The 72089-nt window shown below is 44.1% G+C and overlaps 1 pseudogene; it reads left to right on the plus strand.

Annotated features, from left to right (window-relative positions):
- The first annotated feature begins 12872 nt into the window (after nucleotides 1-12872).
- Nucleotides 12873-13193, plus strand: LOC121283936 (annotated as a pseudogene).
- Nucleotides 13194-72089: the final 58896 nt, after the last annotated feature.

The raw sequence follows: 72089 nt of genomic DNA on the forward strand, positions 1-72089 counted from the left end.
CGTGTAATTGATATTTGAATAAATATTGGCCAAGAATTTGCTGGAGTGGGACATTTTGCAACGTGCTCCACTAGTTAGACCTTTTCCATCACTCTTCAGCAGTGCTTTGCTGTTTATTGTAACTTAGAGGGAGTGTGAGCCGATAATGGCACGATAAGGGCAACGGGACATTTTGGAGCATAGTGAAAGATGGGACTAACAATCAATCCCCTTAAGCAATGAAATGTAGGGACTAAGAACAAAAAAGAGGAATGGCAGATTAGGAAAGGGGGTGAATTAGAGTCAAGCAACGACAGAGAGAAATAAATAGAGGGGAAGAAAGATTAGGTTAAGAGAACAAGAAAGACAGACAGAAAGGAAAAGAAAGGATGGTTTTAAAAATAAAATAAATTACAATTTCAAAACCTCTAACAATTTACTACCTGCAGAAATGAGACTTAACAATTAAAATTTTTCTGCATCCAAGATGTTGATTGGCAACGAAGGAACTTAATCTTAGTAAAAGTAGCAGCTCCAGTCAGGTCATTGAACTATTTTATGCTTGAAGCCGTATCACTGACATTGACCCCACCTGAAATTTCTTTAAGAGCTGCAGGCCTTGCTTGGAGAGCTTTCCGCCAAAATTAGGACAAATATGAAAAAAGGTTGAGAAACTCAAACATATAGTTTAAAAGGCATTGTATTTTTATCCCCTTTCCTTCAATTTTTTTTCCCTTGAGATCAGGGAGTTACCCTGGAGTACAGTTCCACAGCAATATGGTATCTCTGGTACCTTGCTCAAATGGCCATTCAGATCAGCTGAAACAGAATTAGAGTCAGGTGATATTATGGAGGTGGAAGTGACTGGCCTTCATGATGGCCCAGATAGGTGGCCAGCAGCTCAACCTGAGCCCAAATATGACATCAAGGATACTGTTTCAGTTACTGGTTCAGCCTAAGGCTGTTGCCAAGGGGTGGGATGGACTCGGTGGCTAGGGAACCGAGTTTGTGGTGCTAGGTGGGAACGGGTGGGGGGCACTGAAGGCAATAACTTCGGTATTCCCAATGCTTAGCGGAAGAAATTTTTCATTCATCCTGTATTGGATGTTGGACAAACAGCCAGAAAATGCTGAGGCAGTGAAGGACTCAGGAAAGGTGATGGTGAGGTAGAGCCGGGTGACATCAACGTATATGTCTCTAAGCGGTAGCACATAGATGGGAAATAGACAAGAGTGGAGCCAGCCGAGAGTTGTCCCACCCAGCTGGACAATGGCGGAGAGGCAGTGGAGGAGGATGGTGCGACTAATCATGTTTAAAGCTGCAGACGGGTTTAGAAGGACGAGGATAAATCCATAAACGATCACAGAAATACAAGAAGTCGTTTGTGCTTCTGATATGAGCCATTTCATTACTCTGGCAGGGGTCAAAACCTGGTCAGGATTTTTAGGATGGCGGAGTTGGCAGAGATCCTATCCCCACCGATACTGGCTGTCCCACATACGGTTAACACTCCAAAGTGTGTTAATTGGCTGGAGATGAGACTTGCATCCTGGCTCGGGAGGAATTCCAGCCAATATGATTGGCTGGCAGCTCTCTAGACCGGCAGTGCCAGAAGCTGCAGCGGACAGGACTGGGACTGCAAGCAGTGTCCAGAGTTTAAGGGTGGAACCGTCCCAGATGTGCACTAAGCGGGGTAGCGAGTGGGTAAAACAATGTTTTACCCGTAGGCTGCGATAATGGGATTTCACACCGCATCATCGCAAACCCACCGCATTGCTAATACATTCCCGGGAAACACGCCATCTCCATGGCTCTCATTCACCCACCACGCCGTCACCTCGCCGCTTCATCACACCAGGCACCACATTTAAAGTACAGGCACACTCAGTGCTTCCAGCCCAGGACTGCAGCAAAGAAGACATGGCCCCAAAAGAAAAGAAGACTGCAGCCCTCGAGCACCTTTTGGATGTCATGGAGGCCCCGCTGTGATGTCCTCTACCCACACTGGCTGCAGGAGGGGCAGCAATCTCACCACTCCGGCTTGGTAGGCGATGGCAGTGGTGATCAGTGCCAATGCTGCACAGAAGAGGTTGGCCATCCAACGCAGATAGAGGTTGAATGATCTAATCCAGGCAGCCAGGGGTATGGCAACCATCTCCTCACTCTAAACTCACACTCAAGCCCATCATACATTCACTGGCATCTCACTCACTGCCAGCTCAAGGGACATCACCACCCATTCTCACACACATACCCTCACAGGTCCATTTGGCCTCATCTCCTCTGGAAACCATCTCCTCAGCCCTCACCTTCTTGAGGCCACTTGCACAGATCAACATGTGATCCCAAACTCACCCTGGGGTACCCTCCTTCGGCAGTACAGCTCTCATCCGGCAGCCTCTTCCCTTGTCTGAGGCCACTTCTCCCCCTTCCCTAAGCAAGACCTTGCCCTGCAGCTGTTGAAAAGCCACCCACAAATGGATGATCTGGTACTGATGACTGCAAGTGCAAGACTGAACCAAACAAACCTTGAAGTCCCATGCAAAGGGCAGCCCGCCTAGTGCACACCTTATCTATGCTGTTGTGAAACACGTCGGCGTGTTTTCACGTCTATGTGAACAGACGATCCAACATGGGGGGAGGGATGTGTCTCGCGGGCGGGCCTTATAATGATATGTTGATGTATTATAATGAGATTCTCAATGTCTGATGGTGGGGAACACAGCCATTGGTGGGCAAAGCAGATGATTGCAAACTTGTTTCACAACGTCGTGAAACTGATTTTTGGCCTTCTCACCACATCACCACATTGTCCGCTCACGCCACTGAACACACCCAATGCTCCCTGGAAAATCCAGGGAGTCCATGACCAAGTAAGTGTGGGGGTCTTAGGATGGGGAGGGGACATAGGGCCCAGGGGTGTGGGCAGAGGGGGGCTGTGGGTTGGGAGTCCGGGGGTGTGGGGTGGGGGGGGGGGGGTTGTCCGCATGGGGCAGATCTGGTGGGAGGGGGGCACTCAAAATTGAAAGAAGGCTGCTGATAGAGTCAACACCCCCAGACACGAGGCCTGAGCAGGGTCACCTTCTGGGCTCCCCCCTCCTCCCGAACTCCTCCTGTCAGCCTGAAATTTGAGGCTGGGTAGGAAGCTACTGGGTTCCCTGACACTTGGGAAACCCGTTTGACAGCAGTGGAAGTTCAAAAGCAGAAAGACAACGAGGTTTGTAGCCTCATTGTCATATTTAAAGCTGCAGCTCGCCTCCTCGAGTTGAGTTGGTCACTTGGCCAGCTTCCTGTTTCAGGTATTGGGCAGGTTGGAGGCAGGTTTGCATCGGGAAATAGTTTTAGGCACTTTGGGTGGAATCTTTTGCCCTTCGGCTATAAGTGTGAGCTGGGGTCATTCCTGGATCTTGACCCCACTCTGCCTGTCAGCCCATTTACCTGAGAGACCTTCCCTGAGGCAGCTTATTAAAAAGAAAGCAAAAGCAAAATACTGCGGATGCTGGAAATCTGAATCAAAAAACAGAAAATGCTGGAAAAGCTCAGCAGGTCTAACAGCATCTGTGGGGAGAAAGAAAAGACAGTTAACGCTTCGAGTCCGTATGACTCCTCTTCAGAAGCCGCCTCCTGGGCTGCCATTCAATTAAGGACAACCCTGAGGTTGCACCGATCGAAGGGCTTGCAGCCCTGGGAGGGTTCCAACCCCACCAGCAGAGGTGAGTGTTGTCGCTGTCAGGTGGGACATGTGAGGGCACCTCCACTTTGAGGGCCCCTCTGAAGAGACGCTAAAATTCAGTTAAATAAACGGTAGCCGCGATTGCAAGGCTACCCTGTGAAGGGGGAACTGGACCTTGCTTCACTGATGGGGCGGGGGGGGTGAGGGGGATGGTTGAAACAGGAGGCCTTGCTGAGCCCCCTAAGACCTGCATCTAGCAAGCCACCTCCAGGTACCTGCCGTGCTTGGCCCTCTTTGGTGGGGGTGGGGGGGGGTGGTGGGGGGCCTGTCCTGGTGGCAGGCACAATCAGCCCACGAATGGGCAATTAATGATACAGATTGGCTACCCCCTGCTACAGGGCATGTAATCTCTGCGGGTCTTGACCCATCTCCAGGAAGATTGCCAGAAAGCGGGAATGTGGTGCGCCGCTGAGCTGACCAATCTTTCTCTGAAATTCCTCCTTGTCCCGCCTTGAAATCCACCCCCGCCGGGACCAGCAAAATTCCATCCAGCAACCCAGCACCTGACCCAAATATATATATTTTTTTCCCCAGTAAAATTCAGCCCGATGTCTTCAGTTAGAGGAAATTACTTTTGGTGTAATACTGGATATTGGATAATCGTCATAACAATCCAAGTTAATAGGAAGAGTCATAGAATGATATGGCACAGGAGGAGGCCATTTGGCATATCGTGCCTATGCCTCCAGCTATTTAATTAGCCTCACTCCCCTGCTGCTCTTTCCTCATAACCCTGCTATTTCTTGTCCCTGTGATTAGCCCTGTTTAACTGTTAGTTATTGGCTGGGCTTTATTTCTTCTGTTCTCCTAAGCAGTTAGCCCTGCTGACACTGACGACAGTTCCCCTTTCCATACAATGTTGCTGTGATTACCATGGTGTTGAAGTCCAGCTTTTTGAACTTAGCAGATGACCACTGCACCCACAATATACAAAAAGCACTCTGCATTTCACCTCACAATATTATCCGGTTACAAAATGGTCAAAGTGCACAAGCACATGCCCAACACTGGTGCCAATGGATAGGCAAAAAGAGAACATGAGTGGGCAGAAAAAAAAAAGTAATTCAGAGGGAAACCAAAACAGCAAAGAGTCACAGAGATGCATGCAAATAGAACTTCATAAAGGAGAGAGTTGAAGCTTCTGGCATGACACAGCCTCAACAGCATGGCAGGAGGATTGCGTTCATTGTGGCCACCGTAAACTGCTGGTATAGTGACCTGACCTTGCCTGGGGTCAGGTCATTTTACGTCAAAGGAGGGGTGGGACACAGGACGTGATCTGTCAGGAAAATTTAAAACAGGTGTAGCTATGCAAAGTGTTCACATACCGGAGGGCAAAAAGTCTTCAAGGCTATAAAATGACTAAAAGAATTTCAAGGTATCTCCCTGCCTGTCCAAACTGCATGAGCGGAAAGATGTGGACGGTCCAAGCAAAGGGAGGGCAATTCAGACCAACGTTAATCCTAAAGTAGAGTATCTGGACATGCAATGCCATACCTGATCCTATGTTTGATCACTGGAAAAGTGGAAATGTTGCTGTCTGAGGTAGACGCAAGGAACATTTGCTATTTTTGACACTCTAGCCTTGCCTACAAAATAAAAGTGGAATCTTCGCAGTAAGAGCTGGAATCTAGACTCATTACAGTGTACTGTACCTGCAAGACCTTGGAGCAGCAGCAGGAGAAGAGAGCAGCAATAAAGAACCTCGCAAAGTAAGAATATCCAACAGTGGCAGGTAGGCAATCCGAAGATTTTATATTGGAGTCAATGCTGCTCATCCACATCAAGCACTCACACCACCTTACGGCTCCTTCACTGATTCTCTTGCCTCCTTCTCCTCTGGCAGGGCATACAGTCAACTGCAACCTACTGGAAGCCTTGTCACACTCATATCTTCCACATCAAACTGTTGCAATATGAAGATGGTCATTTAATAATTCAAGGCAAAAGTTCAGGTTGGAGGTAAGCTGCCATCAGTGATTCGCTGTGGTTAGGGAATATATTATTCTGATCACACTGTGGTTACATTGGCCAGAATCAGCCCCTATGGCCTGAGCTTTTCAGAAAGCGGTGTGTCCCTTCTTGCCCCGCAGCCATTTCATGCTCGAATGAACATTAAGCGACTGCAGGTGGGACATCCACTCCTCACTTGGGAGGAAGTCCCACCTTAGAGAACTGCCGGCCAATCAGATTGCATCAACAAGCACTACAGTGGACTGAGGAGGAAGTGCATCAATGTGCCTGACCCTAAGTCCCAAAACCGGAGGACAAGGTAAATTTAAGGGGTCCCAGGGCAGGCAAGGTAGGGAAGACCTGGACTGGGGCACAGCCCCCACCTTCCTGCCCAAGATCTAGGCCCATTCTTTTCGGGCATCCCCCATGCCAGATAAATCCCCCCCCCCAGCCTAAAAGTTGAGGCTGGGTGGGAAACAGCCCATAAGTGGCCAATAAATTGGCCACTAAAGGGCCTCAATTGGGGCAAGGGTAGGTGGTCCATCTGAGGCCTTGCCCGACCCGGCGTAAAATTGCTGTGAGGTCAGGGCTGGCCGGGACCCAGAGGGAATCCTGTTCCTTCAATTTTAAGCTTCCCCCAGCCTAAAAACCCATGGGGGAACGTGAAATTCTGGTCTATATCTCAGGGAGAATGATAAACAAAAAAAAGAACTCTAACACCTGCAGGGCCCTTACCAATAACGTACATTAATTAATACCAAAATTGTTTCCAGGATGATAGGAATTCATCCTTGGCGCAGTGGCACTCTTGTCTCAGAGCCAGAGCCTGAAGCTACACCCCACTGACTTATACTGAGTACTGAGGAATGCTGCACTATTGGATGTTCTGACTTCTGGATGAGAACTTAAACCAAGGCCCCATCTGCCCTCTCAAGTGGATGTACTAGATCCCATGGCAGCACGAGAATTTTACTAGCGTTCTTACCAGGATTTATCCCTCAACCCGCACCACTAAAATAGATTATATACTCATTTCTCATTACTTTTTCTGAGACCTGGCTATACAAAACTGGATGTTGCTTTTACCTGCATAGCAACAGTAACTGCACTTCAATAGTGCTTCATTGGATGTGAAGTGCTTTGGGAGACCCTGAGGATGCGAAGTGTAAATTCTTTCTTTCAAGTCTTCGTCCACCTTTATTAGATGGTGTATAAAGGTAACTTAGTGCTGTGCAATAGATTAATGCCCTCTATATGTAGCCCCATTGTGCCAAAATCAGATTGGTTTAGGATGTTACTCATCCTAAATATGGGGAGGTAGTGCTGTAGTGGTATTGTTGCTGGACTAGTAATCCAGAGACCCAGGGTAATGCTCTGGGGACCTGGGTTTGAATCCCACCATGGCAGATAGTGAAATTTGATTTTCAATTAAAATTCTAATGATGACCATGAAGCAATTGGTTCACTAATGCTGTCCTTACCTGGTCTGACCTATATGTGACTCTTAAATGGCCTAATATGTCACTCAGTTGTATCAAACCACTAAAAAGTCTCAAAGGGATGAAGCTGAACAGACACCTACACCACATGGATTGTGGCAGCTCACTACCACCTTCTCAAGGGCAGTTAGGGACAGGCAATAAATGTTGACCTAGCCAGTGAAGCATAAAAAAAATGATTTCAGCAGCTAAATGGTTAACACAGCTCAGAGGGTACTGTATAGGCCAGCAGGTGAACAGGAAATTCAAAAAAGTTTTGCATTTGTCTGGATTCAGTTATGGCTAGATTTAACTGTGAAAGATGAACTAGGAATATGAAAGAATATTGTAACTATTAATTTGTTTTAAGTAGGCAGCTTCGCACATTGTAAGGGAATTGAAAGTATCGACTTGGTGCCAATAACATTGAAAATGAGTTGCTAAGCAAATCAGCCAATATTCTTTGGAGTACAATTGCTGAGGTTATCTGGCTTCGTGTACACACCAGATGTCAGTCAGGAAGTCCCAGAGTTAGTCAATATCCAGAGGCTTTCTGACCATTGCCAATAAATTCTTTAATACCATATAACTGAGCACCTGCCAAGAGGCCAGAAGAAATGGACTTCCTATTTACTGACTTGGATGAACTCTCATAATAAAATTGAAGATGGTGGAGATGAATAATGATTGTTAATGTCGCAAATACTTAAATCCCCCCAAGGAGTTACTGCTCTTTAGAATGAGTATGCTAAAGTGTATAGCAACAGCAAGTTGCTTATTTACAGTAAAAAATGCAAATGAAGAACTTCAAAAATATCACACAAGGGTTTGCTGAAAGTAGTTTGGTTAAGTAAGCGTTTGCTCTCTCCTACATGCGACCACAAACATATTTTTGCCTGCTAAAATTAAAAATCATCATCTGCAGAGGGTAAAAATAATACACTTCTTCTTTTGGAGTAAGTACTTCTGTAACAGGAAGGCATTTTACAATGATGCAACCCGTTTTTTGCATCTCAAGGGAGTCTTAGAGAGGCAAGCACGACTGAGCATTTAACTTCAGGATTAACACTGGTGTCCGTCTGGGAATACACTGGAAAAGGAAAACCCTTTTATTTCTTCCTATGCATTTGGAATATTGTGCCTATTGAGCAACTGTGGTTCCAAACAAGATCCTCCTTAATGCTCTTTTAGTGATTAATCTGTATTTCATGCAACTGCAACACATGCATCAAGGTCCTATCAGGTATAGAACTAATCCAACTTATCTCCATGCCAAGTCCCCATACACAGGCTTAAAATTGTTGGGCATACACGAGGACAACCAAAACTGGATATTGAGCAACGAGAAACTGGAAGTACATGATTTTCCCAGTAACCTGAGACTCTTAAGAGTTCTGATGGATTCTGCCCATTTTAGACACCCAGCTAATCACAAAAAGAATTCCATGGATACTACCAGATTTCCACAATTCCACCACATGACAACTTTTCAATCTGGAACTAATTATTGTCTTTCACGCATCCCAGGTATTCATCACACCACCATAGACAACCATGCCTTCATCTGCCTAGGCCTCAAACAGTCCACCTTTCTACCTGTCTCTCATCCTTTAAGGCTTTTCTTAACACCTACCTCTTTGACCAAACTTTGGATTACCTGTCCTAGTATCTCCTAAAGTGACCCAGAGTAAAGTTTTGGCTGATAATGATTCTGTGAAGCACCTTGGGGCATTTTAACAAGTCAAAAGCACTATATAAATCCAAGTTTTTGTTGATTGTCATGACCACAGATCATAGCCCTGAATTATTTAAGGACATATTGAACTTTGAAGTAAGTTGTGTTTTTTTTAACAAGGACATACAAGCAAAAGCTGGCTGAGACTGTAAAGTAACCACTTGTTGGGAAATTCCTATGTGCATTACACTTGACTAACTAGTCCAGGGAAAGGAATGTCACCCCTAAAAAGATGTCAAGGACTACTTAGACAGAGGGACTTCAAAGGAAAAAATGCAATGCAAAAACTGAACTGTAATCTCCTGTAGTTGCAGAGATAATGAAGGGCTGATTACCATCTTAGTAGAAAGCATCTCCTGTGAGTTATATCCCAGACTGTGGACATGATGTGAGTTGAAAAGAAAGCAGGTCTGGGCAAAAGGATGCTTTGTTTTTCCCTTCCAGGGATACACAAAAAAGGGGTTAAAATGCCAACTGCAGCCCTAGCTCTGTGTGCTAGTTTTGGTGTTCCAGGCCTGGTGTGTGAGGGTATGCTGTGAAGGTCACAGCTGAAGAACATCAACTTGGCATCCCTGCACTTGCAGGTAAAAAAGTTTCTCTCTGATTGCTGGAAGCAAGCCATAAGTCAGCAAAGCCACAGTCGAAAAGGAAACAGGACAACTCCTTTCAGCTAACCTGCAAAACCAGGAATCTCCAAACCAACTGCTCAAAGTCAGCTCTACCGGAATCTTCCAACTTAATGGCCACAATGGTTCATCATCTACTCCTCACAGACCAGCCAAAGACTGATTCCTGTATATTTTTACTTTTATTTCTTGATTCACTTCTCATTCTAATCAGTGCATATGTGTGTTGCATTTTTATTATTTGTTTTCATGTTTTAGTAACTAATAAACTCACTCTTTCTTTAATTAAAGAAGGCCTGGTTAAATTGGCTCCTTTTAAAGCATAACTGCATTTGGGCTGGGGAAAGGTATCCACAAGGGAAGGATCCTTTATAAATTAACCTTGTTGTAATCAATCGAGGGGTTTGAACAAATAAAGGAAGCCAACATTCCTCCTCACCCAGGAGCATAACGATTTAGGGCATCTCACATCCGGAATCATAACAAATTGGGTGAATCTCGCACGGGGGCCGGTCATAATGTGAGAAAGAAGAAGAGACATGTCTTTGAGAGATTCCTTTTTATATCCAAATAACCTCTTGTTGAGGTGGGAGGGGAGACGCTGTTTGTTACCAAGGTGCGGCATGGAAATGTTATGCTAACCCACCTCACAATCTAGTGGGCGGCTGTGCAAGGAATGCCAGATTTCATAAGGAAGAGAAGAAAAGCAACTACAGGTTAAGCATCCTTCATCCAAAACCCTTGGGGCTGATTGCATTTGGGTATTCAGATATTTTCGGTTTTCGGATATGATATAGCTACTGCATAGGCCTAGGCCTACTTATGTTACAGCAGCCGAAGCCTAGGCCAGCTATAGTCTACAAATTCTAGGTTATTTCTCCACTTGCCAACTCTCACACACCCCTACTCCTTACCTGTTAACACCTATTACACCTGTAATATAATATTACGTTGTTTTACTAACATGATTAAAAAACATTCAGTTTTGGATGTTTTTGGTTTTCGGATGCATGGATAAAGGATGGTCGACAGTAGCTATAGATTTTAGTGCCATTGCACTAGGTCTCCTCCTGAGCCCCAGCGCTTCCCTTCTGAAGCAACTACTTATATAAGATGAGGTGACAGTGTTCTGATAATGGACATTGTTAACTATTGGTACATTTAAGGTTTATTTCTTGAAGCAAACCCAGTGCTGTGAACTGACTGCTACCATTTTCCTAGTTTCAGCTCATTTGATAAACTTATGGAGATTTGGGTCTATGCAGGGGGAAATAGAAAATCAAGGCATCAAAATTTAAAGAATAAAGAATACACATGCAATTAGATTTCTAAAATGACATCTGTCAAACACCAATGACATCTTGCATTAACAAAGGCACCTCACAAGAATGTTATCAAACAAGATTTGAGAAATGGCATATTAAGGAGACATGACCAATTCCTGGTCAAAGGGATAGGTTTTATGAGATGCCAAAAGGAGGGAAAAGATGCAGAGAAACAGAATGGCTTAAGGAGGGAATTCCAGAGAGTAGGACCTAGGAGGCTGAAGGCATAGCTGCCAATGGTGAAGCAAATACAACAGAGGCCAGAATTGGAGCAGCGCAGAGTTCTCAGAAGATTGTAGTGTTGAAGGAGGCTTCATATATATGGGAGGACAAGGCTATGGAGGGATTTGAAAACAAGGATGAGAATTTTAATAATCAAGGTGTTGTTCAAACGGGAGCCAATGTAGGACAGTTAGCACAAGGGGTGATGGGTGAACAGGCTGTGATGCAGGTTAGGATACAGGCAGTAGAGTTTTGTATGACCTTAAAGAAGGATGAGAATTTCAAAATTTAAGGAACACCATACCAATAGCCAATGTAGGTCAGTGAGCACAGGACAAAGAGCTACTTGAAAGTTCGAAACTCTGCAGCTCAGGGTAAATCTTAGGTTTGGATAAGCAATTGGCTTAAGGGCACAGAACAACGGGCATTTGTTTGAGGCATTTTGTTGGGTGGGGCAAGCTGTGAATTGGGCGCTCCAGGGATCTGTGTCAGGATTACCATAGTTTCCAATTTACATTAGTAGTTAAAGAAATTGAATACATATTAGTTTAATTTGTAGCTGATACTGAACTGGAAGGAGCAATTGAATTAAAGGTTTTAGAATGTATTGGACAATATATGTATGTTGGGCAGAACAATGGAAGATGAGATTCATTGCTGACAGATGTTAAATATTGCACATAAAAAGGAAAAGTTGGATGTAAAGAGGGTTTACCAGATTTCCATTAAAAAAAATATTGAAAATGCTCAGCAGGTCTAGAAAGATCTGTGGAGAAACAAAGAGAGGTATTTAAAGGAGGCAATTGGGAGTCACACCCACCAGCTGGAGATCTAGCAAAAGTCCCTCATTACCTCTTTGTGGTAAGGCCTGCCAAATTAATTGCCAATCAGTCTCTTAACCTGTAGTGATGGGCCTTCCTCAGGATCATGGACCATGGAGGTGGAAATCCCGCCTACTGGGAACTGTCAGCCAATCAGAGGCTGAGAGCTGTTCATTGCTCAGCAGCACCATCTAGGAGGTGGTGGGTGCTGCTGGTACTACACCTATCTGAGGCCCAGCAATGCCAATGGAGGCAGGCACAGGTGAGTGAAGATGGGAGGGGGGCATGAGGTGGGGATTGCAGGGTAGGGGGGCATTAGTTGCCCACTTAAGGCCTTGGATTGGCAGTGGGGCGGGAAGGCTGCCTTCCTGTTGGGCCAGAGGTAGGAAGGTGGTGGGGTCCCCACCTGGCATCGCCCACCAAATTAAATGCTCTTCCCACTGCCAAACTCACCACAGAGAAGGGCATTAAATTCCTCCCAGGAAGTCAGTGATCTTTCATCAGAGTTCCAATTCTGCTAAGTCCTGCTGAAAGATCGTTGACCTGAAATGTTAGGAAAAATTTTCCCATGGGATTTGGGACCCCGACATTAGGATCAAATAAGAGTCCCGAGCCCGCTCAAGTCAAGGTTTGCCTATTTGCCACTTGCCTAAGGTTTCCCAGAGGTGCCTCCTAATTGGCTGCCACTGAGTTGCTGTTCAATAAGGATAGCGGGTGGGCTCTCAATGCTGGCCCAAGCAGAGCTGTGAAGCCTCAGCAGTGCCACAGAGAGAGGTGGGCAATACTGAGGTCCGAGGGGGGGAGGGGTGGGTGGAGAGGGTGCCCCTCGGAGGCACGAGCATAAAATAAAACTTCAGAAGGGCCGAGCAGGCGGGTGCCTAGGATTAGAGAGGAACCCTCTGAGCGATCCCCGGACTGTCGTAGGGAGGATGCCTTGATAATGCGGGAGCATCCTCATGTGGCAGAGCAGGGGGTATAAAATACTGGTGCGGTCGGAAAGATGGTCAACGCGCCAAAGACCCGGAGGCCGTACTGCAAGAAAACTCATAGGCACCAGCCCCACAACGTTACCCAGTACAAGAAGGGAAAGGATTCCTTATATGCACAGGGTAAGATAAGTTATGACTGAAAGCAGAGTGGTTATGATGGATAGACAAAGCCTATATTTCGGAAGAAGGCTAAGGCCACAAGGATGATTGTGCCAAGACTGGAGTGTGTGGAGCCCAATTGTTGATCAAGGGGAATGCTGGCCATCAAGAGGTGCAAGCACTTTGAGCTGGGGGGAGTCATGAAGAGGAAGGGCCAAGTCATCCAGCTCTAAGCTGCATCCTTCGTGTTTTTTGAAGTACACATTCACAGTAAAATTAATTAAAGTTAAAAACATAAATAAATCACCCCTAATTGCTACTTGAGGCCTTAAGGTGGTAAATTGGCTGCCTGTCTCCATTCAACAGGCAACCTCTCTGTCTCCTTGCCCACTGCTGGGAAACTTGCCTGGCTGCAGGAATGCTTCAGGGAGCCATCACATTACCACTCCCTCTATTTCCTTTGCCTGCACCCCCCCCACCTCCACCCCCCACCCCCGGCCCTACTGCCGGGATAACTCTGTCCCTTAACTCTTTACACAGATACTGCCAGTCCTGCTGAGTATTCCCAGCAATTTCTGTTTATATTTCAGATTTCCAGCATCGACCAACATTTTTCTTTTTGTCCCTCTATCTCGCCCCTTGGTCCACAGAAAACGGGATGGCTGACAGCCACTGGCAAAAAAACAACAGCAACAACAGCTTGGATTTATATAGCATCTTAAATGCAGTAAAATATCCAGGAGCAGGAGCTTTGTCAAAACCTAATTTTTGATACCGAGAAACATAAGGACGTATTAGCGTAGGCGATCAATCACTCGGTCAAAGGAAAAGCAGAAAATGCTGGAAAAGCTCAGCAGGTCTGACAGCATCTGTGGAGAGGAAAACAGAGTTAGCGTTTTGAGTCCATATGACTCTTCTTCAGACACTTCTTCAAACTCAGCCAAAGCAGTAGGTCTTAAGGAGAATCTTAAAGGAGGAAAGAGAGGCAGAGAATCTTTAGGCTGATATTCCAGAACTTTGGGCCTACGTGGTTGACGTTTGAAGCAGGTCTAATACTGCATACACAGCTTGCAGGAGCTGGTGATAGATGGCACACAAAGGAATCTGGAAAGGAAGAACTGTGCAAACATCATGAAAACATTACATGCCACAAAATGTAGTTGACTTGTTGGCAGCAATATAGTTCTTGCACATGGATGACATTGTAGTATTGGCACCAAAATGTACAAAATACTGGGCAGGGATGTATCTCTTCTAAATCCAGAAAACTGAAGGCTGGAGTAGTAAATAAATTCATTTTTACCCAGCACTGCCTGCTCAAAAACACAGGGCATTACATCACCACCACCTCATTTTGGATGCTTGGGTTTTGCCTAAATTCACCACTCCCATCACATCTGTTCACATAAAAATATATTCTATAGTGAATATACAAGAAATAGTTTCTTGGCAGTCATTTCCTAAGTGAGTTAATGTGCCATAAGAAATCACAATAGCTAAGCTCATATGGGGCATTACAGACATCTGGATTCCACATGTCAAATTCTCTTTAAAAGTTGAGCTTCTTTTAAGCAATTCATTCTTGGTATATGAAATAGCCAGCATTATTGCCTCCCTTAGTTGCCCTTGAGAAGGTGGTGAGCCTTCTTAATCTTCGACCATGGTGAAGGTATTTCCACAGTGCTATTAGGAGGGGGTTCCAGACTTTTCACCAAATGACGATGAAGGAACAATATAATTCCTAAGTCAAAATGGTGTGTGACTTGGAGGAGATACCATTCGTAGGCCAGAATTTTCCAGCCCTGTTGGCATCAGGTGAGAGGGGGAACAATATGGTGAGAAGGCCAAAAAGGTCGTCCGCTCCACCCATCAATGGCAGGCTGCGTTACACATCTCCACATGTCAGGAACCTAATTTCAATACTTTAACATCTCATTATAAGCCTTGCTCGCCTGAATCATCCCTCCATGCTGGATGATCCAATGTGTTTCACAGCTGTACATAAGCGACGTGCACCTGGCAAGCTGCACTTCGCTTGGGACTTTGAGGTTTGTTTGCCTACCTTGCTTCGGGCAGCACTCACGATCATCAGCGCCAAGTTTCACAGGCACATAATTTTTAGAGGTGTTCATGGCAGGTCTCTACCCACCAGACCAGCTGTAAGGCCAGGATAGCTTTTCAATAGCTGCAGGGTTAGGGCTTGCTTGGGTAAGGGGAGAAGTGGCCTCGAGCAAGGGAAGAGGCTGCAGGCTGAGGGCTGTACTGGAACAGGGGAATATCCCAGGGTGTGTGGGTGGGGCACAAGTTGCTCTGTGCAAGTGGCCTCAAGATGGTGAGGGCTGAGGAGGTAGTCTCCAGAGGAGATGAGGCCAGATGGAGATGTGAGGATGTGTGTGAGAGAGTGAGCGTTAATGGCCCTTGGGACTGGTAATGAGTGAGATGTCAGTGAATGCGTGACGGCCTTGTGAGTGTGTAGAGTGATAAGATGGTTGCCTTATTCTGGCAGCATGGACAAGGTCACTCATCCGTTTTCTGCACTGGATGGCTGACCTCTTGTGTGCAGCATTGACAATGACCACTTCTGCCACCATCTCCCAAACCTGAGTGGCGAAACTGATGGGCCTCCTACGGCTGGAGTGGGGGTAGAGGACATTGCTTTGGGCCTCCACAGCGTCCAGAAGGTGTCCCAGGGATGTGTCACTGAATCGGGGGCCTGCACCCTTCTTGGCTTTTGAGGCCATGTCTTCACCAAAGCAGTTCTGGGCTGCAAACATTGAGAAGTGTGTGCACGACTAGAGTTTAAATATGGTGCCCTGTGTGAGGAAGCGGCGAACTAACAGTGTGGCAGGCAAATGGGAGGCTGCCCGCCAGCGAGACGGCGTGTTTCCTGTGGCTGCATAATTAATGCTGTGGGAATGGGATGATACGGCACAAAAATCTGCCATTTGTGGGTAAGATGTCTTCTTTCCTGCCCATTGCCGCACTTTGTGCAAATCTGAAACTATTCGGTCCACAGTGATTTGTTAGAGCAGGGAGACAGTTAACAGTCAACCATATTGTTGCGGGACTGGGGTCTATAAACCAGACAGGGAAAGGACAGCATGTTTCCTCCCTTGATCATAGAATCCTAAACATTTACAGCATGGAAGGAGGCCATTCAGCCCATTGTGTTCATGTTGGCTGACAAGGAGCTATCCAGCCTAAAGGACACTTGCGAATCAGTTGGAATTTTACGACAATCCAACTCACTTTTACTAATACCGGCTTTTTATTCCAGGATCTGAATTTTGGCAGGGAACACATCCCTGCTGACTCTGAGTACCCCACAGCCATTTCACCTTCAAATGAGCATTAAGTGGTTGCAGACGGAACTTCTCCCTCACTCAGGAGGAAGTCCCGCCTTAGAGAACTTCCAACCAATCAGATTGCAGCAACAAGAGCTACAGTGGACTGAAGAGGGAGTGCACCAACATGCCTGAGCCTAAGCCCCAGAACCAGAGGACAAGGTAAGTTTAAGGTGTCCCAGGGGCAGGAAGGGTAGGGAAGGCCTTGGGGGAGGGGGGGGGGTGCAATCAGGGGAAAGTCCTGATAGCATAGGGAGGGAGGTGGGAGGTCCAGTGGCCACTGGACCTTAAGGTGGGGGTGGAGGGCAGCTGCAGTTTGAAAGGGGCTTCTGTTGGAGGCGCCAGAGCACTACAGTGGACAGAAGAGGAAAAGCAGGAGGACACCTGAGACTAAGTCCGGGCATCGGAGTCCCAGGTAAGTTCAAGGGGTTCCAGGGCGGGGGAGGGTATGGAAGGCCTTGGCGGTGTGAAGGGGTTGATTGGGGTCCCAGGAGTCAGGACGTGGGGTACGGAGGTCCAGAGGCCACAGGATCTTAAGGTGGGGAGGGGGGGGCAGCGCCCATCTTCAGAAGGGGGTTTCTGATGGAGGCGTTCACCTCCCCCCCTCCCCGCCTGGAGTCTAACCCTGTCAATTTTCTATCATCCCCCAAGCAAGTTCAATCCTCCCACCAGCCTAAAAATTGAGGCTGGGCGGGAAACGGTGCTTAGGTGGCCAATAATTGTAAAAGCAGCCCAGTGTAAAATCGCTATGTGATGGGGGCAGGGAGGAACCCGGAGGGAATCCAGTCCCATCAATTTCACATTCCCGCCACCCCCCCACCCCCCCCACCCATCTAAAAACTCACTGGTGGGGGTGTTTGAAATTCTGGCCCAGAATTATATAGTTAAACTCAAATTCAGATTTGCAACTCACATTTCTGGAGTATTAATCCAAGACTCTCAAGCGCTAAGCTCAGTAACATAAGTCACATTATCAGCTCCTCTTGCCATGGCTTCAGTTCTGGAATTCTTTGAAGGTGAAACAGAAAAATCCTGGGTATCAACGGTTTCCCAGAATACAGATAAGCAACCAATCTTGATTAGCCACGTAACTCGTGAAGTTATCCAAGCCCCAATCGCTGGTGGTCTCCTTTTAAATAGTAACCACAGACTTAAATCACATATCTTTTTTACACTGCACATTATGCCATCTTAAAGTTTACTTAATGATTAATGAATCATGGTCATCTGTGGAAACCTGGCTTTCCAGGTGAACCCGTGAACCATGGAGTCGTGCGGTGATTTTACTGGTAAGTGTCTTGGGATTGCTCTTTATTTTAAAGGTGTTGGGTAGGATTTCCCGCACCCACTGGCCACCGGGATCTTCCAGTCCCGCCGCAAGTCAAGGGACTTCTGGCTGGGGCGCCGCTTCGCTGGCGGTGGATCCCGTGCGTGACAGGTCCAGAAAATCCCGGTCGCTATATAAATGCAAGTTGTTTTTGTTATGATTGGCATTTATACTGGGCAAGAAGGTGGTGCACAGAAACGTTTTTCATGTTCACTTGCATAAAAGCACTAGTAATCATTTACATTATAGCAAACATTTTAAATTACCATAACTGGTTAAGGAAACAGTACTGGTGGGAGAGAGGTCAATTTAAAATGTTGCCATTATTAAGGGTCCATCTGCTGTCTGTATTCATAAGAATGCATAATGTCTAAACGATAGTTAATCAGGATTTGCCATCCTTCCTGAGTAAGACTGCCCCAGTGTCCCTGAATTTGGGACATATTTCATGAATACTCTATGATAAAGCAGCAACAGAACTGACTCTGAAAATCAGGCCACAGCTACACGTATCATGAGGTGCTTCACAAAATATCAAGAACCAAAAAGTGCTGATTTCAGAAATAACTGAATCCCCAAGAACCATAGATGTTATGCTGATGAGTGGAATAGTTATGCATGAACTGATAGAAGAGGCAATGGAAAAGAGTTTGAGGTAAAACTGATTTCATCGCATCAACAGTGTCCTGGCTCTGGCAAGTTTCACTCCACATTGATTTATACTGCATTAAACTCAGAGCTGGTCTGTGCCTCCTGATTAATCATGGTTAGTCTAATCTTTGCACAAATAATTGAAACTGGTTTGTGCTATTGAAATAATAAGAAGCACCAAGAAGCAGAACTTTGTTCATATAATCACGGTATTGATATTCTGACTGTCTCCCAATGTAGAATAAATCAAGAGCTGGAGAAGCAGGGATCTCTTGGGTATACAAGGACCCGGGAAGTGATTAGAATGTGGAACTCACTAACACATGGTGCAGTGGCTGATAGCACAAATGCATTTAAGTGAAAGCTAGATAAACACATGAAAAAGATGGGAATATGTTGATCGGTTAGATGAAGTAGGAGAGGAGGAAGCTCATGTCGAACATAAACACTGGCCTGGAGTGGGTGAACCAAATGGCCTGTTTCTGTGCTGTACTTTCTGTGCAATTGTGAAAATGTGTAATCTGATTTTTAGAGCCAATTTTCTACTGCTTTATAATGGAACATGTATGAGGTGTGTACTAACTTCGGAGTTTTTGAAGTTTTCTTGTTCAGGATGGATGAAAAGTCCTAATTAATTATCACCCAGAAGGTAATAATACTGATGTTCATTGAAACATGACTTAGATAAACAATCTGCATGACAAATGCTTCATTGTCTGCTAGATGTTAATCCTCCATCACATGTTTGTGAAAAATATAAACATTCCCTGCTGAACAACCTAGAAATAGCTTGGCTCCCTAGCAGCATATTTTTTTTCTATTTTCTTCATGTCTTAAAGATGTCCAGCAAAGTTATCTGGAGGACTGACTTAAGTACAAGCTTCTTTAAAGGATTTTGGGCCTTAGTTTGTCTTAAAGAGTGTCATACTTCAAGCTGTAGTATTGCCTTAACATAATAATGAATTTCCTGCTAAATGATTTTTGATAGAAGCCATCATTTGTCTACAATTATCCAGATTGAAAATGTGCTGCCACGGTATTGCTGAATTGTCTTTAAAGGAATTTAAGAGGTAACATCCAAAAAAATTCTAAGTCAGTGTATGCTTAAGGCAGCAAACAGTTCAATGCACTAGAACACTGTTTAAAATCACTGTCCCATATCAGGAGACAGTGGTCTGAAAATAAACCAGACAGAGTTCTCTTCCACCGAAGGCTAGAGGATCATAAAAAGCAGTTTCTTTGTCAATTAGAAACCCAGAACCAACAAATATTCAGTACAGATCCAACTGGAAAAGACAGACAATGTGGCAATCTCTGCTTTGCTGTGTTGCTGTAGATTAAATGGCAGATTGAATCAGATAGGAAATGGGCCTCTGATAGAAAGAATTATGGCCATGATAGCACCTATCCCTTCAGTTGTGATTTGCCACTCTGTTATGAATATAGAATGTGTGTCAATCAGATGCAAGTGTAACACAAAACTTGCAAACTTGTAAATTTATGATTGCCTAAAGTGTGACAAATAAGGTAAAACAATGGAAAAAACTTGAAGCTCTATGATCTGGTTTTACCCAGTTAAAACAAAGGTCTACCAAGAAAATTGTTTAAGTGGTGCTATCACATTATACAATTTGCTCCAGGGTCAGGATGCAATTCCCATGGAGCTTTTCCACTCAAAGCAGAAAGGCCGTCCTTGTCACGCTAGCTGTGTTGCCGACCCAAATAAGAACCAACAGTTCCTCGACTTGATAGAACAGGCACTTTCTGGCATTCCCACGCCAGGTACCAAAAGCAACACATGGGAAGCAAGTACAGGAAAACGCTGCCTGATTTGAGGATAATATCACTGCAATGGAACCTGGTTTTGAAGCTAAGTGATCCACTCTCATTAATTAGAAGGTAGATCTGAGTGAGAAGACTTTGAATACACTAAGAGTTGTTGTAGTAAAGTCCAACAGACTTCTAGGCACTGTGCCAATAACTACTGGTTATAACTTTGCTTGATTATCCAGTTGTCTGCCAACACAGGGAATGCTAGAGGCATATATGATAGAATCAAAAAGGCAATAGGTTAATCAGCAAAGGAAACAGTGTCATTGAAGACAAAGACAGGTGAAGTCATCACCGACTCTGCTAAACAGATGGTGAGATGGTAGAACACAACCTTGAGTTGCACTCCAGGGAAAACACTATCACCAAGGAAGCTCCTGACACCATAGAGAGCTGCCTGTCATGAAAGAGCTGGAAACCAAATGCACAGTGGTGGGTGTTGTGATGAAGGGCCATCATTGACCTGAAATATTAACTCTGCTTCTCTCCATAGATGCTACCTGGCCTTGCTTAGTATTTCTAGCATTTTCTGTTTTTATTACAGAGGAGCCTAGCAAAGTTATTGATTTGCTGACCATTGACAAAGTTCCAGATGATGATACTATGCTACCTGAACTCATCAAGAACAGAAAACAGCACCTGCATGGACTTCTCCATCTCTGCTGGAGAGAGGGGGCAGTGCCCCAGGATCTGCATGATACAAAGATTGTGACCCTCTACATGAACAAGGGTGACTACAGCAGTTGCAATGTCTGTCAAGGCATCTCCCTGCTGAGCATTGTGAGAAGTATTTGCCCGTGTTGCCTTTGTCAAACAGATCCTGGCTGAACGCACCTATCCTGAATCCCAGTGTAGTTTCAGTACCAGAAGATCTACAATGGATAAGATCTTTCCAGTCTGGCAGCTGCAAGAGAATTGCCATGAACAAAGGAGGCCAGTATAAATATTGCCTTTATCAACCTCACCAATCATGTGATCAAAGGGGCCTATATAAACTGCTGAAGAAAATTGGCTGCCTTTCAAAGCTGCTGGTGTGATCACCTCTTTCCATGACAACGTGACGGGTAAGGTCAGCTATGACAGGGCAACATCAGAACTCTTTGAGATCCGCAGTGGGGTCAGACAGGCATATCTTCTCTTTGATGCTGTCAGATGTCTTCAGTTCATCTACAGAGGGTATCTACTTACATACCAGAACTGAAGGAAAGTTGTTCCCTTGCCCGCTAGAAATCCAAGATAAAAATGCTCAAAGTCCTCATCAGAGAGTTGTCCAACGTGAACGATGCTGCACTGACATTCTACACTGAGGAACACCTTCAGTAGTGAATGGACAGACTCTCTCATGCCTGTTTGAACATCAGCATCAGGAAGAAAAATATCATGGCCCAGGCGTTGTCATACACCATCAGCACTGACAATGTGACACTGAAGGCTGTTGACAGGATCACACGCCTTGGCTCCATAATCACCAGCAATCTGTTACTTGACGTTAAAATCGACACACACATTGCAAAACCTGCAGTTTTTATGCCCAAGTTGAGTAAGAAATTGTGGATCCCCGATAATCTTTCACCCCCTTGTTTATCAAGAATCTATCTAGCTCTCCCTTAAAAATATTCAAAGACTCTGCTTCCACTGTCTTTCGAGTCACTACCCTCCGAGAGAAAAAAAATTCTCTTCATCTCAGTCTTAAATGAGCGACCCCTTATTTTTAAACAGTGATCCCTAGTTCTAGATTGTCCCACAAGAGGATACATCCTCTTCACATCCACCCTGTCAAGGCCACTTAGAGGATTGTAAAGGTTTCAATCATGTCACCTCTTACTCTTTTAAATTCCAGTGGATACAAGCCTAATCCGTCCAGTCTTTCCTCATAAGACAACCTGCTCATTCCTGGTATTAGTCTAATAAACCTTACCTGAACTGCTTCCAACACATTTACATGCTTCCTTAAATAAGGAGACCAATACTGTACACAGTGCTCCAGATATGGTCTCATCAGTGTTCTGTATAACTGAAGCATAACTTCCCTACTTTAGTATTCAATTCCCCTTACAATAAAGGGTAACATTCTATTAGCTTCCTGCATACTAACCTTTTGTGATTCATGCACTAGGACACCCAGATCCCTTTGAATCACAGAGCTCTGCAATCTCTCACCATTTAGATAATATGTTTCTTTTTTATTCCTCCTGCCAAAATGGACAATTTCATATTTGCCCACATTATACTCCATTTGCCAGATCTTTGCCCACTCACTTAACTTATCTATATCCTTTTGTAGGCTCCTTACATCCTCATCACAACTTACATTCCTACCTATCTTTGGTTGTTAGCAAATTTAGTGACCATACCTTCAATCCCTTCATCCAAGTCATTTATATATATTGTAAAATGTTGAGACCCCAGCACTGAATCCTGTGGCATGCCACTCGTTACTGCCAACCAGAAAAAGACCCATTTACATCTACCCTCTGTTTCCTGTTAGCTAGTCAATTGTCTATCCATTACCCATTATACCATGAGCTTTTATTTTCTGCAATAACCTTTGATTATCAAATGCCTTCTGGAAATCTAAGTATAGTACATCCACTGGTTCCCCTTTATCCACAGCACATGTCACTCCTTCAAAGAACTCCAACAAATTGGTTAAACACAATTTCCTTTTCACAAAACCATGTTGACTCTGCCTGATTGTCTTTAATTTTCTTAAGTGTCCTGCCTTAACATCTTTGAACATTTTCCCTATGTTAAGCTGACTGGCCTGTAGTTTCCTGCTTTCTGCCTCCCTTTTTTGAATAAAGAAGACACGTTTGCTATTTCCCAATCTAATGGAACAGTTTCTAGCTTTGCTGTCTCAGTCATATCCTTGATATCTCCATGACTCAGATTGTACTAATTCCATCAGCCTACACTCATTATTAAACCAAATAATGTCTGTGATGGCTTGGCCATGTTCATTGGAGGGATGACACCCAAAGTCCTTCTGAATGGCTAATGGGTCACAACCTGCAGGGTGTCCATACCTCCTCCATAAGAACATCTGCAAGCGAGCTATGAAGATAGCAAATGTCAACAGACAACTGGGAGAAAGTCGCTGACGGCCATGACCTCTGGGTGTTGATTGTTTGGAAGGTCATTGGAAGGGGTGAGGAGACACAGAAAGCTCAGCTGGTGGAGAAGGGAGCCCAGAGAAAACACAGGCTAGTGAATCCTGCAACTTCTCAGTCCACTGTCTTCCTCTGCAGTAAATACAGCAGAAACTGCCATACCAGAATGGGGCTCCTGAGCCACACCAGGCAATGTTTGACAGACCACAAACCATCATCTCATGAGACAGAAGGCTGCCAGAAACCAAGTTGTATCACATTACACAACTTAAGTGGAACAGACTGCCTCTGTATTTAATCTGCAAATTACAAACCCTATCAATCTGAAATAAAATCGGAAAACATTAGAGATGCCCAGCAGTTTCAGCAACATCTGAAAAGAGAAAAGGGTAAGAAAAACATTTTGAATGTTGACTCTTCAGCAGAGCTTCAGAGGATAAAACTGAACCAGAAATCTTGTTTTTTCTCTTCAGACTTTGCTGACTACTGTACATTCGCAGAATTTCCCATGTTTTTAAAAAGATTTTGTTAAAAACAATAAAAATTTTCAACGATCTGGGAAGTAGACACTGAGATTTCCCTCAAAACCTCTAAAGATCAGCCTACAAAGGATTATGAAGCCTAACCAGATAATCCCACTGTGGTTCATGCACTCCCAAGTGTGGAGTGCAACTCTGTTAAAGCCCTCAGAGCAAAGGGCCCCTCGCAGAATTAAGCAGTCAGTTTGCTAATTCTGTAATAAACAGTTTTGGAAAATATGTAACTTAAAATGTATTCTTTTTTTTAAAAAAAAGTTATCTCAGAGAAAGTCATATTATAGAAAGGATACAGAGGTACTGGAGAGGTCATAGAGGGGTGACATCAGAAATGCATGGGTGGAGGTCCAAATAAGGATCGATGAGTCTCTTTTCTCGCGAAAAAAGGCCAAAGGGTGACCCAGTGGAGCTATTTAAAATTATGAAAATTGGATACAGAGAGAATGTTTCTCTTGTGGGGAAGAGCATAACTGGAGTTCATCAACATAAGATAGTCACCAAGAACTCCAATAGGGAATTGAGAAGAAACCTCTTCATTCAAAGAGTGGTGAGAATGTGGAACTTGCTACCACAGAAAGCGGTTGAAGCAAAAAGCATTGATACATTTAAGGGGAAGCTAGATGATGGAGAGGGGAATAGATGGTTAAGACGATAGACGTGGATGAGGAAAGATGGGAGGAGTTTCAAGTGGAGCATAAACACTGGCATGAACTGGTTGAGCTGAGTGACCTACTTCTGTGCCTTTTATCCTGTATAATCCTATGAAAAAGTTAACCAGTCGAAATTCTTCCATTGCTGATAATACTGACAACCACATGCCTTCGGCCTTTCCGCACCTACACAGATAAAAGATCATTTCTGCAGCCGGTATTTCCCCGGCCATGATTGACAGGAAGAATCTAACCAAGGTTGCAACACGAAACACCCCAAAGTGATCTCAAACCAAATATAAGAATCAAAGCAGGATGGAAAGATGCAGTTTACAGCCCATAGACATTTCAGAAACTTTTTTGGGATGGGGTGTAATTTTAACCTCCTCCCCACCACCCACCCTCCCCCAACCCCCCGCCCCATGACAGTCAGGAAAAGGGTAAAAATGTAAAACTGCATAACACAACCCCTAACACGCCAGATGGGAAACCTACGGGGTCAGGCGGAATGTTGATTTTTATCCATGACTTAGATTAAAAATTGCCCCCTACGAGTCAGGATAATGTGACTTTGAGGGAAGCATGGAAGTGATGGTGTTCCCAGATTGTGGGTTTTGGAGGTACTGTCAAAAAAGCCCTGGTGAGTTGCTGCAGTGCATCCTGTAGATACTGCAGCCGCAGTACTCTGGTGGTGGAGGAGGTTGATGTTTAAGCGAGTGGATAGAGTGCTGATCAAATTGACTGCTATGTCATGGATAGTACCAGGTTTGTTGACTCTTTTTGGAGAGCCACCCATCAGGCATCAAAGAAGAAAGCCTTGCATTTATACAGTGCCTGTAAAAACCCCATGCTGTTCCAAAGCATTTTGCAGCCAATTTAAGCCTTTTGACATACAGCCATATGATGCTCACCAGATAATATGTTTAGCGACTTTAGTTGAGGGATAAATATTGGCCAGAATTGCACTGGTCTTCTTTGAATCATGTCATAGGATCTGACACATCCATTTGGGAAAGCACAGAAGCCCACAGTTTAACATTTCATCAGAAAGACAGCATCTTCAACAGTGCAGCACTCACTTAGTACTGCACTCAGAATGTCCACCTGGACTTCATGCTCCAGTCTCTGGAGTCGGACTTGAACCCCAACATTCTGGCTCAGAGACAGAGTTCTACCCACTGAGCCACACATGAACAGATGCAGACCATTCTATCACACTCCAAACTTGTGCCTTGTAGCTAGAGGCAAGGATTTGGAGAGCCAGGAAATGAGTCACTCCTCTGATATGCATCAGCAGCCATGGTGTTTTTTGTGGTTGGTCCAGTTCGGTTTCTAGTCAATGTTGGAACCATAGATTGGCATAAAATGAATTAATTTTGACAATTACCGTGATGTCTAGCATGAAGAAGCATTATTTGCCTCCTGCTGTCACAGATCACCCTCTTCCTGTTCATTAATGGGGTGGCATTGAGATCAAGGTGCACAAGGTTACATGAATGCCATCAATAATGTTTGCTTTTGGAGAATCCAACTAGATGGCATAAATAAAGGGCTGTTATGTTGCTAGACATTTCCCACTGGTAAGCTGATGACAGGAGCAACTTGCCTTAAAAATAAAACAGCTGTGATGTGCCTTATACAATATTAAGCTGAAAGTTGAGTAACTCATTATATCTCTGCAGCTGCTGCAAAGAAATCACAGCTGAGTCATTTGGACTGCGACTGGCAGAGTCATCCCAATTGTTGAAATGGTTTGTAGGTTTTGGTGTAGGAATGTGCGGAGTTCAGTGAAAGAGTCTGGGGAAGCAGCATCATCTGTGTATACAGCAATACAATGCCTGGGCCTGTATGTGTACCAGATGGCCTAAAAACAGGTCTCCATTGATCTTCTGAGGTGCAGAGGCATCTTTATTGCCTGCTTCCCTTTTCCCTTCTAGAACTTGAAGAGAGATTCCCAGAAGATTCATAACTCTTCTCAAACACTCTTCCCTGGGGAAACAGAAACAGCAACAGATGTTGTTCAGCTTTAAGATGCCATCAGTGAGATTTTAATAAAATTCACTCCCTTTCCCTAACAGCAGAAATATAGTACAAAACCTCCAAATGACAAGTGGCTATATAGAAGTTAACAAATAGCACTCACCATGAACAGTAAGGACCTAAATGAAAGGAACATTTATCCCATTGAGCACCTGTTTTATTTAGCAGATGAGCATCTGACACAATCTTCAGGCATTCCCAACACATTACGGGGCCTAGTAATTATTCTTTTATTTCTAAAGAGCCCTGCTCACAATAGGTACTGTGGACTGCAAGTGGTACAGGTAATCACTGGGCAAAATAGGTTTGTAAAATGCAGAGAACCAGTCCTTAATCCACAGCAGAGCTGCAGGTATTGAAGACAACATTATCAGCTCCATTATATTAAAGGACAATATTGAAATACATTGTCAGATTCATTATACACACATTATAAGATTCCACACAATAGATTATTAGCAAAAAAAAAAACACCCCAGTCAATTGGAGTAAACTTGTGACATGGTTTAGAAATTGTCTGGAGCTAGGGGACCAAGAGTATGGATAAAGGGAATATGCTCTGATTGGCATGATGTGACAATTGGTGTCCCCAAGGGATACATTTTGGTGGCTCAGCCTTTCACTACATATATGCATGATTTGCATGAAAATATAGAAAGCTGTATATAGAAGTTATGAAATTAATTTTTTTTAGGTAGGTATCACAGATTATGCAGTGAGGCTGGTAAATGGAAGTGAGTTAAAGATCAGCTGATGACCTGATTAAAAACAGAACAGACTCAAGGAGCCCTTGTTCCTATATTCACAGTCAATCAAGAAAAATATAACGAAAATGGAATATGTAAGGAACACCCCAAAGATTCATTGAGTTATTAGCCATACAGAGTAGTGAGGTCCCATTTTCAACCGTAAGCTGATCTTGGCCGAGACACTGTTAAGAAATAACAACAGCAACTTGCATTTATATGGCATTCTTAATGCGGTAAAAAGTTCCAAACTGCTTCGCAGGAGCATGGTCAAGCAAAATTTGACACTGAGCCACATATGGAGATATCAGGACAGCTGCCTAAAAGCTTGGTCAAAGAGGTAGGCTTTACGGAGCATCTCAAAAAGAAGAGAGAGGCAGCGAGGCACAAAGGTTTAGGGAGGGAATTCCAGTGCTGAGGGCTTCAGCAGCTAAAGCACAACCAGATAATGGTGCAGCGATGAAAATTGGGGATGCACAAGAGACCAGAGATGGAGGCAAGCGAGATCTCAGAGGGTTGGAGGGCTGGAAGAGGTTACAGAGTTGGAGAGAGATAAGGTCAAGAGGCATCACAAAATCATCAAAATGATTCTGGTTTCCTATTCCTAATAACTATCCAATGAACCCAGTAGTCATTGGGAGTGAGCAGAATCAAGCTTGGCTAGGTTTCTCCACCTACCTGAGGACTAGCCTGGAAAAACTTGCTGTCAAGACTCATACCTGAATAACAGTCACTTAAGTAAGGTACAGCATGTTATGGTGTTCAGGAGAAAAGATAAAATTGGTGGGCATAATAACTAAGATAAAAAAATGAATTAATAATAAAAGTTTGTTTATTCTAAAGACAATTCATTTAAAACCTGAAAGAGCTGAATACTATTGACAGGGTTCTCATTATTTTGACATCATTCCTGGTGAAATGTATCTGTTCAGAAGAAAATTTCAAAGATCTATTTCTATATTAATCAGTCATCTCCAAATTATCAGTTCCATGGGCAACAAAAATAACTCTATTAACAGAAACATCATTACTTTAATAAGTTTCATGCCAGAAGATTGAGCTATAATAAGGCTGCAATGAATGAACCAGCATGTTGTATGCTTGATTAGCAGAGAGCTAATCAAGGCAGGAGATGAGAGCAAAGTACATCAATTGACTCAATTTTCGCTATTGCACTAGGGAATGTGTCAGATCGTTCATAATACTCATTAGCGCATGATGCAGGACGAATTAATATTTTACAGAAAATATATATTGTTCTGCTTTCCATAGTTATAAATTAAGAACAGAGGGAAATTCTAAAAATATCACTTGCGTCTAATTGTTAGAAATGCACATTTTCTTTTGAGATTCATTTTTATTTATAATCATTTAGAATGTCCCCTCAACACAGATAGAAAGTGACACTTCTGATGTTAGCATTAAATCATGTTGCCATGGATAAGCAGATCAGGCTTGTGTATTTGTCTTCCCCTCCCCTCTCCTCCCCCACTTCCCCCCACTCCTCACTACCATATCTCATTCAGGATGTTTGTAGCTCATTTCAGATTCACAGCAGAATATCCAACATTAACCTCTCTCAGTTCGAGGAGCTCAAATTTCGCCACAGAAGAACAGTAGAATTGGCATTGATGGAAGCCTGAAATTGATCATCTCTTTGCCCTCTTGATGAGGGTGCTCCTGCATCTCCTGACCCCATATTAATTCCATGTGGGTCATTGCCAGTCAATGCTCCCCTCCCCCCGAATTGCCACTACCTCACCAATCGCTGCTGCTACCCTACCCTCCCCTGATCCCAGCCTCTGCCCTCCCTGATCATTACCCACCCTCCACCGTCACCCACCAGAGCTAATTGCCCCACCCCTTCCTGATTTGCCACTTTTCCAGTCCTTTTTAAGAACTCAACTGAGAGCCACTGCTGGCATGGCAAGGGATGGCCATTATCTTGATAATCAAGCCCAAGGGTTTTTTTTATTTGTTCTTGGGATGTAGGCATTGCTGGCAATGCCAGAAAATTACCCACCCCTAATTGACCTTGAGAACCACTTACACTTTCTTGAACCTCTGCAGTCCATCTGGATATAAATATGTCCACAGTTAGGAAGGAAGTTCCAGGATTTTGACTCAGCAACAGTGAAGGAACAACAATATAGTTTGATTTGGAGGGGAACTTGCAGATGGTGCTCTTCCCAGCCATCTGCTGCCCTTGTCCTTCTGGGTGGTAGAGGTTGCAGATTTAGAAAGTGCTGGCAAAGGAAGTTTGCAAGGAGCATTTCATATTGACTTCAATGGAAATAAAAATTGATAGGTACATAAAACGAGCCACCAGCTCAATGTAATTAGATTATCACTTGAAAATTACCCCCAGGAATTCAATTCAACCCTCAGTTACTTTAAATGTTTTTTTCCCCCCTGTGGTGTTAAAAACATAAGATATTGAATACATTGAATGAGTTTTAAAAATAAGAGCAGAAATTGAGAGGTCCTGCTGCCTGCCTGAAGCCTTGCTAGATGTGAGCCTTGATCGGAGACAGGACAATATTGCAGTATGCCCTGATTGTGTCCTTTTGTTTCTGGCCAGGCTTCATGCTGGCAGCAGCATTTCACAATTTCTGCCCTATGGAATATTGGAAAACCTACTTAAGCACACACATTTGGATATATAACTACAGACAGAAAATAACTGGGAAAAGAGAACTTGTTAAAGGAAGAGTCTGTACCATTGAAAATGAGGAGCAGGAGTGCTCTTAAGTAAATTGAATTAGTCAAAGCTATGTACCACAATCCTGAAAGAGAACTATCAAAGAATAAAGTTTGATGTGGCTCGAAAGACCTAAACTCATTTCAGCTAAAATATTTATAGGGTTCTGAATCATTCAGGCAAAGTAGCCATCTTTGGGTCAAGGATTAACCTGAACATTTTATAATTATTGTTTGCCTTGTCAGGTGCAAGAAAGGTGTCTAATATAGTTTATTCATCTTTAACAGGAAATCTATCCCTATCACTGGCGATGACAAACCACTATTATATTTGTGGGTATGCTCTCAGTCACTGGTAATGAACAATGAATAAGGATATGCTTATCTCCTGCATTTGATTAACTATTCCTTACTGATGCTACTATGGGGTTGCTTTTTGTGCAATGGCGCCAGCTGGATATAAATGCTACAGCTGATGCAAATCTGGTCAGAATGGTGAGGCTAGATTATACATGAAGGCCAGGCTCCCCATACCCCAGTGTAAATGTTGGGGATGAGCCTACCTCAGCTTGGCCAGTTTGCCCTGCTTTAATTTTATGGCCAACAGGTTTTTAATTGTTATGAGGTGAGACCTCCACCCCTCTCCAGATAGAAGCCCTGCCTCATAGAGCTGGCGGCCAATCAGAGGCTGGCAGCCCTGCTGTACTGGCAGTGCCACCAGGAGCAGTGGCCACTGCCAGTACTGCATCAAGGACATCAAGAAGGTGCTTCGTGATGGACCCAGACCGCCAGATAAGTCTGGGATCTTGCCCGGGTTGGGCTGGAAAGCCGTGGCGCGGGTGGCGGGGAGCATGTTGGACAGGGCAAGAGGGAGGTGGGACGCAGGAAGGGAAACCTGTGTGGGGTTGGGTGATGATAGCCTCGGATTGGCACTGGGGACCTGAAAAGGAGGCACCCCCCTCCCCCATTTCACGGGCCTGCAGCCCGCAGGGTCAAACCTGCCAGGCTGCATGTTGGGCACAGGCTTCTCTGGCCATCCAATAGTTAAAATTGAGCAGTAGTGGTATGAGACCCTTAAGTGGGCATTCAATTAAGCCACAGGTGAGCAGCTTACCCAGTGCCTCCCCCTATCGCTCATAAAATCACAGTGAAAGCGGGAGGGGGCTGACTGGAAGGAGCGCTGACCATGGCACAGCACCTTATTTTACAGCCCACCTACCTGCCTACCCACCCGTGGATGGCCCTTAAAATTCAGCCTGTAATATACCTTCTTCTTGCCTTTGAACTGCCTACTCTTCTTGTTTTTCTTGTTTCAACCTATACGCCTGTGATCTCGTTACCACATGATGTAGAAACAATCCAGGATGTTCTCTCTCTAACACCTCCATTGAAAACACTTCTACAGGCTGCTCAACTACAATATGTATCAGCCACATTTGAGATATATCATTACCCAGAATAAATTGAACCCCTGCAATAGGAAATTTTTCCACTACTCCAGCAATAATTTCACCCTTCTCCCACTTACTCTTTAAATTTAACTTCCACAATGGAATAGGTTTGGCATCTCCATGAACCTCACTTATTATCACCTGTTCCTGCAATATTCCCTCTGAATGACAAATATTACTATCCCACAACACTAAGGATTGACTATCCCCTGTGTCTCTTAAAATTTTAAGATCTTTACCTACTCTACCCTGTACACATGGAAAGACATTCCCTTCACAGACAAAATCTTTAAACATTTCTGCAACTTGCCCCTCAGAATTCTCTTGGGTCAATTGTGAATATATTCCCACTTCTTTACCTATCACTGGTTCTTCCTGTTTTACCTGTGTACACACCACTGGTTTTTCCAGTGCCTGAACCTCAGAATGCACAGTACTTTTATTTCCAGAACTTTTCTGCACTCCAATAGTTCCAACAGATTTTCCCTGCAATTTCCAACACACTGACTTCATGTGCCCCACTTTATTACAATGAAAACACCTCAACTTTCAAATGTCATTTCTACCCTCAGCACCATCCATTTTAATCATGAGAAAAAAAAAAACTTCTTGGGAATTTCCAGCTACTCCTTCTCTTCCCTGACTACCTACGTTCCTTTCACCTTCCCACTTTCTATCCTTTTCTGACTTAAAAAAGTGTGACGATAAAAAGGTTTAGTCCTATGAACTAACTCAATCATCAGCTATTTCTGCTGCCTGTCTTACAGAATCAACCCTCTGTTCCTCCACGTGAGTTCATTACCAAAGGGATTGAAGCTTTAAGTTGTCCCAAACAAACCACTCCTCTAAGAGCTGCATATGTTGTCTCTATTTTTAATGCCCATATCCACTGGTCAAAATTACTTTGTTTTACTCTTTATAACTCAATACAAGTTTGCCCAGGCTGTTTTCTCACATCCCTAAATTTCTGCCTGTGTGCTTCAAGAACCAACTCATATGCACTCAAAATAACCTTTTTCACCACATCACAATTCACCGATACTTCCTCAGACAGCGAAGCATATACCTCATGTGTTCTACCCATCAACTTAGGCTGTAAAAATAATGTCCAGTTTTCCAGTGGCCATTTCATCTGTTTAGCTACCTTCTCAAATGAAATAAAGAATGCTTCAACATCTTTTTCCTCATACTTTGAAAGGGCTTGTACAAATTTAAACATCTCCCCCCGGGTTCTACTCTGGAGATAAGTCTTTCCTCAACTGCTGGTGTCTTTTTTAACTGCCAACATTTTCAATTGGAATTCTGTCTCTCTTTTCTCCTTCTCTACCTTCACAATTTCTAACTCCCTTTCCTGTTTTCTTTCTCTCTAGCACCTTTCTGCCTGTTCCCTTTGGAATGCCTTGTCTCTTTCCTTTTCTTCCAATTCAATCATTTTCATTTGCAACTGAATTTGAGCCCATTCCATCACAACAACTCGGTGTGTAAAAAAATAATTTGCAATTAAAACAGTTATATCAGAAAGCTTACTTGGAAACAGAAGCAAAATGCATACTAGAATGTTTGTACATTAAGGGTGATATTTTAATGAGAAAATGGAGGCCGGATCATGTCTCAGCAAATGAAAGCTGGAGGGAAGTACATCAGATTGTTATCCCATTAGGGCATTGAAACAAGATTCTGAGGATTGCTCATGAAATTCCAATGGTGGGACATTTAGGAACTTGAAAGACACAGGTAAAAGTATGGAAACATTTTTATTGGCTAGGATTGCACAGGGATATAATCAAATTCTGTAGAACATGTTACTCATGTCTTGTAACAGGGAAACTACAAGCAGTGATTAAACCGGCACTTTTAATCCCAATACCAGTATTTGAAAAACATTTTACCAGGGTCATTACTGATTGTGTAGGATCCCGCCTTAAGACTAAAAGTGAAAATCAGTACTTACTGACAATAATAGATGATGTGTCTACCAGGTTTCCTGAAGAGATACCTTTGAGAAATATTACAACTAAGAGTATTGTGGAAGAGTTTACTAATTTTTTTTACAAGATATGGTTTACCTAAAAAAAAAATAATCAGATCAGGGGTAAAATTTCATGTCACAGCTGTTTAAGGAAGTATTGAACAGTTTGGGGGTAAAATAGTTTAAGTCAACAGTTTATCATCCATACTCTCAAGGAGCTTTGGAAAGATGCCATCAAACTTTAAAAATTATGATGAGAGCACACTGTCAGGATTAGGCAAAGGATTGGGACACAGGAATTGCATTTTTGTTATTTGCTATTAGAGACATACCTAATGCATTGACTGGTTTTAGCCCTTTTGAACTAGTTTGTGGTCATGAGGTAAGGGGACTACTGAAATTGATTTATGAGAAATTGGTGGGTCAAAATTCAAACTACTCTCCTGGATTATGTATCAAATTTTAGGGAAAGATTCAACAGAGCATGTGAGCTGGCTTGGGAACATTTAAAAATATCACAGCAAGTGATGAAAGTAAAAGCAGCTAAGAAAGCTAAAATTCACAGTTTTGTTTCTGGAGAGAAAGTATTAGTTCTGTTACCAGTTCTAGGTGATTCATTAAATACAAGATTTAGTGGGCCTTGCAGGATTGAAAAGAAATTGAGTGAAGTAAATTATTTAATAAATACTCCAGATAGAAGAAAGAAGCAGAGGATGTCTCATTTAAATATACTTAAAAGATACTTTGACAGAGAACAGGACCAAAAGGAGGTATTAATGGTGCTAGATAATGAGAAAGAGGTAGGAATGCAAGACTCTGAAATTGATTTTCCTCTAATCAAATTGGATAATGAGGGGGTACTTGAAAACTTAAGTGTACTATTGAGTTAACTTTCAGACAAGTGTCAAAGAGATTTGGAAAAGCTATTGCAGTCACACAAACCTATTTTTGGGAATATGTTGGGGAGGACAGATTTGGCTATGCATGATGTCTCTAACAGTTTCATCTTTGATAAGGCAACATCCTTATGGATTAAATCTGGCAAAGTTATCACAAGTACAGAAAGAAATTGATTTCATGCTTCAAAATGATATCATTAAGTCTAGTTGCAGTGACTGGAGTGCACCAGTTGTACTGGTACCGAAATCAGATGTAACACAGACTGTGTGTGGACTATCAATAGGTGAATGCGGTGACAAAAGTGGATTCACATCCTATACTACAGTTGGAGGATTGTATTGAGAAAGTGGAGACAATCTAGATTTATCACTAAGATTGACTTGCTAAAAGGATATTGGCAAGTACCGTTATCGGGGAGAGCAAAGGAGATATTGACTTTAGAGATGCCACATGGACTATATCAGTTTAAAGTCATACCATTTAGTATGAAGCATGCACCTGCAACATTTTAAAGACTGACAGACAAAGTAATTGCAGGTCTAAACAATTGTGCTGTTTATGTTGATGACTTAATAGTTTTCAGTCAGACGTGGGATGAGCATTTATAACACCTGGAAGATTTATTTACTCGATTAAAAGAAGCTAATTTGGTGATGAAATTAGCTAAAAGTGAATTTGCAAAAGTGCAAACTATGTATCTAGGCTATACCGTTGGACATGGTAAGGTGGCTCCAAGAGATCTGAAAGTCAAGGCTATCGTGGATTTCCCAGTGCCTGCGACAAAATGAAAAGTTTTGAGATTTCTGGGCATGAGTGGGTTTTACCTGAAATTTGTACCAAATTTTAGCAAGTGGTTGCTCCACTGACTGAACTACTAAAACAGTACAAGAAGTTTCAATGGATACTGGAGTGTCAGAAGGCATTTGATAGTTTGAAAACTATCAAATTAGCTATCATATTAACCACAACACCAGTTGTGGGAATACCCAATTATGCCAAGCAATTTAAATTGGCCATTGATGCAAGTGATATTGGCATCGGGGCCGTGCTGTTACAAGAAGATGACACTGAAATTGAAAAAGCAATAGGGTATTTTTCACGGAAGTTGAATGCACAGCAGAGAAGATATTCAACGATTGAAAAGGGGACGTTGGGTTTGATGTTAGAATTGCAGCATTTTGAAATCTATAATAAACAAGTCATCAAAAACAATCGGTTATACAGACCACAATTCTTTGAAGTTTTTGGACAAACTTTGAGACAAAAGTGCAAGACTTTTCAGGTGGATTTTATTACTGCAACCATTTAATTTACAGATAATAAATGTCGCTGGACAAGAGAATCTGCAGATGCATTATCAAGAGCTTGAAGCTTAAAGGGAAGATTGGACATTTTAAAACCTGGACACTGAACTGGGAAGGTTTCTGTTGATACCATTGTATATATATTGTTATGTTAATCCATGCATCTGGTAATGTAATAGTGTAATAAGTATAGGAGATAGTGTAAGATGGGTTAATAAAAAATGAAGCCATCTTTTAGAATTATGATGGTTCAGTTTTCGATAAGGATGGGATGTCATGAAGGGATTAATGTCTATAATGTTCTTGCAAATTATTCTTTTAAACTGAGTTTAGTGGTGTCTGTGTGTGTGTCTTAATTGGATTAAAGCCAGCTAGTCTGGTACTTTGATGTAAAGAAATAAGTAGGTTTGAAATGGTAATTAGATAAACATGGGGAAGTTTAGAAACATAGGAGTCAAGGGGGCAATTTTGCATTTTTAAATAAAGCTTACAAACTAATGGGTGAAATCTTGTACCTAGCTAGAAGACACCAAGAATTTTTTTTTCTGCATAATAATAAAATTGGTGGAATCAAAGGATATTATTGTTAGGAGATGTAAAATTAAAAACCTAGTGCTACAAAGGGAAATTTACATTCAAAGGAAAGCTAGGTATAAACAGAAAGGAGTTTGTGTGTGTAAGGCAGAGGCATTTAAGATCTAACTGGTCTGTATGCCTGCAATTGTGACTGCAAGGAATTTCATTTTGAACTTGTAAAGTCAAATGTGCTTTGCCTGGGGTCTTTTTAAATGAGGGAGATTCCATTAGTGACTGCATTGGGGAAGTGGAATCTAATGAACAATTACCAAACTGTTTAATGCAATTAGGAAAGAAATGATGAAAAATGCATAAGTCATTAAAGGTGGCAGATGGAGAGAGCAGTTAATAAAGCATACAGTACCCTGGACTTTATTAATAGGGGCATAGAGTACAAGAGCAAGGAGGTTATGCTGAATGTGTATAGGATACTAGTTAGACCTCAACTGGACTACTATGTACAGTTCTGGGCACCATACTTTAGGAAGGATGTGAACATGTTGGAGGGAGTGCAGAAGAGGTTTAAAAAGTGGTTCCAGGGATGAGAAATTTCAGTTATGAAGATAGATTGGAGAAGTTGGGACTATTCCCCTTGGAGAGGGGAAGGCTAAGAGGAGATTTGATAGAGGTGTTCGAAATCATGAGGGGGCTAGACAGAGTAGATGGGGAGAAACTATTCCCAGTCATAAAAGGATCGAGAATGAGAGGGCACAGATTTAAAGTGATTTGCAAAAGAAGCAAATGCAGTGTGAGGAAAAAACTTTTTCACACAGCAAGTGGTTCAGGTCTGGAAATGCACTGCCTGAAAGTATGGTGGAAGCAGGTTCAATTGAGGCATTTAAGAGGGCATTGTTTCTATTTAAGTAATCATATAATGTGTAGGGTTGTGGGGAAAAGGCAGGAGAATGGCACTGAGTCATAATGCTCATTCAGAAAGCCAGTGCAGACCTGATGGGCCGGATGGCCTCCTTCTGAACCGTAACAATTCTGTGATTCTGTGAATACAGTTCATGAGGTGCCTCACTACTCTTGCCATTACTGGTTACATTTACAATAGACATCTACATTTCATGCCAAATGTTCTCTGATGCATACAGCCCAAGGGGGTTTTACACAGTTTCCAGCCCCTGGAAATACCATGGTGGGATGTCATTAGACAATAGCCTTTCTCCATTGAACCTTTGCAGCAGCTTCCCCAAGCTTTAGTGTGTCTCTTAAGAATGCCATAAAAGCATGATATTGTATTATTGTTCCCCTTAAAGAAACACTTTGGGACTTTGCTCTTGTAGCAAATTTGACATTACATAAAATCCAATATAGATCAGTGTATCTCAATCCAGTAGATGAAGTGTCTCACTACACTTTTCAGATAATTGCCCACATGACATCCTTGCTCACTCTTCAATGTTCAAAAGGAAGGGTGGGGCTTGCTGCTCCCGCCAGCAACTTTCCTGAGCCAGAATATTGCCGTCAGCATGCGGGGGCAAGCCAGACACACTGATGCTCAAAATGAAGCAAGGTGACATCGGGCTTGTGTCCCAATGTCATCACGCGTCATTTCGATCTTTCATTTGGCGGGCACGCGTCAGAAGTGGCTGCGCACCCGCTGAACTGTCAACGGCCTATTAAGACCATTAAAAAAGTAATTAGCCTTATTAACAATGCTGCCCGTCCAACCTTAAGGTTGGCGGGCAGGAGAAGAGCCCAAGTGGCCTTCTTGTTTTGTAGGAAACCTCATCTGCAGGCAGGACAAGGTTTCCTGAAGGATTAATAAAATAATTAAATAAATTTTACTAAACGTACAAACATGTCCCAGCTCATGTGGCACTGTCACATGAGGAGACATGTTTAAATCATTTTTCCGTTCGTTTATTCAAAGCTTTCATTCTCAACTTAATCTCCCTGAGGAAGCTCCGTGCTTCAGGGAGATTGCTGCGCTCTTTTGCGCACATGTGTGAAAGAGTGCAGACCCCTGACTCTCTTCCCATCCGCCCGCACAGATAGCGCTGAGCACTACTGGCCACGCGTTATGGTGGGCGGGATTTAACTGGCCCGCCCATGTAAAATGGCAGCGCGCAGTTGATCGTGGATGGCATTTGGCACCGCTCCTGTCCAGCCCACCCAACGTAGGTAAGATGCGACCCCTGGAAATGTTCACCTTACATAAGAGAGACAGAGATCTGTCATTATGAATCTTCATTTTCCAGGTTATTATCTCCTGATTGCTGACCTATATGGGAGTTACAGGCAGAAAAACTAGTCTCTGTACGTGCACTATTTAATCCTAGCAGAGGGGATAGACCAAAATAAAAACTCTGCACTAGGGATGTGCACCAATTATACATAATACATCATTTCTGACAAATTGGTTCCTGACTGGCACAGGACTTTGATCATTATGGAAACAGGAATATTTTTCAAGGGAACAATTGGAAAAAGTTTCGTGGCAGGAATTTGTCAACATCCCAAAAGAGGACCAATAGCACATAACTGGTTCAGCTTGCAAGTTTGTCTTCTTCCTTTCCTCTTCCTAGTGTACTTAAACACAGAGAAACAATTGTCACAGAATTGCAGGAATTAACATGCCGAAATCCTCATGTCAGCATTGTCATATATAAAACATTCATGGTTAATTTTCAGAATCTGCAATTCCTGAAGGGAGGTTCTTCCACCAGAAGCATGTATTGGAAGTTCAGGTGGGTGCTGCATGAATTTTGTGGCCATTCAGGTTAAGTGGTCAGCAAATTGTGTTCAGCATTAGCCTAAGATTCCAATGTGTGCTTGTGGCAGGTGAGATTCCCCACTGGGATTGTGGAGTCAGATAATTACCCCATTACCTTATGAGAAAGAGTAACCTCTCTAATAAAGACACAACATAAGAATGATTGCAGGCTGAAAATGTACAATAGATCATCAACAAGTGAAGGAGCAAAGAGATTAACATTGTCAATGTCATGTCAATTACATTGTTAAGGTTAAGAAAAACAGGTGGTGGGTATAAATTGTTTTTGAGCACATAAGGTTATAGTTGGGATACCAGATAGGGTAGAAGCAAAGATCTTATTGAAATTGAACCAGTCAATAAACTCCCTCAATGCAGAAAAGCTCTGCTTTGATTTCTGCTTCACCAACCAGCTTGGATCCTATTAACAAATGTTTCAGCTAAACATCGTTCATCAGCTCTTTTAGAAAAGATACCTGAACAATAATGGAGTATTTATAGATCTGGGAGGAATTTGTACATATTTCAGTGGGTGATCTTATGTAAGACATGTGCAGCCTACCACGCGATCCTTAAAGGGCCAGGGAAATCAAAAAATGTGAGTTTTTATTTTTACTTCATCTTTTTGGGGAGCCTGCTGTATCACTGCCCCGCCTGGCAGAGCAGCACCAATAAGAATTGCTGCTGGCCCACAATAGTCCATTCCTGTTCTCCTTCACCTCTCCCCCACTCACCCCCCTCACTGTGATTGGGGAGGTAACCATCCATATTGGAGCTAATCAAAACAACAAATAGATGTGACAGGTACCAACAGTTCGCTAAGATGGTTAAAATGGAGCCCATGACCCCATTTCAGGTGAACCTCAGCCAAACGGCCCACCTGTGCCAATCTTCTTTGGCCTAGGTTGTTGTACGCTAATAACAGTGTTCTATTGCCACCACAAAATAGCAGACATTTGACTTCACAGATAAAAAAAAAATCAAAATGCAGCAGATACTGGGAAGCAGAAATAGAAATGGAAAATTTTGGAAACATTCATCAGGTCAGGCAACAGCTGCGGAGAGAGAAATGTAATGTTTCAGATCTATTATGGACAGGGGAAAGAGATAGAAGGGAAATGGAATTGGGGGTTTCAGTCTGTCTTTCAGTGTAGTTTACTTTTGATATAGCTGATGTGTGTGTCCAACCGCACCACCTACCTCACCATGTGGTCAATTTAAACATCACTAGTGGCAGACTTTCATGGATTTAAAGAGTATTATTTATTCACACACTTACCCTGGAAAGGTCTATCACTACATCAATCACACAACACAAATGCCCCAGAAAGGTGCAGTTAAAGACAGTAATGCACTTCTACAAATATTAAAGCCAAGCAGAATAGTTCGAGCTCACATGTTTTTGTGAATCCAGTGAAGGAGGGAGCTTTTCCCACTCTGGAGTTGAAGTTCAGGTAGGTTCAGATGGCGGGGGTCAGACCCAGATTAACTGCAGGGTTCCTTCAAAGTAAAGACCGTTCAGCTGACCATGTAAACATGTACTAATGGCTGTTGTAAACATAGGCCCAGTTTCTTACAGGCAAACTTGGAGCTGTTCCAAACATGTTGGAGGAGGCTTTTAAAAGACTTTAAGCCTCACGGGTCTTGAAAAGACAAGAAAACACAGCCTTTCCTTTGCAGCTGTGATGTGGTTGCTGGTGTTCTGCAGACTGCCTGATCCCTCATTCAATTTTTGCATAAAAGGATCTCAAAATCAGAGGGTAGTTTTGATCACACGATGAATTGCCATTGATACATGATGGAAGGTAAAAGGAGTTTCAGTCACATGGTCAAAAGCCACAGATATACAATTGAAGGGAGATAGTTATCTTTAGAACTTCATTGCAGATACTCAGTCTTGATAACCCTTCTTTGTTACATGGCAGACCCAAAGTCAGAGAGTCTGGGAGTTTATTGTCCGTGTGTTTTGGAGGAAGTCTTGACAATAGCAGGTATTAAATTCTACAGAAGTGCGCTGTTTAGGCATATCCACTCAAGGGAGGCCCCTGCCCAGTACAATCCAATTTGCAACTTTCCAGAAAGCTTGCTGGACTGTTGAAGTTGTAGAAGTCAGGTGACCCCTCAGCAGCCATCTAACAGTTCATCATTTTGAAAGGAATATAGTCTTTAAAAATGCCTGCAGTGGCACAACAGGTCAATGATCTTTCATCAGAAGTTTTATCAAGTTCATTAACCTAAACCATTCGCTCTGTTTCTTTCTCCACAGATTGTGTCTGACCTGCTGTGTTTTCAGCATTTTCTGTTGTCGTGTCCAGTAAAGACATGTCATATTCCTAACTTTTAAGATATAAACTCTAGTGATATGGGCTCTGCACTTTTGAAAAGAGGAGGAATAGCATGGAACAAGTTCTCTCTCTTAATCTATAACATTTAATGGGTACCACAACATGGTATCTGTCTGGAGCTTCCAGCTCAATGGGACTTGAACCCTATGCTGACCCACATCAGCCATTGGCATATGAAGGGTTTACAAGTTGATACTCAATCTGTTTGGCCATGCTATGAATGCACCTTCCTTGGCCATCAAGCCCTGGAGTGGGGCTTGAACCTAGTGCTTCTGGCTCCCACTCGAAATATATTAGTTCACAATGAAGGACACCCATATTGCATGACACCACTCCTCCAACCTATCTAAATCTAAACATATAACTTTGCCCAAATTATTTACCCCCTGCACAGATTCACGTCACCCACAGATTTAGAAGTTAGTGAAATAGACGGTGGTGGCAGCTGCAATTTAATGCAGTGATTTACTCTGTTTCAAAAACAAGGAATAAGTGTACACACTGAGGGTGAGAATAAACAGAGACACGAGGCTTCAAGTTCCTTGAAAGTGTCTGTGCAGAAACACAGGCCTAAATTTCATGCTCCCCCACCAGCGGGTTTTTAGGTGCAGTGAGGGGGGAGTGTGAAATAGCACAAAAGGGTTTCCCGCTGGGTTTCTGCTCGCCTTGACCTCTCAGTGATTTTTGCGCCTGCCTGCCCTTGCCCCAGTTGAGGCCCTTAAAAGGCCAAATATTGACAACATTTAGGCTGGTGGGAGGATTTACCTGGTGTGGGGGAAGCCCAAAAATGATTGGGTTTTGGACTCAGGTGGCAAGAGGGTGGGGTGCCTCCATCAGAAGCCCTGTGCTAACTTCGGGCGACCCCCCCCCCACCACCACCATTCCCCCCCCACCCCCCCCCACCAACTTTAAGGCCACTGGACTTCCCTCCGCCTCCTGCTGGCCTCTCCCTCAACACCCCAATCCCCACTATCCACCCTCCCTAGCCCTTCCCTACCCTCCCCGCCCTGAGACCCCGCAAGCTTACCTTTCTGTGCACCCCTGGGACTTAAGCTCTGTCGTCTTCATGAATTTCCATTTCTGTCCACTGCAGCCTCTGCCACTGCAGGGACTGGAGTGCTGGCGGCCAATGCAGCTCTCTAAGGCGGACTCCCTCCCAAGTGACGAGTGGAGGTCCCGCCAGCAGCCAATTAAAGCTCACTCGAGCGTGAAGTGGCTACTGGGCAGGATGGTGGGACAGGAAACCCTGCTATCCAAAAAATCCTGGCCATAAAGCCATCAAAAAGGTAAATAACATGTTGGGTTTTATAAATCATAGCACAAAGTACAAAAGCTAAGAGGCAACGATAAATGTGAGCCTAATAATGTTTAAGCAACTGCTTTATTGCATTTTAGGTATCCAATTATAGAAAGGACCTTAAATACATAGAGACCCTTCAGCATATATTCACCAGTAATGAGAAACTTGAAGGAAAACCATTTGGACCATCAGGACTATCTGGAAGTACTGGGGCTATCTCCACTGAGCAGAGAAGTTTGTAATTTAATAGAGTTTTTTTTTAAATTATGAAGAAATTTGTTAGAATGAATAGGAAAGTAGAATCATAGAATCACACAGCATAGAAGAAGGTCATTCAATCCATCATGCCTATGCCAGCTCTTTGAAAGGATCATCTAATTAGTCCACTCCCTCTACCATTTCTTCAATTTAAGGAGCCAGCAATGAGGGCCCACCAATATAAAATCATCAGTCAAAAGTGAAGTGAAGGGATTTCCTTTTGCACAGTGGAATTGTTGTAGTATTGGATGCTTTGCCAAATTAAGTAGTTTGGTCAGAGACCATTGCATCTTTTAAGATAGAAGTGGATAAAGCAGAAGAAGATCCATTGCTATATGGTGAATAGGCCAGTAATTCCTTTTCAATTGCTCTATCGAGGAGCTAGCAGGGACCTGATGGTCCAAATGGTCTCCTCCTCTGCAGTAAAGTTCTATGTAGCGACTTCTACAGTCCTATTGATCCCTGTATGAATCATTAGTGAAAACAATTAAACGATTTGGTTGTATTGCAATGGTTCAAAACTTAAATGAGAAACACTAGCCAAGCTCCGGAGTCACATTGGGCAGAATTTTCTGCCTGGCGGGCGGACGGGCCCAACCCAATCTCCGGCAGGCGGAGAGCCGATCCCCGCCAGAGAAGCGGGCCCCACCGCCATTTTATGTGGGCGCGCCAATTAAGGTCCACCCAGCGTGACGTCCGGCAGGAAGCGCTATGCGCTCCCTGTGCAGGCGGGGTGGATTCCCCAAAAGAGCCCACATCTCCCTGAGGCAAAGTGCTGTCTCCGGGAGATCGCTGAAACTTTGAAAAATATGAAAAATAGAAAAAAAAAATTCCCTCACATATCTCCCTCATGTGACAATGCCACATGAGATGGGACATGTTCATAATTTACATAAAAAGTTTATTAAACTTTTTAAAACCCTACATGAAACCTCATACCGCCGGTGGACGAGGTTTCATGTTTTTTCTATTACCTGCCGGGGCTCCTGGCCTGTCTGCCGACCTTAAGGTTGGACGGGCAGGTCCTTTAATTGTTTAAATGACCCTGTCATGGCCTCAATTGGCCATTGACAGGTCAGCGGGCGCTCAGCTGCCTTTGCTGCGGGCCCGCCTTCCTGAAAATTTAAATGGGGCGCGGTGACGTCGGGGGTTCCCTTCGATGTCATCCCACATCATTTTACGCGTCGGCGAGTGGGCCCCGCCCCCTGCTCGCCGACAGCAAAATTCTGCCCCATGGTAGTTTCGGCACAGCAACGCGCCTCTCAGGTGAGTACAATGGTTTGCCAGAGGTGTTTATCCCACAGAATGATTAGCATCCCAGGTGTGAGCTTGGCTTTTAATGTGGAGGCCAGAGTCACACCTATCATCTTCTCACCTTAACTCCATGCTTTTAGCCTCCAACAACTCCCCTCCTGTCTCCAAATTAATTTTCCAACTCTTCAACATTTTTTGACGCCACTATGCTCATTGTTCCTCTGAACTTTTTGCTTTTTGTTATTTGCAAAATCTGTCCTACTTTAAGGTGGCTTGTTGCCATCGTTAAAGAGGGCATAAATGCTTCAGTTCAACATTCCACCTTTTACATATTTTGCTTTATAATTCTCTTGTGAAGTGCTTTGGGGTGTTTTATACATTAAAGGTGCTATATAAATATACATTGTTGTTATTAAATGACTTCACAGGCCACAATCAGCCAACTCCTATTCCAAATCCAAACTCAAGACCCTATGGGAATTAAGGGATTTAATACCATGGGCTGGATTTTACACTGGGATGGAATATGTCAGGGGTGAGCCCACTCCCCCACTGGGGCAGCTTGACCTATTGCTATTTAACAGCTTTCGGGCTGTTAATTTGCTTGAGGCAGGACTGCTGCCCACATCTGGGGAGGAAATCCTATATCCGAGGGCTGCTGACCTATCAAAAGGAGCCTGGTGAGGAGAGAGTGGGGGCAGGGACGGATAGGGCAGGGGGGAAGGGGAAGCCTGGGGAGGAGGGTGGGGGGCAGACGGCCTTGGGGGTGGGCCCTCTGATAGACTCCACCTTTAAAGGAGGGACACACCCCTCACCTGACACCAGCCTGTGCAGTGAAAGCTCCCGGGCTGGACACTTAACGTGAGCCTCCCCCTGCCACTGGTTAAATTCCAGCAGCGCCAGGATAAGGCCCTTAAGTGGCCATTAGGAGCAGTCAGTCCTGCCAACACCTCCCCCACCCCTCCCGCCCGGCAGGATATTACGATCCCGCCTAACTGAATGGAGATTTAAATGGCTCACCGCATCCACCGTGAGGCGACACACACAGCAGCAGTCTGTAAAACCCTGGCCCTGGTAAAATTGCAGCTGGGGGTGGGCAGGCGGATAGGTGCCAGGAATGGTGTCCATGGCATGGCGCCCAATTTTACAAACCTCCTCCCCCACCCCCATCCCCCCACCCCCAACCATCCTGGCATCCCACCCCCTGGGGCCATAAAATCCAGCCCCTTGTGTGCACTGTTAGAGTTAACCAGTTTAAAACAAGCTGCCTTAAAATAGTGCATCCAGCAATTGTATGTCAACAGTTAACTATGTGCTAAAAACAAAAGAAATTAAACCATCAGCTTTGTAACCCATAGCTGCTTAAACGTTGTGTGAGAGCCCCACTCCTGTCACCCTCCCTGGAAGTAAGGCTGGCTGAAACCTGCATATAAACTGCAGGTCTTCCAAGTGCCAGTCTTAGCAAGTCGACACAAATGTACACTCTCAGGGCCCATATAACACAGAAGGAGGCCATTCAGTCCATCATCCCTGTGCCAACTCTTCAAAAGAGGTATGCATTGATCACACTCTCCTGCTCTAGCCCCATAGCCTGACAAATTTTGCCTTAAGTATATATCCAATTCTTATTTGGAAGTTACTATTGAATCTGCTTCCACTACACTTAGACACAATGGCACCTCAGCTCGTAATAACAGGCTGCATAAAAACATTTCACCTCATCTCCCCTTTGCTTCCTTTGCCAGTTACCTTAAATCCATATCCTCTGTTTGCTGTTTTTCTGCCAGTGGAAATAGTTACTTCTTATTTAATCTATTAAGTTTATAATTTTGAACACCTTTACCAAGTCTCTTAACCCACTCTGGTCTAGGGGGAACAATCCCAGTTTTTCTAATCTATCCACATAACTGAAGTCCCTTACCCCTCAAGCCATTCTGAGAAATCTTTTCCGAAGCCTCTCCAAGGCCTTGACATCCTTCCTAAAGTGTGATGCCTAGAATTGGACTCAATACACCAGCTGAGGCCTAACTAGTGAACTACAAGACTTCTTCACTTTATACTCTTAGACCAGGATCATGTTTTTTTTTTAATAGCCTTATCATCTTGTCCTGCCACTGTCATAGATTTGTGTATGTGAACCTCCAGAAAGCCTTGTTCCTGTATCCCTTTAAAAAAATGTAGCCGCTCTGTATTTGGCTGTGTAGGACCTGAATTCCAAGAACTGGTAGCACCAGCCTAAATTGTGGAATGGAAAAACAGCTTTCAGTGAAAATCCATCGGCATTAATATTTTAAAAAGTTGTGCACTTTTAAATACACAGACAAAGGGTTTTAAGATACAGGTCACGTCTTAGAAAGAGAGGAAGTCACACAATCACCAGCCAAATCCTTAAGCAGAGGTGGGCAGAGTGCACACCCAGCATGTCAAGTGCTTCTGCAGTGAGTTTACAATACTACAGCTTCCTCATACAGATTAGACATGGGATCCACAGTGATATAATTAATTTGTATAAGCATCAAAAACAGAAACAAAATTTTGAGATAAAGACAAAGTAGTTGAAATGAGCTGAACAGCTTTAAGCATATATGGAACACGCAGCACTTTCTTACTTGTGGACAGCTATTGAATAAATTAGGTTCTAATTTGTGCTTATTGTCTGTCTTGTTTCTAATTACTGAATTGCTACTGTCCTGAAGTATCACAAATGTAAGCTTAAAAATGGTTAGGCATGCTTTTGATAATGGTACAAAAGTTATTTCTCTTTATTTCACTTGGAAATCAATATTCTAAGAATATAAGAAACAGGAGCAGGAGTGGAACAAATGGCCCCTCAAGCCTGTTCTGCCATTTAATATGATCATGGCTGATCGTCAGCTTCAGCTCCGCTTTCTCACCCACTCCCCATGTCCCTTAATTCCCTGAGAGACCCAAAATCTAGTTGCCTATCTCAGCCTTAAATATATTCAACAACGGAGCATCCATAACCCTGCAGGGGAGAGAATTTCAAAGATTCACAACCCTTTGAGTGAAGAAATTTCTCCTCATCTTCGTCCTAAATGATTCAGCCCTTCTTGAGACAGTACCCCTGTGTTATGAATTCCCCAGCCAGGGGAAATAACCACTTGGTATCTACCCTGGCAGGTCCCTCAGAAGCTCCATTCTAAAATTATCCGAATAAGAAATTTTAATATCATAGTGGCAAAGTTTCGTCCAACATTGTCAGTCATATTTGCAAGATGTATTGGTGAACTTAGTTCTGCCTCCTTACGGTTTTAGCCATCTCATAAATTTGCTATCCCTAGAATTCCTGATTTTGCAAAAGAGTAACTATTATTTTTGTGATAAACCAGACACCAAGTACCTCAATTGCTTAAGCAATAGGCTGAGGTTCCTAGATTAAAATCCCTACAGCCTTTTCCCCTGCCAAGATGATTAAAATATGTACCACATCTGGAGTGTAAAGGGACCACAGAAGGTTACAAGGACCATATGTAACACTGGCCATGTTAACACAACTACTGTCTCTCAACACTCCCAGTCATCAGCAAATCAAACAGAGATTGACATGATCTCATGTCATCATTTAAAGCTGGCATAAAGGTCTCTCTCAATAAGACATCACTGATTTGAGTTATCGACACACCACACAAGGGTCATTGGTATTATGACACCATCAGACATTACTGCCTTGTAATATGCTGCTACCCGTGCATCATCCTATATAGGAAACATGAACTACTGATATACATCAAATTCCAAAATAAGCATCTTTTTGCTATCCATGTATAAAATCAGCGGTGAATGCTGACCTATCTACAGCCTATAAAGCAGCTTTACACATTCCTGTTCCACTGAGATATGATCATTATTGCTTCCTCACTTAAGCCACCAGCCATGATCATTATTGCATGGCAAATTCAAGAAAAATGCCAGGAACAGCACCGACCACTGCACATGGCCTATTTTGACCTCATGAAAGCCTTTGACTCTGTCAACTGTGAAGGCTTATGGTTTATCCTCCTCAAGTTTGGCTTTCCTCAGAAATTTGTTACCATCCTCCACCTACTCCACAATAACCTGCAAGCCGTGACCCTCACCAGTGGAACCACCACAAACCTTGTTAAACAAGGCTGTGTCATTGAACCAACTCTCTTCTTCATCTTCTTCACTCCAAACCTGCACCTCACCACCAGCAAGTTACCGGCAAGCATGGAGCTAATTTACAGAACAGACAGGAAACTGTTCAACCCACACTGCCTTCAATCCAAAACCAAAATCGCTCCAAACGCAATCATTGAGGTTCAGTATGCAAATAACACTTGTGTGGGCTTTCACTCAGAAACTGAGTTCCAGGTCATTGTTGACTCTTCTCTGAAGCATATGAGAAAATGGGCCTTTCACTAAATACCTAGAAAACTAAAGTTATCTTCCAACCAACTCCCACAGCACAACACCTCCCCATGTCGATTAAGATCAACAGTGAGACCCTGAAAAGTGTGGACCATTTTATATACCTTGGGGATCTCCTCTCTGTGAAGGCAGACATAGACTCTAAATTCATCATCACCTCCAATGTGCCAGCTCAGCCTTTGGTTGGCTGAGAAAAAGGCCAGGATTTTCCGGCCCCGTTGTGGGTGGGACCCGCTGCGGGCAAGGCGGTGCCCCAGCCAGAGGTCCATTGACTTATGGCGGGACCAGACGATCCTGACAACGGGCGGGTGTGGAACATCCTACCCAAAGAGTATTTGAAGACTAGGATTTCAAGCCCATGACTAAGGTAATGGTTTACCGGGCAGCAATGATTCCCACACTCCTATATGCTTCAGAAACTTGGACAACTTACAGTAGGAACCTCAAAGCACTGGAAAAGTACCAGCAGTGCTGCCTTCACAAGGTATGGTACCTACACCACATGGACTGCAGCGGTTCCAGAAGGCAGCTCACCACCACCTTCTCAAGGACAATTAGGGATGGGCAATGAATACTGGCCTAGCCAGCGACTCCCACATCTCATAAATGGATTTTTAAAAATCCTCCAAATCTGGTGGCAAGGAAGGTGGTTCAACAGCAGCATCAAGGCCGTAACACTCAAAGCCACTGGGCAAGACATGTCATTCGTATGCCTGACATAAGATATCTGAAGCAATTGTTCTACTTGAAATTGGTCATGGCGGGAGACTCCTAGGAGGACAGAAGAAACACTCTAGGGATTCGTCAAAGCATCTTCGAAGAGATCGAACATCCCCACCCACTCATAGAAGTGCTTGTGACAAATGAAAATGGAGCAGGTTTATTCAGTGAGGCACCAAGGTGCCGAGAGGCTTCATCAGGAACATGCTAAGGAGAAGTCACAGCATCGGAAAGAGCGCAAAACCTCTCAACACCTCACCTGCCCAACCCTTCTTGCACCACCTATCCTCCATGTGACAGAGTCTGCAGATCGCGCATTGGACTCATCAGCCATCTCAGGACCCATTGAACTAGGCTGGAAGCAAGTCACCCTCAATCTTGAGAAGAAGATACACATGCTTGTACCAATGGGGTATGATCTATTAACACTTTCTTAAGTGAGCCATTGGTGCACCAATTTCTGCTAACTTAGTTTACATGAAACCATCAGGACATTTAAAAGATCATAATACCATCAGGCAGAGACAACATGGGGTTTTGTGAAAGGAAAATCACGTTTGAATAATTTATTAGAGTTCTTTGAGGAAGTAACAAACAAGCTGGATAAAAGGGGACTTGTAGGCGTGGTGCACTTGGACTTCTAAAAGGCATTTGACAAAGTGTCACATCAAAGGTTACTACACAAAATGAAAGCTCATGTTGTAGGCTGTAACATGTTGCATGGAAAGACGATTGGTTAATTAACAGGAAGCAGAGAATAGAAATAAATGGGTCATTTTCGGGTTGGCAAGCTGTTAATAGCGGAGTGCCACAGGGATCAGTGCTGGGGCCTCAAGCATTTACAATCTATATTAATGACTTGAAGGGACCAAATGTAAGGTAGGAAATTAAGTTGTCAAGAGGACATAAAGACTCTACAGAGTGATTTAGATTGGTTAAGTGAGTGGGCAAAAACTGGCAGATGACATATAATGTGGGAAAATATGAACTTGTCCACTTTGGCAGAAAGAATAGAAAAGCAGTGTATTATTTGAATGGAGGGAGACTACAGGACTGTATGCTACAGAGAGATCTGGGTGCCCTGGTACATGACTCACAATGGGATGTTGTCATTTATTGCAAGGGGAAATAAGTAGAAAAGTAAGGAAGTTTTGCTGCAGCTGTACAGGGCCTTAGTTAGACTGCATCTGGAGTACTGGGTACAGTTTTGGCCTCCTTACTTAAGAAATGATTCAATTGCATTAGAAGTGATTCAGAGAAGGTTCACTCAACTGATTCCTGAAATGAAGGTTTTATTTTATGAGGAAAGGGTGACCAGGTTGGGCCTGTATCCATTGGAGTTTAGAAGAATGAGGGGTGATCTTATTGAAACATCTAAGATCCTGAGAGGACCCTGACAGGGTGGATGCTGTTGGGTTTTTCCCCTTGTGGGGGAGTATAAAACTAGGGGGCACATTTTAAAATGTAGGGGTCTCCCATTTAAGACTGAGATAAGGAGTTTTTTTTTCTCTCAGAGGGTTGATAGTCTGTGGGACTTCCCTTCCCCAGAGAGCAGTGGAAGTTGGGTCATTGAATATATTCAAGGCTGAGTTAGACAGTTTTTTTTTATCAACAAAAGAGTCAAGAGCTTTGGGGGCGCAGTCAGGAAAGTGAAGTTGTGGCCATAATCAGATCAACCATAACCATAGAATTGTGCAATCCACAACCTCTGCTCGGACCCTGTCTTCAACTTTCTGTATTACACACACATAGCTCCTTACAAATGTGCCTTCTCTGTTCTCCTCTCTGCTGCAGCTCTCTTTTGTTTGTTACAGCAGTAGTTTCTTTGTCTTCCAGCCACATGGCTTTTGTATGTTAACTTCCTTCCTGTTGGTGCTGCTTCCAGATTAGGGCCAGAATTTTTTGCTCGTCGGGCAGGCTTGGCGGGAGCAGGAGGGGGGCGGTTGTGAAGCCGATGGCCGCCTGTGATCAGCTCCGCGCTGCGATTTCAAGTGGGTGGGCCAATTAAGGCCCGCCCTGCGTTGATCGCGAGCGGTAGAGCTCAGCTCGACCTATGTAGGTGGGGGGAGGAGGGAGAATGCTACTGGCACTCAGTTTGTGCGTGTGCGCTAAAGAGCGCTTCAATCTCCCTGAGGCACGGAGCTGTCTCAGGGAGATTGAAGCACTTTTTAAAATAATTATTAAAGTCAGTAAAAAAAATTTAAAACATGTTCCCTCATGTGTCTGTCACATGGGCTGGGGCATGTTTTTAATTCAAAAATAAAGTTTTCAGTTAATGTTTATTTGCTTTAGGAAACCTCATCCTGTTGCTTTTTATTCACTACAAAACTTAGTCAAATTCCTGTGTAAGATTGTTAATGAATAAAATGGGCCAGATTTTGCTGTAACAATAACAGTGAGGTTAAGGACGCTCACCTTTAATAATGTGTAAAGGGTACAGTGATTTCTGGCAAGAGGCAGATGCACAGTTAAATGCCAATACCAAAACATTGCTGTCCAAGTGCGCAGCTCTGCTTCATGAAAACAGCATCTCATTGTCTGCGCCTCATCATTAATCTGCACTCAATGTTGTGAAGTTGCTGAATTTGCATGGTAGATATGGGGCTGTATTTTACATGCCCTGAGGGTATGTTTTGGGCCGGGGGGGCGCATATAAAATAGGGTGGGTGCCTATCACACCACCTTCCCACCCACCCCCATGCTCACCCCTATAACACGGAGTGGGGTGTTCTGGCAGCCCCCCGCCATATTTAAATAAGTAATTAAAAGTCAGCTAGGCTTGTTACCAAGCCAATTGACCCTGATAATACACCGTCCATGCCCTAAAATGTTTGGCATATGCAGTTGGGCGGGAGCATGCAGCCCAATTTTTTTTTAAAGTTCTTCAAAGGGCGAGAAGGAAGGGATGGTTCAATCTTCAGATGCTGCCCTTTGCCAATTGGGGGCACCCCCTTCCCCCCAAGATGGAACCCCCTATGTTCCTCCTACCTGCCAGCAGCCTTAAACCCACCCCTCAACCTCCATCCCCCCTCCCTGACCTGCCTAAATCCCTTATAGATTCAACTGGCAGTGGTTTTCATCAACAATTTAGATGTCTGACAAACTCTTTTATAATTTCACTGCTCACCCTAAGCAGCAACAGGGACAGAAAAAGTACCCTTTAAATTATATTGTGACACCACTACTGCTGGTCGGAACAGAGATGAATGTGTAATCCCCTCCGTCAATCATGTTTGGAAACATCCAACAACAATTCAAGCCTGAAGGGAATGGGACTCCACACTTGTTAATTTGCAATGCCAGAGAGGTTGATTGAAAGTAATTGACAATTAGCACACCGTTTGAAATGGCAAAGATTTAATTTTCCATGGAGAGTTCAGAATTCTGCGAAAGTAATGCACTAAAATGCTAGGAAATGGTTGTCCCTATCTGCAAACCCAACACTTACCCACCTCAACATTTCAATGGCCAGAATGACCTCAAACAATATAAAACCCTATTTCAATATATGTGTTTACCTGTGTATTTATAATATACTCCATGCCTCAGATTGTGCCACATAAATCAATAAATTTGTACTGTGTAACTATCGTCCACTCTCTGCATTTTGCTGGAGAAATTATCATTTTGTAATATGTACCTGGGAAATTCACTGTGATTTTGTCAAGGGAGATTGCTGGCTTCTTCACCTTCCAGCTGTTTGCAGAAACTCTTCCCAAATGCTTTCTACAAGTACACTTTGTTTGCTGCACTGTTTGCTGTAAGTCCTATTGGCCATAAATTTCACCCCAACACCAACTCATTAGCCGGCACAGTGTGATCAATAAACATCCAAAAAATTGCTTTCTTCAACTACTTGGCTAGACTGCTGCTGCTAATAAATAATCCCCCAAACATTTAAGACCAACATCAAACAAAATTGTCTATCATTTTCCTCCTGGCAGTAAGAAGAATCTCCTCCTTGGTACAAACCAATACCTCCAGAAAGGACATATGGACAAGGCAGCTGTGGTACACTTGGCATCCAGAGAAAGTAACCCGCTAAAATACTGGAAGACAGTTGTCCCTATCTGTGGACCCAGAATCACAGAATTGTTACAGTGTAAAAGAAGGCCATTCAGTCCATCGTTCCTGCACCGGCTCTCTGAGCATTTTAACTTAGTGCCAATCTCCTGTCTTTTCCCCGTAACCCTGCACATTGTTTCTATTTAAATAATCATCCAATGCCCTCTTGAATGCCTCAAATGACCCAAAACACATCAACCTCGACACTTCTATGGCCAGAATGACCTCAAACAATAGAAAACCCTATTTCAATATATGTATTTATCTGTGTATTTATAATATAGTCTATGCCCCAGATTGTGCCATGATCTCAGTAACTCTAAGAATATTTTGTATGGCACAAAAATATATACTTGATCGAACATTAGGGAATGCAGACCTGTCATTGCGAATAAGAAGTTGACAGCAGGCATGATTACAAATTATGTGGCAGAAAACATAAAATAACCAGATATTAGTAACCAGCGTCATCATCATCAAACATATGATTTGGCATTTCCATCTCTTCATAAAATACACATAGAAATCTCAATTTATATATATTTTGAAGAGGTCTCTTTGATATTAAAACTTAAGGCCATAGCTATAAGCAGTTCAACTTTGCATAAGAAATCAAATCATCCAAAATATCAGATATTGCTGTAAGTTCATCAAATTGTCGAGCAAAAAATTGAGGCCACGTACTTCTTGTCACTCCAGTTAAAATTGTTAGTTCAGCTGTCCAGCTGTGAGTTATACTTCCTCAATCCGCAACATCAGACCGTCTTTCCACAGCTTTGGTGGCTACACTTTAGTCTTGATAGATTGCTAATTTAATCTCAATGATTTGTCCCAACCAGTCAGTAGTGACATGATTTACAGGATACAGAATGCTACAATTAGATGGAATAGCACTCGTTCCATGCATTAGCAACACTGCAGGATTTAAAAACTCAATTAATTTGTTGGTAAAAAGAGAGAGATTAATGGCCATTCAATGACTCCTTAATATACTCCCAGCGATTGCATTTGACTCAGCAAGCCATCCAAATGTATACAGCACGGTATGGCATACAAAATTGACATTTTATGAACAATTTAACATGTAAATTAACCTAATGTTTTAATATTGCTGGACAGTTGTATTCAAACCTGTGTTTCATCATGAAACCAGATCAAGACAGAAAAAAAATGTTTCATAGCAACACAAGTCTAGATCAGACAAGATCTTGGGCATGGTAACTGCATGTGGGCCATTTCGCCCTCACTTTAGATTTAACATCCACAGGACTAACTTTAATAGCACCATGTCCATCAAAGTGGATCAGGATGATGCAAGAGCTGCCTCAGGAGAACTCATTAACTATAATAAGGCATGAACAGATTTTTGAACTATTGCAGTGGGAAATTGTCAGATATATAATCACTTGTTTTTACTCAAGTGCTTGTATTGTCTCAGAATGTTGGTCTGCCCAGACTGAAAAACTCATTGAGAATCTTGCTTTTGAGATTGAGAGAAGTAATATCATGTTAGATGCCGTCTGGAAACTGAAAATGAATTCTCTCGTAACAAGAATTTTACAGTTGATTTAGAGTGCTATGAATTTGGAAAATAATTTCTGGCTCTGCGTATGCTTTTGAAATTCTATTTTTTATAATATTCACTATTAACAATTTTGAAAACAAAAACGGACAGATGCTATAGGAAATACTTTAAAAGTTAATATGGTACTGTAAGTCTCAGCTGTCGCTCAGTAATAGCACTTTTGTTTCAGAATCAGTAGTTATGGGTTCAAGCCTCACTCCAGAGTCTTTGAGCTCATAATCCTGGCTGACATTATAGTGCTTCAGGAGTGCTGCACTATTGGAGGTGCTGTCTTTTGGGTGAGACATTAAATCAAGGCCTTATTTTTCTTCTCACTTGGTCATCCCATGGCATTAGTTGAAGAAGGGCAAGGAATTCTCCTTGGTGTCCTGGACAACATTTATCCTCTGAGCCAAAATCATCAAAACAGATTATCTTGCCATGACCACACTGTTTGTGGGAGTTTGTTATGTGCAAATTGGCTACCTCATTTCCTACAGTGACTGATCTTCAAAAGTACTTCATTGGCTGCACAGCACTTTGGAAAAGTGCTGAGGTTAACAAAGCAGCAACATAAATATAAGTCTTTCTTTTTATTTCTGTTTCCAGAAGGTTCTTTTACCTGTCCCAGTCTCCACTGGTCACTTATCAATGCTGGATTGGCAATGATTGTCAGGGTTTTCCATTTTTAAACATCGTCCTGTGAAGAAATACACATTTATTATTGACGAGCAAACACTTTGGCCTGAATCTTCTGGTCGGCGCGTGGGGGCGGGGCCTGCTCACCGACATGTAAAATGACGCGCGGTGACGTTAGGCAAGTGTCCCGATGTCACCGCGCATCATTCCGATCTCCAGTTTGGCGGGTGCACACTGGAGTTGGCTGCGCGGCCGCTGAACTGTCAAAGGCCTATTAAGGCCATTCAAAAACTAACTAAAATAATTAATGGAGCTGCCCGTCCAACCTTAAGGTTGGCGGGGGGGCAGGCAAAGAGCCCAGGCGGCCTTTGCATTTATCATGAAACATCATCCATGGACGGGATGAGGTTTCATGAAGGATTTACAAATCAAATAAACTTTTTTATTAAAATACATTGACATGTCCCAGCTCATGTGACACTGTCACATGAGGGGACATGTCTGAAGAAAAAATGTTCTCTTTATTTACATTTTTCAAGATGAAATTAAATTCCCTGCCTCAGGGAGATTTCTGCACTATTTTGTGCACATGTGCGAAAGAGTGCAGGCCCTGAATCAGCCTCATCCCTCCGCCTGCACAAGGAGCACTCAGCCTTATTTGGCACGCCCACGTAAAATGGTGGCATGCAGCCAATCACGGGTGGCGATCGGCTATGCGCCAACTCACGCCTGCTCCTGCTCAGCCCCCCACCCCCGACGGGAAGAAAAATCTCCATTTAGTTTAAACAGCAGAAGTGATGGAAATATCTAAGATCCAGAACAGTGCAAAAGGTAAAATGTTAAAAAAAAGACCTTATGTTAACATGAATGCAGATTTCAACCTTGGCTCTAAACAGAATTTTAAACTTTTGCCAACTCTGACTCCTATCCTGTAAATCAGGTGCAGCTTTAATCGCATCTCCTAACAATTTGTTATCAAAGCGCCTGTTCATTTTAAAGGTGCCCAAGCTACATTCCTCCAGGAAAGAATGACAGACTGGACCCCATTCCACCTCTAAAAGACTTGCTTTTCTAAAGCATCTTTCAAACCTCCGGACTTCTCAAAGTGTTTCACTTTTGAAGTGCAGTCGCTGTTGAAGGATGGCAACCAATTTGCTCACAGCAAGGTCCCTCAAAGTACACATGATAATGACAAAATAATTTTTTCTATCGATGTGGGTTGAGGGATAATTTCAAGACAAGCATATCTAGTTAGGAGGAACACAACATTAGGAAGTAGAAGACAGATACTTTGATTAAAAGGAAGCACCGGGCAAAATGCATGAACACAGCAGCACTGTACAATCTTAAGGGTTAAAAGGCTGCACTGAAAGACGCTAAAATGTGCCACGGTAGTTCTTTTGGGATGAGCTGGTCTCAGTGAAAGGTAAACTTTATCTGGTATTGAGAACAGGAGCGTGTGGTATTGCTGGAAGGGGCTGCCTATAGGATTATTTGGGAGGTGTCTCTGGAATCTGAAAAAGGTGCCGTAGTATCTGAAAACACTTAAAGCGGCCGAGAGGCTGAAAGCACTAGCAAAGAATTCCAGAGCTCTGCAGTATGGAGAATTGGCACATGGGGAATCCAGTCTCAAGGTATGGAAACCTTGAAGAGAGCTGGAGTCTAACAGCACTGACAGGAAACTCTTGATTCTGGGAGCATGGCAGAAAGGGATCTATAATTCAGGCAATTTAAAGTGAGTTGAGATACACACTATTCAATGAACCCAGGGTTTGGCACCATTGAGAAGTGAAGTTGCATGCAGGCAGCTTTGACTGAGATAGTCAGGAGGATATGAACTACTGGACAAATTCTGGACTGTTAAGCAGTCTCATGTCATACTTAGAGACTGGAGGTTATGTTTATAATGAGATAATACAAGCTAAATATAAGAAACTACAAATTAAGTAATGAGCTTTATAAACAAAAGGATTAAAACATGGGCGAGATAATTAACTTGGTCAGATGAACTGAAAAGTTTTCTAAATTCGATTTTTCTGTCTTTTAAGAAGCAACATTAGGGATAACCTTTCTAGGATAATTAACACAGAGAGAAAACATATATTTCATAATAGCATGATTAAATTGATGCTGCTTCCTTTTTCGGTTTATCTGCATCTCGATGTCTCTCTAGCTTTCCCTCTTTCAATCTGTTCAATCTCTTGCCCTTTTCTCTCTCGATGTGTCAGACTTGTGTTCTTTCTTAGGTTAAAAAAAAATTGGCAGAAGGTTAAATGTGGAAGATTACCCGAATTTAGTATTTTAAAAAAAATTCAGAGGTTTTTGAGTCATTTTCTAGCAGAGTGAAACATAGAAATGGTCTCCAAGAATTGAGAAGTAAAGCCTGAACCTAGAAATTCCTGAAAGAGACAAGTTGTGAACTTCTGAACGTGACATTTACTCAGATTCCAAGCTATAGTTGGTAAATCCTTTCAGCTGTTGGGGAAAAAATTGGTACATGGGGAATGCAGTCTCAAGGTATGGAAACCTTGAGGAGAGCTGGAGTCTAACAGCACTGAGAGGAAACTCTTGATTCTGGGAGCATTGGCAGAAAGGGATCTACAATTCAGGCAATTTAAAGTGAGCTGAGATATACACTATTCAATAAACCCAGGGTTTGGCACCATTGAGACGTGAAGTTGCAAACAGGCAGCTTTGAATGAGGTAGTCAGGAGGATCTGAGACTACTGGACAAATTCTGGACTGTTAAGCAGTCTCATGTCATATTTAGAGACTGGAGGTTATTTTAAGTTTGAATAGAACTTTAATGCTGTAGTTGATTTTGTAATTAATTTAAATGTTTATAATGAGATAATACAAGCTAAATATAAGAAACTACAAATCCAAGCCTGGGGTTTTGAGGTGAGATGAGACCCTGAAGTAAAATGTTAACATAGTTATTAAGAGACACAACAGACATCTTACATCTAAATTCAGCTACACTGACATTTCCCAATGAGCTGCCATACCTCAATATCCCAACTATTCCCAAGCTGCTCAGATTACTCTCAGACTCCAAAAATCGCCTCCCAAAAAATCAAATCCCACATTCTACCTCCCTCAACCTAGTTCTGCCAAACCATAGGCTCCTCTCTCTTCCAAAGACCAACACATTCACCCGTATAACTGCTCCAAAACCCACTGTTACATTTCTGAATCTATACTACACTTCATACACTGGGCTTTTCAGCTCTTCCAATTCTCTCATAGGTACCTAGGTAAGTTTATAGTAACCAGCCCAGGATAATAAACAAAGTTAATTGGTCTGAGCTATTGGGATTATGTTGTACCTCCATAGGATGCCTCTCCATTACCCAGTGACTGATAGAGCATCACCATATCAGATCTCATTTTAAGTTTATATTAATAAGCGTATTCATTTAACAGAAGTTAAATAGCGGATAATGAACCAGTATGTGATTTACAGTGTGGTATAAATCTAATGTTCGGGAATAGTTGTTTTAGCACACTTCCATAGAATCAATGTTCCTTTTTAAATACTTCTTACAACTGCAGCTATTGCAATTTTGTGGATGTTGAAGAAGTGAGCAGTTGAATTCGAAAAAACACTGTCAATCGTACACAAATCGACCCAATCATAAAGCTTTAAACTCAGATTAAATGCTTGGTTGCTTTGTCAAACTCGTAACTATGGAAACAACCAAACAAAAGCCTGGCAGCATTGAGCAGTTTAAGCTTGGTATAAGAATGTTAGCTGAAATTGTCATGGAATGATAGAAAATAAAGCACAGAAGGACGCAGCTTGGACCATCGAAAGGAATTTTCCACTCACGCCAGTGGCGGGAATCATGGTGGGCAGGGGCACAAAATTTGGCGTGATGGCAAAAGTCAGTTTCTCGCCGGTGGGAGATTAGTTAGGAATTTTGTTCCCCTGACTTTGATGGTGGGTTAAAAGGGGTTTGCAACTCCCGCTGATCTATGTCAGAAACCACATTTGTATTAATTTGCATCTCATGAATGCTCATTAAAAGGCCAAAGGAATTATCTTCCTCTCCAAATTAAACCCCCTGCCTGTGGATCATTAGAACAGTCTGTTTCTTAGCCATATGAAAGTAGCATGCACCTGGCGAGCTTCACTTCATCAGTGACTTCAAGGTGTGTAGATGTTTCTTTTCCCTACCTTTAACAGCGTTGCTGTGAGATTTTGGGTGCTTGTATCACAAGTTGCACCAAGGCTAGGCATGGGTGGCAATACCAGTGGGGAGGGGGGGAAGATGGAGGCAGGACTGGAGAGTGGGGGAAGGGCAAGTAGCGGAGTGAAGCAATAAAAGACTGTCCTAGGGCAAGAGTTATAAGATTGTCCATGGAGGCGTCAGAGACTGTCTTGGGGCTAGGGACACACTTTGGGTGGTATATTGAACAGACTGCCCTGGGGCTGAGGCCACACTGTCAGGGCTGTGCGGGCCATGAGAGGGCTCTGCATGCACCCATGTCCTGGTCCCGTTTTTGGGCAGGGCAAGGCCTCTCTGGGCAGTGACAGTCACGCACAGCATGGTGTGCAGGGTGTGGTCAGTCATCTAAGGAATTTGGCCCTGGCGGGGGTTAGAGGCTTGGTACTGAGAGGCAGATGGCACAGTCACTGGCAGGGGAAGCACCTGTATCCTGTAATTTAGAAACTGAAATGTCATGGGGGCACCCCAGAAAGTGAGAGTGCATGTAACCTCGAAAAGGAGATGGGTGAGGTTAACAATGGAGACGGAAACATCATCATTAAAGAGTTCATTGGGGAGGACAGGAATATCAACATACACAATCATGGAGTCAAGGGTAACAGGGGGAGTCTGGATAGTAACAGGAGGAAGGGGAATTAGGAGGTGGTGACTATGGAGGAGGTTGGAAGGAACTTGGTGGGTGACAGGGGGAGGTTGGAAGCTGGTCGCACTCACAAATGTTAACTTTCAGTGATCAATGATGCAGCTGGAAAAGCACATTTGAAGAAAACAATGTGGTAGGGGTCTGAAGGCATGTTGGAGGAGGTGTGCAGCACTATTTTGGGCCAATGGAAGGGGCACCCTATAACCGTCTTTAAAAAACCATGGCGAGCATGGTTTAGCTGAGTGCTGGACTCGAGGGTCTCATGCACAATGAATGAGCTTGGTTCCTTTTCAAATGGCGTGCATTCAGGTGACAATCCATTAAGATTAACTGCTATGCTTTATATAGTCTTCATTGGCATTTGATCCTCACAGATAAATGTCAGAATGGATTCATGCTTCAAGAATCAATGGCCATGTCTGCTGCACATAGGCAGCATGGGCTGGACCAGTCTCCATCTTCCCTGTTCATTGGTCATTGCAATCAAGGCACCATGCTTGCAGTCACGGCAGGAGAGCAAGGGCTGGGTATCCATAGTTGTTGTAAAAGCCACTGGAAGACAACCAACAAAAGGCTGACTGTAGCTCATAGGACTTGGGTCTTTGGACCCTAATGAACACCCTCATTGTGAATGCACATTCACGTCTGATGGGACAGTCACTTGTTGCCCTCCAGGATGATATCATCCTGCAAAGGGTTGCCTTTGTATGCAATGTGCAACCTAAAGTCATCTTCAGCCCTAACGATGGGGGCACCTTTGGAAGGTGCAGTAGCTTAGGAAACATTGGTCACTGATAGCATAGAATGGAGTGCAGTAAGTTCACAGAGAGACAAGTTAGAATGGGTGAGAGGAGCAGAGAAATTGAGACGACCAATGTCGCGCCGACAGTTCTCAATGAAAAGATCGAGAGAAGGTAAGAATCCAGAGGGAGGGGTCCAGGTGGAGGGAGAATATTGGAGATGGGTAAAAGGATCCGTTGAACTGGGTGAGGAACTACACTCCATTCTCTCAGGTCCAACCCTGACATTGTCATCAAACCCGCTGACAAGGGTGGTGCTGTTGTTGTCTGGCGCACTGACCTCTACCTCGCGGAGGCTGAGCGTCAACTCGCAGACACTTCCTCCTACCTCTCCCTGGACCATGACCCCACCACTGAACATCAAGCCATTGTTTCCAGGACTGTCACTGACCTCATCTCCTCTGGGGATCTCCCTCCCACAGCTTCCAACCTGATAGTCGCCCAACCTCGGATGGCCCGCTTCTATCTCCTACCCAAAATCCACAAACAGAACTGCCCCGGTAGACCGATCATCTCAGCTTGCTCCTGCCCCACAGAACTCATTTCTCGTTATCTTGACTCCCTTCTCTCTCCCCTTGTCCAGTCCCTTCCCACCTACATCCGTGATTCCTCTGACACCTTACGTCACATCAACAATTTCCAGTTCCCTGGCCCCAACCGCTTCCTCTTCACCATGGACGTTCAATCCCTCTACACCTCCATCCCCCACCAGGATGATCTGAGGGCCCTTAGCTTCTTCCTCGAACAGAGGCCCGAACAATCCCCATCCACCACTATTCTCCTCCGTCTGGCTGAACTTGTTCTCACGCTGAATAATTTCTCCTTCAACTCCTCTCACTTCCTCCAAATAAAAGGTGTGGCTATGGGTACCCGCATGGGCCCCAGCTATGCCTGTCTCTTTATGGGGTATGTGGAACATTCCTTGTTGCAGTCCTACTCTGGCCCCCTTCCACAACTCTTTCTCCGGTACATCGATGATTACTTCGGTGCCGCTTCATGCTCTCGTCGGGACTTGGAAAAATTTATTAATTTTGCTTCCAATCTCCACCCCTCCATCATTTTCACGTGGTCCATCTCTGACATTTCCCTTCCCTTCCTTGACCTCTCTGTCTCAATCTCTGGTGATAGACTGTCCACCAATATCCATTACAAACCCACCGACTCCCACAGCTATCTCGACTACAGCTCCTCACACCCCGCTTCCTGTAAGGACTCCATCCCATTCTCTCAGTTCCTTCGCCTCCGTCGCATCTGTTCCGATGATGCTACCTTCAAAAACAGTTCCTCTGACATGTCCTCCTTCTTCCTTAACCGAGGTTTTCCACCCACAGTCGTTGACAGGGCCCTCAACCGTGTCCGGCCCATCTCCCACGCATCCGCCCTCACGCCTTCTCCTCCCTCCCAGAAACATGATAGGGTCCCCCTTGTCCTCACTTATCAACCCACCAGCCTCCGCATTCAAAGGATCATCCTCCGCCATTTCCGCCAACTCCAGCATGATGCCACCACCAAACACATCTTCCCTTCACCCCCCTTATCGGCATTCCGTAGGGATCGCTCCCTCCGGGACACCCTGGTCCACTCCTCCATCACCCCCTACTCCTCAACCCCCTCCTATGGCACCACCCCATGCCCACGCAAAAGATGCAACACCTGCCCCTTCACTTCCTCTCTCCTCACCGTCCAAGGACCCAAACACTCCTTTCAAGTGAAACAGCATTTCACTTGCATTTCCCCCAACTTAGTCTACTGCATTCGTTGCTCCCAGTGTGGTCTCCTCTACATTGGAGAGACCAAACGTAAACTGGGCGACCGCTTTGCAGAACACCTGCGGTCTGTCCGCAAGAATGACCTAAACCTCCCTGTCGCTTGCCATTTTAACACTCCACCCTGCTCTCTTGCCCACATGTCTGTCCTTGGCTTGCTGCATTGTTCCAGTGAGGCCCAACGCAAACAGGAGGAACAACAGCTCATCTTCCGACTAGGCACTTTACAGCCTTCCGGACTGAATATTGAATTCAACAACTTTAGGTCGTGAGCTCCCTCCCCCATCCCCACCCCCTTTCTGTTTCCCCCTTCCTTTTTTTTGCAATAAATTATAAAGATTTTCCTTTTCCCACCTATTTCCATTATTAAAAAAAAAATTTTAAAAAATTAAAAAAAAACCCCACTAGAGCTATACCTTGAGTGCCCTACCATCCATTCTTAATTAGCACATTCGTTTAGATAATATCACCAACTTTAACTTTAACACCTATGTGTTCTATTGTACTATTGTCATTGACATCTTTTGATGATCTGCTTCTATCACTGCTTGTTTGTCCCTACAACCACACCACCCCCCCCCACCTCTCTCTCTCTCTATCTCTCCGCCCCCCACACACACACCTTAAACCAGCTTATATTTCAACTCTTTCTTGGACTCGAACTCAAGTTCTGTCGAAGGGTCATGAGGACTCGAAACGTCAACTCTTTTCTTCTCCGCCAATGCTGCCAGACCTGCTGAGTTTTTCCAGGTAATTCTGTTTTTGTTAGAGACATGGCCTAGTCAGTTTTGACACAGGAATCAATGACAACTCAGTAATTTTATAGATACTGCTGAGCACTCAGATGATGCGCTAAAGCAAATCTCACACCATTACAGTCCTCAACATTGTCCATCTCACAATCCTTGCTTTGAACCTGATTGCACAGTCATGTAATAAATTCCATATCGATTCATGTTCTGTGACCTCAGAGAGAGATTCCATTAAGCAACGCTGGGCAGCCATTCAGGAATAAAGTAACATCCTCACAGGTAATTGGACAGTATCATCAGGATGAGCGCAAACATGTCACACTTATGCCCGGCCAGCTCGAATTTCAAATGTCACTGAATGAAATCAACTCCCATCACACAGTGTCATGCATAGGGAGAGTGGAACGAATAAAGGAGTAACATTCAGTCTTACCATTCGCAGTAAATACTTATATATCCACAAAGAACACCCTTCAGTGCGGCAGCTTTAGGGTATTCACTAACCTTGAAGAATGATTCTCATGAGCTCCTGACCTCAGATGCAAGAATTACATGTGCATTGTCCAGCCATCATTTTCATATAGGAGCTGCCTTTGTTCATGTCGCTTACGAGGAACAAAAGGCGACTGACTGTGTTGAGATTGAGTGAGATCTTATGGAACTGAGGGACTAGATGGGAGATAACTGGGGAGGGGAGGCATTTGGTATCCTTGAATGAATGTGGGACATTGCATCACATCCATGAGCCATTCAATACCTGAGACCTGGAAAGGGATAAAAGCGAAATATGTTTATAAAAGTGAAAAGTATGTACAGAGATTGAACACCCAGCCATAATTGTGCACTCACAACTTCTTAATTTTCCTTACTTTACCACTATGTCTAGGTGCAGCCCTGACATCCACAGGCGGGTGTCCTCTGGAGGGCCCCGGCCTACTAAGGATCTCCTGTCCCAGGGGAAGGAAACCATCCTCAGCCTGACCTGCTGGAGTTGATAGGCACAGGGGACTTGGAACTGCAGGCCATCCTTGGAGACTCGTGAGCGGATGGCCTCGGGGTGTCTGACTGACACCCCTCCTCCCTATGGATGCCTGGCGATCTTTCCCTGACTCCTTGAGGAGGGGGAATGATTTTTTCCAAAAAGACCTTCAGAACCCCACTAGTTTCCTCCTAAATGAGTCCGGAGGTGCGTTTAACGTCTCCACCTAGAGTGAGGCGGTAAATAGAGGATTTAATGATTCCATGGATATTATCTCTCTGAGGACTTTCCAGTGTCGTTTAGCACCACCTTTACCAAGACCTTTACCACACTTGCCTCTACCGGACATCACATCCAGAGACAAATTCTTGTAATGGGGAGGGGATGAGAGAGAGAGGTCTAGGTGCCCCATCTCCTCCTCTGGCCTAGCCACTGCCGAAATGTGCCAATGGCTAAACCGGTGGAATGCAGGTCCGAGCACATATCCAGAAGAAACTGTGCATTCTGCTGGTCCTGGGTCTCCAAGGCAGCCGCCGCCCTTCACAGAATCACAGAATCACACAGCGTGGAAGAGGCTCTTCGGCCCATCGAGTTTGCACTGACACGTGAGAAACACCTGACCTACCTACCTCATCCCATTTACCAGCACTTGGCCCATAGCCTTGAATGTTATGATGCGCCAAGTGCTCATCCAGGTACTTTTTAAAGGATATGAGGCAACCCGCCTCCACCACCCTCCCAGGCAGCGCATTCCAGACCATCACCATCCACTGGGTAAAAAAGTTTTTCTTCACATCCCCCCTAAACCTCCTGCCCCTCATCTTGAACTTATGTCCCCTCGTGACTGACCCTTCAACAAAGGGGAACAGCTGCTTCCTATCCACCCTGTCCATGCCCCTCATAATCTTGTACACCTCGATCAGGTCACCCCTCAGTCTTCTCTGCTCCAACAAAAACAACCCATGTCTCTCTAACCTTTCTTCATAAATTAAATATTTCATTCCAGGCAACATCCTGGTGAATCTCCTCTGCACCCCCTCCAGTGCAATCGCATCCTTCCTATAATGTGGCAACCAGAACTGCACACAGTACTCCAGCTGTGCCCTCACCAAGGTTCTACACAACTCCAATATGACCTCCCTACTTTTGTAATCTATGCCTTGATTGATAAAGGCAAGTGTCCCATATGCCTTTTTCACCACCCCACTAACATGCCTCCACCTTCAGAGATCTATGGACACACATGCCAAGGTCCCTTTGTTCCTCAGAACTTCCTAGTGTCATGCCATTCATTGAATACTTCCTTGTCAAATTATTCCTTCCAAAGTGTATCATCTCACACTTTTCAGGGTTAAATTCCATCTGCCACTTATCTGCCCATTTGACCATCCCATCTATATCTTCCTGTAACTCTTTCAAGTACAAACAAGTTTCCATCTGTTTCAGATGAAGTTATATTGTTTCATAGTTTTGCCATTGTGAGATTTGAACTCTTGATCTTGGGGTTACAAGCCCAGTACCATAATCACTTGGCTATTTAGGCCAAACCTGTATCTTCTTGTAGCCCAAGACACTCAACCTCACTGTTAACCACCCGGCCAATCTTTGTGACATCCGCAAACTTAATAACCACCCCACCACTCCCCCTACCCCACCACTTAGTCATCTATGTCATTTATATAAATGACGAGTAATAGGGGACCCAGAACAGAGATCCCTGTGGTACGCCACTGGACACTGACTTCCAGTCACCAAAGCATCCTTCTGTCATCGCCCTCTGTCTCCTACAACTAAGCCAATTTTGAATCCACCTTATCAAATTACCCTGTATCCCATGTGCAGTCTTTCCAAGTCTTCCCATGGAGACTTCAATGCGCTCACATGCCAGAGGCACAACATCAGGCAGAACATGAATGGACTCCCCCATCCTTCACTTCAGTCTGTTGACGGCCTCTGACAACACTGCCTGATGTTCCCCTGCCTGTCTTTGCATCTCCAACATTTCTCTTAGGGCTGAATGCTAAGGTTCATCATTGGACTCAGGCTCTGAACAGGCCTGGTCTCCACCTGTCCTCCGTGTGTCAGACAGCTTTGCTGTCACCTCCTCCTCCAGCTGTGGACCCATGTCTGTGAGGTGATCACCAGGTTGCGAACCCGCGCCTACTCTAGTACTAGGTCCCACCATGGTGTTTGTATCTGCGCTGGTGGAGGGTGCAGGTAAATGCAGTGACTGGTATTCATCAGGTGGGAGGCCTGCTTCCTCACCTGAGGTGGCCTAGGCTGAGTCATCTGGAGGACAGCCTTCACCTTTTCTTGCTGGTGACTGGAAAAGAGAAAAGAGATAATTAGTGATTGACTGGGCAGGCTCCAACATTATAGATCACTCAGTCACTGTCCATGGGTGGCCAATATATAGTGGATTGACCCTCACAGCTTGTTGGGGGAAGCCAATCTCACCTTCTGCACAGGAACAATCTCTATCCTTTCCAGTGAGCTCTGCCACCTGCTCCTTGTACTGGGAGAGTGTCCTCAACCCCAGGGTTCCCTCCAGTCATCGATCTCTCCCTTTTGTTGTGGGAAACCTTGCCCTGCATACAGACAGATGGATTGACTGTGATTGCTATGGATGAAAGAGCAGTTCAGAAGCATGCATGCCTGCTATATGTGCTGATCCCTCCCCAGTAACTGAAGAAGGTGCTGTTTGTGTTTCAGATCTTACATGAGATGGGGATCTTAAAGTGGCTGGCAGATATTCAGTGCTGATGTCCCATCTACTGCTAGTGTGACATCCCTGTGGACTATAACCCTTAGACTGTCTGATGCCCTGTTGAGAGTGTGAGTTTGAAGTGAGGAGAAGGTTCACTTACCCTGATGGAGCGGATCCGATCATTTATCCTTTTCCTGCACTGTAGGGTAGTCCTTTTTTTTTGGTGGCAATGACCACAGACAATGACCTCCCTGGCAACTTCCTCCCGGGCCGACATGGTCAGATGGGAGGACCTGTTGCTTCCATCCCTCAGAAAGAGGACCTCCCGCTCTTCCTGGACACCCTGGAGGAGAATCCCCCGCCCGGCAGTCCTTGCTGAACCATGCAGGGGAGGGTTTATTTTTTCATTTTGCAGCCATGCTAATTTAAGCCTTCAGCTCACACCTGTCCTGCTATCAGCAAATGTGTGTCCGGATGCCATTTAAATATGGCGGCAGGACCTTCGCCCCCTCATGAGGTAACGGAGGGGTGGACAAATCACTGCCTAGCCCGCCATGAGAGTCAACGAGCTCCTCATTGGTACATAATTAATGAGCTGAAAAGCAGAAGCTCTGACGCGAAAATCTACCCCATCGCCCAGCGGGAATCATGTCAACTTTCCCAGCCACCACTACACAGCCTCCAAAACGGAAAGTACTGCCCATTGATTCTGTGCAAACTCTTTTGAAGAGCAATCCATTTTTTCTCCTTCAAAAATTGATCCAATTCCTTTTGAATGCTACTATTAAAGCTGTATCCAATACCCTATGAGGAAGTGCATTCTAAGCCCTAACCACTCGTTCCTTAAATAATATTTTCTTCATGTCACTTCTTGCTCTTTTGCCAATCCCCTTAAATCTGTGGCTTCTCATTATTGACTCTTTAGCCATTGGATAAAGTTTCTTTATATTTACTTTATCGAAACACCTCACAATTCTAAACAACCCTCACCACCACCATCTCCCACCCCCCCACCCCCACAACCCCCTGGCCCAACAAAGCTCCTCTCATCTATCTGTCAAAAATAAATTTAAAGGAACTACCACTAAACCAAAACTAGACAAATAAATTTTTTTAATTTTTTTGTAACACCCACAATCTGTCTCTACCACTGCTGGAGCCCACACAGTTATGTCCAATTTGATGCCTGACATCCTCTATATTCCTGCATATCCTGAGCTTTAGAAAAGATTAGAGAAAAAAATCAAATGCATTGCTCATGGAAATATCTTAATTCAAATGCATTAAAGCCCTCAAATAACATAAACGTCATTCCTTTGTCAAGCGTGATGGGCCCTTATAAGACGTGTGCACTCATCATCAACAAACAGCGATATTACCTGGGTGGATTTCTCAGCCGCATGGTTCAGAGACTCTGAAACATAATGATGGGCTTCTGCATATTAAAGGCCCAACTTACCACCCCCTCCAAAAAAAGGACAACCCTGCTTCCTCTTGCCAGAATCTACAAGGTTGTCTTCTACAACAAAAACAGAAATACCTGGAAAAACTCAGCAGGTCTGGCAGCATCGGCGGAGAAGAACAAAGTTGATGTTTCGAGTCCTCATGACCCTTCAACAGAACTAAGTAAAAATAGGAGAGGGGTTGTCTCCTTCTTGAGGCACTTAATGCCTTCGTGATTTATCTGCAACATATTTCTGAAACTACTTTTTTGTGCTCGGGAAGTATTAAGGTCAAGTTACATAGAGACTAAACACAAGCAGCTGGAAACTCTAACAGAAAATTGTAATTGATCTCCCTCATTATGAGACTCAATGACAAACATTACCACATGTCATTAAACCAGGGTAGGCAGCCCATGTTGGCAGCAGTTATATATTACACTGGGCAGTAATTATACCACAGTGCAGATTTACTGCATTCTTTCGGTTCCCTTTTTCAATACTCCAACCTGCATTAAATCAACCCAATGTTAATGTCAATAAGGACAATCTAAGCTTTTCTTATGGATGCATATGGGGAAACTCTGCATTACATCTTAGCTGTCAGCAGGAATAAAAACTGCTTCATTCCCCAGTGTGCCTCATATTAATGTGCACGAGATTCCATACCAAAGAAAGCAAAGAATCACATTCCATCTATTGTGTTTTGTTGAGAGTTCTGAACATAACCTGAAAGGGAAACGGACCATCCGCAGCTCTTGCTCAAAAATACAAAGAACGTTAACATTCAGAAAACCAGGTTAGCCCACGCCGCCTCAACATTTAGCAGAGAGCCATTTTTTTCACAGCCTTATATTGCTCTCAAGGGAAGCATAAGTTAGTGGAATTTATATCCACTTTGACGTACGATTAGCCATGAGTATAAAAGCCAGTGTGATCGATCAAGTGACATTTTACATTGTCTATACGTCACGCATGCGGAATAAGCAGGAAAGTGGAATTAAATAAAATCTAATATACAGCAATTTAATTAGGAGGGAGAACAGATGTTTAAAAATGTATTATAGATTTTATGAAAAGAATAGTTGGCTTATAAGTGAACAGAATTGCGATAACCGTGCTACGGAAAGAAAGGAGAAAAGATATTATTATCTAGTAACATGTCACAAATGATTATTGGCTGCATAACTGGTGAATTGATCCATTTCTTAAAAATTGAATGTTTTACCATTTTGAAATACACCAGGTTCAGAATTTTACATTGCCCCCACCCCCACCCCCACCCCCAGTGGGTTTTTAGGTGGGGTTGCGGGGGGAGGTGGTGGGGGGGTGCGGGGGGTGGGGGGGGGGGGGGGGCGGAGAACGTGAAATTGCAGGGAACAGATTCCCGCTGGGTTCCTGCGCGCCTTGACCTCACTGCGATTTTACACTGAGGCGGGCAAGGCCTCAGATGGGAAGCCCGCCCTTGACTCAGTTGAAGCCCTTAAGTGTTTAATTAATGGCAACTTAAGGGCCGTTTCCTGCCCAGCCTCAGTTTTTAGGCTGGTGGGTGGATTGAATCCGAAAACAAAGAAAGTTAGATCTCAGGTGGGAAGGCGGTGTTGAGCGAGCGGGGGGGGGAGAGGGGTGCTCCTCCATCAGAAACCTCCTTCTGACAGGGGTGAGGCACCCTCCCCTTAAGGCCCAATGATTTCCGGACCTCCCCCCCCACCACCAACCCAACCCCCCCACCCCCCTCAACCTATTACCCAAGACCCCTCGTTGGTTGCCTGCCGGCCTGCTGTCCAATTAAAGATGGTGGGCAGGCTCCTGACACTACAGGCCCAAGCAGAGGGGTGGCAGCTCTGAAACCTAAGCAGCGGCACTGAGAGAAGTTAGGTGCTGCTGAGGCAGGTAGATGACTGCAAACCGTCAACGGGTAAGGTTTTAAAAAAAAAGAAAAATTCACAGGGCTGAGGGTCGCAGGAAAAGCCCCTCCGAGAAGACTAGGTCCACAGAGCCCTCCCTGTTCGTGGCCTCCTCTTTGTGCCTAGGAGTCACTGGCTGGTATGGCCCCCAGTCTACCGCAGGGAGGCCTCTCTGTCATTGGAAAAATGTCAGTGGCTCTGTATAAGGGGCCTTAGTAGGGCCGTTAAGTATGAAAGCTGTCTGCCCATCTTCTTGGAGCAGGCAGCCAATTGGCTTCATGGCCACCACTGAGGAAATGCCCCAGCAGTAGGACTGCTTCACGGAGCTATCCCAATGCAGCTTCCTGCAGTTTGGCCTCCACCCTCTTACCAGTCTGCCACCCCGGGACCGATAACATTCTGCCCAATTGTTTGCTATGAACGTAACCTTCACCTGGCATAAATAATTCACAACACTGGGCGAGACTTTGGACGGAATTGTCCCAGATTTGCACTAAGTGCAGTCACGGGTGGGTAAAATGACATTTTATTCGCAGGCCGCAATGGCGGCTTTTCACACTGTATCATCCCAAACCCGCTGCATTATGCATTCCCAGGAAACACGCCGTTTCCATGGCTGGTGGACCCCCAATCGCCCGCCACGCCATCACCTTCCTGCTTCATCATGCAGGGCGCCATATTTGAAGTACAGCCGCAAGCACACCTCTCAGTGCTGAGTCCGAGTCAGGTGATGAACCTTCGGACCCGGTCATGTCACAGTTGCTGGAGCTGCAAAGGCAAGCTCGGAAACATCAGGAAGGGATGTCCGCTGCACTCCTCAGATTGAAAGGCACGATGTAGGAGTCCGTCTGCCTTCAGCCTCAGGTGGTAGTGCTGGCATTGCAACACAGCGAGGTCAATACTGACAGGATGGCAGCTGCCATGGAGACCTTGGTCCAGGACGTCACTCCTGCACTGCTGCATGGGCTGAACTCCATCACTGAGGCCATATTTGGCCTCCCACACTATGTACACGAGAGGTGTGTGGGGCAACTCGATCTCACTCCAGCTAACCCCTCTCCTCAAGGAGTCAGCCAGGGGCTCTTGGGCACCCATAGGGAGGAGGATCAGCGGTTGCTCACCCTGGGGCCATCCACCCAGGTGACTCCGGGAGCCTCCAGCCCTTCCGAGCCCCCTCTTCCCGTGGCCCCAGCAGCTCCAGTTCCACAGGCTGAGGAGGGTGCCACTGCCACACAGCAGATACCCGAAAGCAGGCCGGGGCCCTCCAGGTCTCAGCCTTCAGGATGACGCCCTCAAGTTCATCACAGACAGGGCATCGCAGTCAACAGGCTGCCTCCACCTCTGCTATGCATGCCTGAGGACTACCAAGATGTGGAGGCAGGGTCAGGAAGATTAAGAAGATATAGTTGCACTGCCTGGGCATGAGTGTTAATCACTGTACATAATGTTCACTATTGTCAATAAACTCCCAACGATGTCTCCCTGCCTAT

Source organism: Carcharodon carcharias, chromosome 11, assembly GCF_017639515.1.
Source record: "Carcharodon carcharias isolate sCarCar2 chromosome 11, sCarCar2.pri, whole genome shotgun sequence".
Classification (NCBI taxonomy): Eukaryota; Metazoa; Chordata; class Chondrichthyes; order Lamniformes; family Lamnidae; genus Carcharodon; species Carcharodon carcharias.